The 72,089-nt window shown below is 39.8% G+C and overlaps 2 protein-coding genes across 2 annotated transcripts in view; one reads left to right on the forward strand and one right to left on the reverse strand.

The window, feature by feature from the left end:
- Nucleotides 1-349, forward strand: part of LOC130176558 (fibronectin type III domain-containing protein 11-like) — a 2,400-nt gene extending 2,051 nt beyond the window's left edge. The window contains exon 3 of the mRNA XM_056387714.1: nucleotides 1-349. This exon is cut by the window's left edge and continues 528 nt beyond it. Coding sequence (XP_056243689.1) covers nucleotides 1-246 — 246 coding nt within the window. The 3' untranslated portion in view covers nucleotides 247-349.
- Nucleotides 350-9,055: 8,706 nt separating this feature from the next.
- On the reverse strand, nucleotides 9,056-39,566 carry LOC130176168 (uncharacterized). The gene is made up of 9 exons (XM_056387104.1): nucleotides 39,341-39,566; nucleotides 37,270-38,065; nucleotides 31,971-32,106; nucleotides 30,813-31,827; nucleotides 28,236-28,294; nucleotides 26,872-27,178; nucleotides 25,018-25,835; nucleotides 20,772-20,994; nucleotides 9,056-12,201 (listed from the first exon to the last, which is right to left on the reverse strand). Exons 1-9 carry the CDS (start codon nucleotides 39,501-39,503, stop codon nucleotides 11,138-11,140), a joined length of 4,581 nt encoding a protein of 1,526 aa, XP_056243079.1. The 5' UTR covers nucleotides 39,504-39,566; the 3' UTR covers nucleotides 9,056-11,137.
- Nucleotides 39,567-72,089: the final 32,523 nt, after the last annotated feature.

Raw genomic sequence — 72,089 nt, forward strand, 5'->3', positions numbered from 1 at the left:
GTCACAGGTGAACAGCCTAAGGAGCCAAACCAACAGTTTGAGATCCATGTGAAGAGCATTCATCCAACCATCAACGACCACGGGCAGTTCTCCAAATGCATGAGTCGGTCGTACAACATACAGGTGAACGACCTGATCTCTGACAGGTACTATCAGTTCTCTGTCAAGAGAGTAGATGCCATCAACTTGGTCTATGGAATGTGGATTGACACCATCACACTGAAGACCTTGGACGTTTCTAAATGAGAGCCACACGAGAGAGAGAGAGAGAGGGAGAGACAAAGAGAGAGAGAGAGAGAGAGAGAGAGAGAGAGAGAGAGACCACAGCCTGTTTACACAGAGAACAATATTTTACCCACTTTATTACAAATAAACTTTTCTTGACTTGAAGACTGTGACGTGCAGGAGGAAATGGTTTGTTACAATAACGCATGACACAGTGGAAGCTTTTTTCAAGTCAAATCAGCTTTATTTATAAAGCACATTTAAAACAAGCAGAGTTGACCAAAGTGCTAATAACCTGACCATGGTAACAGCCAGAGGGAAACAAAAGCAAGGAGATCATGTCTGAGATGACATTAAGGTCCATATTGGATACATGTAGATGTCCATGTCATTTTATTCCTCCTTACTCAAGACTTCAAAATAATTAAAAAAAAAAGGTTAATATTTTATATGATTCTGGATAAACAGGGATGAAAACTTGAACTAGACTGAGTGGAATAGGCAGACAACCACAAGGAGGTAATTCTGGTTTGATTATAGATCAGGTCTAGGTTCTATATTAATACTGTGAAAGTATCAAAGCCTCAGTCCACAGAGAAATGCACACAGCCTGTATTCAGAAACTGAGCCTTAAAACCAGCCGTCAGGACTTCTGGAACTTTGTGATGTCACAACAAAGCAGTCATCGCTCTCAGCCACGCCCCAATCCCTGCCCACCTGCACCCACCATCCAACCTTGCAGGATGCATTTGTCATTTTTCAATCCAGTGCTCACATTGTTTAAATAGCCAGTTGTTTACATTGACCAACAAAAGCCTGGTCTTAAGTAAATGGCACAATATTTCTCCATTATTTTAAGGGCACATTGTCATCATCCCACTTCACACCAGTGAACATCCAGGGACTGGACATCGAGGTGGTGGAGAACTACAAGTTCCTGGGGGTTCACCTGAACAACAAACTGGACTGGTCCACCAACACCCACGCTTTCTATAAGAAGGGTCAGAGTCGCCTTCACCTGCTGAGGAGACTGAAGTCCTCCTGTGTGGGGCTCTCCTCAGGACCTTCTACGACTCTGTGGTGGCCTCAGCCATCTACTTCCTGTGGTCTGCTGGAGAGGGGGCAGCACTGACAGGGATAGGCAGAGGCTCAACAAACTGATCCGGAAAGCGAGCTCTGTCCTGGGCTGCCCCCTAGACTCCATTGAGGAAGTAGGTGACAGGAGGATGTTAGCTAAGCTGACATCCATCATGAACAATACCTCTCACCCTCTGCATGACACTGTAGGGTCTCTGAGTAGCTTCTTCAGCAGCAGACTTTTACATCCTCGCTGTAAGAAGGAGAGGTTCCTCAGGTCCTTCATTCCAGCAGCTGTCAGACTCCACAACTCCTGCTCTTCCTGACCATGTGCAAACTTGCACTTTTTCATGTACATATTGTGTGTATTGTTTTTATTGTATTTATTAGTGTATATTTGGTATATTTTTGTTGTATATTTCCATAGATGTTTATTCTATAGTTGTTTATTTTTCTGCTGTGGTAAATGAATTTCCCAGTTGTGGGATAAATAAAGGTAATCTAATCTAATCTAATCAGTATGCGCCTACATAGGTGGGTGCACAGCGTGCCTGTTCAGCACAAGCAGAGTGTTCTGAAAATGAGCTTCAGATGTTTGATGTTTAGTCTGGTGGAACATTAGAATGCAGCCACAGAAGGTCAGAGCATTATTTGCTGGTACAGATCATTTAAATAACATTTGTTTAAGCTTTATTAAAGTAATGGTAAAAAAAAAAAAAAAATTAAATCATACTTTTTAAGGATTTTACAGTGAATCTTAGTGTCTCATGTTATTTCTTTTCCCCCAGATGCTCCAAGGATCCAGCTGATTACTGGCAGTTTGAAGGTGGATTCTTCTTCATCTGCTGCGTTGCACCGTCACTTCTGGTAAAGATTCATTGACCTTTGTGGTATGTTTTGATTTGACTTATTACAGTTTTTTCTGAATGCTTAAGCACATTTTTTGCAACATTGGCTATTTTTGCTAAACTCTACACACAAATGAGAAAACCTTTCACCAAATTATCAAAACGTTATAGTTCTCTTGCAAAAGCGAACACAGCTTGATTAACTCTTCACACCTTAGTAAAAATTGTGTTTTCGTATCAAACAGTAAACACATGCCATCATTTACTAAGCACATAATGTGCCAACTACACACTGATGGTATGAATACAAAACACATCTGGCTTTTGCTTCCTCTGTGCACAAGGTAGGCTAGGTCAGTTTGAGGTCATACTTTTGTCATAGTTCTGTAAACACACAGGGATCCAAACTTCAAGTATTGGTGTTTATTCACACTCGTCAAAACAAAGACACAGCACAGAACACAAAATAATAAATTCACAAAAAAAAGACAATCAGCCTACATCATGCCGTCTCTCTGGGTCCGGCCACAAAATCTCATCTACATCGCATGCGATGTCCTCCAGTCCAAGGCACCGGGGAAAATACCTCCTTGCATGCCGTATCCAGGCCTGACATGATGCCTGCTCAATATCTCCACATGCCTCCTCCATTGCCTGTAAAAGGGCTGCGTGTTGATGGGGATGGCGGTCGTGGACTTTCCAGCGCCAGGCAGAAAAGAACTCTTCAATCGGATTTAAGAATGGAGAGTATGGGGGGAGGTTGAGTGCCATGAAGAGTGGGTGATCGGTAAACCAGTTGCGGACCAAAGCAGCCCTATGGAAACTAACATTGTCCCATATGATAACATATCGGGTCTGCTCTGGTCTCTGAACAGTGAGAATGTCGTGTAAGGTGTCCAGGAATGCAATCATGTGTGCAGAGTTATATGGGCCAATGGTTGCATGATGGTGAACAACACCATTTTGGCTGATAGCTGCACACATGGTGATGTTACCACCACGTTGTCCTGGGACATTGATTATTGCACGGTGTCCAATAATGTTCCTACCACGCCTCCTTGTTTTACTGAGGTTAAAACCTGCCTCATCGACAAAGAGCAGCTCGTGTCCCATGGCATCTGCCTCCAGCTCCATTACTCTCTGGACAAGACAAAACAAATGCAACACATCAGGCCCATACACAGCACTACAGTAGCCTATGCACTTCGAAATTCAGAACCAATGACACTATAGCTTACCTGCACATACTCATATCGCAGTTGCTTCACACGTTCACTATTTCTTTCGAAAGGAACTCTGTAAAGTGGGGGGGGGGGGGTTGATTAGGTTGAATTGGTTGATATTGTATATTTACATCTGAATATATAAAATAAAAGTGTTAAAAAGTCAATAGTGGTGTATATGTTATTTGTAATTAAGTTTCCAACCCCACTTTAGTTGAAAGAGTAACATAACATAACAATATAATTTGTATTTCTTCAGTATATTATATTTTTTGTGAAATGTAAGAAAATTGATCTGAATCTTGGCCTGGAAGAGCCGGGGATCGAACCACTGACCTTCTGTTTAGTGGAGGACCCACTGTACCTCCTGTTCCCCCAATTATAGAGTCATTTGTTTCCTGACCATAAGATCTGAGGTAACACGAGCATTAAGGGTTTGTATCAAGGTCTACACTATCACTCCATTTTGAATGTTTGGAAAATATCCTTATTTTAGATTACAGCAAGCACTCTTGATGTATTAATGTATATGCCATGGACACTGAACAGTATATTTGCTTTTCTCCGTTATCTCCCAACAATCACAATTGCAGGTGTCCACCGTCTACTTGACAAATTGAAGGAGATTTGAAAAAGTCATTGGACAAGGGATATAAGTTGTCAAATATTGCCATCTACTGGATTTAAAATAACATGAGGTTTTCAGGTTTTTAAAAGAAACTAAAACCTCAACAGCTGCTGCACACCATCTGCAGAAAATCCAATAATAACACCCAGAAATCTCCTTGCTGAATCCACAACTTTCTCTTAGGTGTGTCGATTTTCTTAGTTTTTCTTCCTACTCCAGCAGAACAGTTCATGACCAATTTACCATTTCAAAAAGTCCAAAACCTTCACCTGATCCTTACAAAATCTAAACTCTAAACTTGTCCTCCTCAGCTTCTTGTCTCAACTCACAACATTTCTTACAGCATCACACCCGTCTGAGCTGCTGCAGTAACTGAAGCCTCTGCCAATAGTCTGCCTCTGAGGCATTTTGGTGACATCTGTGAATTGTAGCTACAGAAAACAGTTTCCCCCTCTCATGAGGCTCTGCATGTACATCAGTCACACACCGTGCCTCCCACCACCACAAGTAAATTCTCCACCTGTTGGAAACACTGATGGTCCATCAATGCAAAGGAGCCGGTATGTCCACTTAGCTTTATTATTATTTATATTCTATTTATTTAGGATATTTAAATATTTTTTTCATACTCCAACTCGAACATCTGGTTATTCTTACAATTAAAAGTTTATTGCTCTTTGACAAGGTGCTCATGCATTGACCTCCAGGCTGGAGGTCAGGCCCCAGGGGTTACAAGTAGGCCCGAGCATGCCAGCTTGGTCTGACCACATGTTCAGGCACAACAGTATAGGGCCCAAACCATGATAACATTGTAATGATTGACTGAGCGCTGACCATACGATTCATCATCTCGGCTCAGATTCAGACATGGTTTCAACCTTAGCAAGGACAGGGGAAGTAACCATTGTAGACTCTAGTCAGTAATCTAAAGAGTTTTTAGTTAAACAGTCAGGAACCAGCAGAGGAGGCGACTGAAGAGAGAGGTTATTGTGCTCCCTCTGATTTTGTTACTCTCCTGAAGAATTAGTGAAGAATTTCTAAATCTGACAGGAAAACGATGGAAATGAATTAGTGGAAGACATGTGCCACAGGTCATTGTAGGAACTAGTCAGACATGCCAGATGTTAAGAGGATGGTACAGGGCCACAGTACATGATAGTCCAGACACAGTTAGGGATGTGGCTGCTATGATCCCATCACAAGATGTGAGTGTCAGAAGAAGGCTTTTTTCTTAACTTTGAATATTACTGTCAAATATTCTGTGGTATCAAATAATTATTTTAATAATAGGAGGTGAGTTTAGTGTTACATTCTCTTAGGTTCTGGCTCAGTGGTTATGTTTCCATACTTTAATCCCTTACTTTTTTGTTTTGTTCACCTCTGTTTAGGTTTTGTTAAGCAGGACAAATAAGAGGAAATCTGATATGAACAATAAAACTCAGCATCATACTGGTTTTAACAGACGAAATCACATAACCCCGATCCTCGTTTCTCTTCATTGGTTCCCTGTCTGTTTTAGAATTGATTTTACTGATCACTTTTAAAGCACACTGGAGTCTGGCCTCAAGCTACTTTACATTGCAGGGCCCTTGTGGCTGTTCCAAATTTGAGGCTTAAATCTAGTTTATTTGCTCTGGTCCAATTCAGTTGATGAGTTTGTAAACTTGTAGCGTTTTCCCATTTGGATCACACACAGGAAGAAGGTTAGGGGAGCCCCCACACATTAAAGAGGAACAGGGGGAAGTCTGGAGCAGTCAGGAGGGAGAGCAGTTTCAAGGACTTGAGGATGATGATATCACCAAGTTCACCAGTGTCCCTGTGAAGAGTGAAGATGATGAAGATGATGAAGAGACTCAGTCCTCACAGCTTCATCAAAGACAAACTGAGGAGCAAATGGAAACAGGAGCTGATGGAGGATCAGAACCAGCCAGGATCTTCGGTTCAGACGGTGGTTTACAGCAAGAATGTGGTGGAAAGACAAATTATTCTGGGACATAACACTGAGAACTTTAAGATGAGTCACTCTCAGTCAGGTTCAGTAACTCTCAACTACAATGTGAACTCTCAGTCAACACAAGAGGGAAACCACTCAGTTGTGTTTTCTGTGAAAAAACTTCACTGAAAAGGCAGATTTGAAGAGACAAATGAGAGTTCACACAGGGGCAAAACTGTTCAGTTGTGTCTTCTGTGGAAAAGGTTTCAGTGATAAAACAGACCCAAGGAGACACATCCATCCACAGTGCATACAGATGAGAAACCATTCAGCTGCTCAATTTGTGATCAAATATTCAGCCACAATGAAAATCTGCGCAGACATGAAAGAGTACACACGGGAGAAAACCCTTCAGCTGTTCAGTCTGTACAAAGAAATTTACCCACAGAGGAGCGATGGTTGTACATATGAGAATTCACACAGGAGAGAAACCATTCAGTTGCTCAGTCTGTGGGAAAAGATACATAGAACCAGGAAATTTGAAGAAGCATGAGAGTCCACACAGGAGAGAAACGTTTTAACTGCAGTGTTTGTGGAAAAAGATATATTTAATTATCAGTCTCAGGTCAAAACCCATAAGTGCTCTGGTGAAAGCAGCATCTCCATAGTCCATCTTTCATGAGGAGATCCAAATCCTTCCAATCAGTGTTGGAGTTAGGGACACAGTTTGTGTTAATTTAGCAGGAGCCTTTATTAGCTCGACTGCAGAGAGAAGCAGATCTTTATTATCAGAATTTTTTTTGTTTTATTCTTCCGTGCCGGTGACAGCCAGAGCTGGAGACATTGTTTTCAGGTTGTCCATCCATCCATTCCATTCTCAGTGTTGTGCCTGAACGTGTTCAATGAATGCCACATTTGAAGCAGCTTTATGAACAAACAAGTGAAGACTCAGAAGGATTATATTTATATAGGGATTTTAAATGTAACTCATGTCTGTGATTCTTCAGTGGTGAACAATAATTCATTTAGTTTGGGAGTGGCAATGATTTGGGGCTGGTGATGGATGGGTAGAAGGAAGTTCTCTTGAAAAAGAATATCGGCCTTTATTTATTTTAAAAAAACAGAACAAATGAACATGAACTAGTTCATTTTTGGAACTGTGAACTTAGTTCATAATTTAAAAAATGAACTATGAACGTGAACTAGTTCATTTTCATCTGTATGAACTGAACTTTGAGCTAGTTCTTTTTAAGTATGAACTGGCACAACACTTTCCATTTTCATAGGCCACAATATCTCAGTAATACCTTGAAGGATTTTCTTCAAATTTGGCACAAACATTAGATTAGATTGTGGTACTGTTAACTAAATTCAACACTTCCTACACACATTGAAATGTTTTCCAGCAGCACAAACGACATAATGATTTGCAACATCAGAGAAAAAATTACTGGAATCACACAAATTTTAAATACATTCAATGACATTTGCTGAAAAAATACGTAAATCATAAATACCAACAAAAACAGTTTTGATTTCATGAAACGAGAAAGCAAAGGCAGCAGAGTGGTGATTGCGACCTGATTGAGTTTATTTGTGCTGGTAAACGACTGCTGCTCCTGCACTGAAATTGAACACAACCATATCTGTTTCATATCATATTTCATATCTGTTTCATATCATAACTGTTTACTGGTCTCCCTCTCCATGCAGGAGATGCACACATGAAGTCTGCTGATACATGTTTATCCGATGTTTGACACACTCAGAAGAGAGAGAGAGAGCTGGAACAGGATCTTTGTCAGCTAAGATGTCAGTGTAGTTCACTGACAAACCAGAGAATAGCACTGACTTATGTAGAATTGTTTCCCCTTTTCCTGCTGTGACATCTTTCAGAGACACTGTGAACACACCTGTCACCTGTCAGGCACAAGTGCTGTTAAACCAGAAACACCACAGCGACACTGAGCTCCACGATGGAAGAGTGAATGCTGCTCCGAAATAAGTTTGAAGAACACACGACCACAGATCGAGGCGTCTTACAGCAAGCAACAACTTGAGGATGAGACATGACAGATCTATTTTACCAGCTAGCATAGCAGCTAGCAGCTCACTCTCTCTCCACAGTGTCTGTGTGTGCTCTGTAAGTGCACGCGATAACATCGTTCTTTGTAGTTGTGTGTGTCCTTGGTCCAAACAGAAAGACAAACTCGACTGGCAGTGGAAAAGGCGTCAAAAGGCTTTTATTAGTGCCTTTACCCGCGTCTAAAAAACCTTCTTATACCTGATAATTTTGGTGGAAAAAGGGCATGACTCTAACTTTATACACAACAGTGAGCATGTAAGGGAGGGGCTGTCCCATAAAGAATAAGCTTCCTACAGCTGCCTCATCTTAATCACAGAACATACTGCTGCTCTTCCTGACTGAGGCGTCTGATTCCACTTCCTGTTTGAGAGGCTAAAATGCACAGGAAGTAAATCTCTTAATCAAAAAAATAAGAAAAGATGGTGTTGGGTGATGTAGTGTGGGATCATGGGAGTTGTTGTCTTCCTCACCATTACCGTAAGCTCCAGTTTGACATTTAAAATAAGTGTTTAAGAGACGCTGTACGGAGGACAGAGACTCAGGGAAGAGTTGGAGCTGAGATTGATGCTAACCTTTGTTTGGATTGTTTCTCTGAAAACTTATGAACCAGATGTTCAGCAGGTTTTTTACCAGCAGCTGAATTATCCAGAGGTGTCATTCTCTCCATAACAAACACACCAGGGGATTAAAACCAGTAGAAACACCCAGAAAGCAGTTTACCTTTAAAAATCAGTTATTCAGGGCGGCTCACCTGGTAGAGGTCAGACAATCACAACGCATGATCATAGAGGATATGATGTCATGATAGACAACCAAATGTGTTACCATGATTAAAATCATAGATTTCTCTGGTTTGAGAATTGATGGAAACATTTGGGAAAATGTAAAAACACAACTCAACAACATATAGAACATAGGTCTAGTTCTTTTTGGACATAAGTAGATAAACTTTCATCTGATTACCTCCCTTCTATAATTCACTTTAATTCTTGCCTCTGTGGTTTTGTATTAGTTGACAAATAACACAGAGAAATGCATAGGCTGCATCATTACTTAAGCTTTTATTTCACCAGTAAAATAATAAGATATAATGACATTTGGATTTAGTAAACACCAGCTGTATGTGACTCTGAGCCCGATGGCTCCTGCTGAAGATGTACACCTTTAAACTGGTTTCACTGGTTTACGTCTTAAAAAAGACTCAGCCATTTCCTCAAGCAGCTGGTCCCTGTAGTTTCTAGCCCAAATGGGAAAAAACAGCAATGCATTTGAGCAGCAGATTAATCCACATTTGATGCTCTAGTGAGTATATGCAGCAGAATGAGGGTGTGTGTAGGACTGAGTCAAAATAAGCTACAGTGTGTGTGTGTTCATGGTGACAAAGTAAGATGTCAGTCAGTGTAACAGTGTGGATCACTGTTGTGTTTTCATTCGTTTCTAGACAACAGTGGAGCTCGCGGCTCAGAGGAACAAGATATATCAGGTTTTAAATACACCCATGTTTCAAGCACCAATTCTTAAATTTCACATGGTTTATTAATAGTCATGACAAAACGTTACCACTCCAACATAATACACAGCTCATATGAAATGAAGTGCACCCTACCACACACACACTGGCCAATTCACTCAGGAGAAGCAGGTAGACCTCTCTATCAGTGTTGTTCATGAACGTGTTCAATATTTTTAGTGAATGCTGAATGGAACCAATCAGTTTACAAATGATGAATGGAGAGTGAACCCCGCTCACGTTTTACCGTCAGTTTTACGGCACGCCAAACAACGTCTCGGTAGACACGGCTCAGCTTGGCTGGTGCTCGCAGTACAGACGGTACAGACGCATCTACTACTGCTGAAGCCAATTTGTTTGAGCATTTGAAGCAGCTTTTTTAACAAACAAGTGAAGACTCAGAAGGATTATATTTATACAGGGATTTTAAATGTAACTCATGACTGTGATTCTTCAGTGGTGAACAATAACTCATTTAGTTTGGGAGTGGCAATGATTTGGGGCTGGTGATGGATGGTAGAAGGAGGTTCTATTGAAAAAGAATGCTTTTATTTATTTTTTAAAAAATGTAACAAATGAACATGAACTAGTTCATTTTTGGAACTGTGAACTTAGTTCAAAATTTAAAAAAATGAACTGCAAACTATATCATTTTCATCTTTATGAACTGAACTTTGAGCTAGTTCTTTTTAAGGGGCACAACACTGCTCCCTATCTCTCTTAATGGAAAGTCTTTTACTCAGTGTACTGGCAAAGGCAACAGAATATAACACAAGCACCAGAATAGTGACTGTTAGTTTGCCAGTGTTGTGCAGGTTCACACTTCACAGGAGCTAGCTGAAAGTTCAGTTCACACAGACTGAAGTGTTCATAGTTCACAGTTTTTAATTTTGAACTAAGTTGACTTCGTTCACTTTCTTTAAAAATGTGAGATTTCTTTATTTGGAACGGATTTGTTCATAAATGTCAAATGTTCATTCGGCAGGTTTCAGCAGCACCAGCTGCTGCGTTGTTGACCTGCCCATAGACTGCATATAATGCATGCCAGGTACCGGCTGTGTTTAAAAATGCATTGTTTACAAAATGTTTCATTATCATCTTGATCATATGGGGAACCAACTTCAAAGGGGAACAACCTTAGACTACACCTGTACAACGCTTGTTAGTCTATATGACTAACAAGCGTATAAAATATAAAATAAAGGCATACTGCTTTGTGAAGCACTGCTTTATGCTGCTGCTGAGCAAGACAAAGCTAAATTCAGCTTGGATGGTTCTGTTGCTCACTTAAGCAGCAAGGTTTTAAAAAACACCAGTTTACAACACTAACAGGCGGTCAAGCAGTACCCTGCATGAAGTGCAGATATGTCTAATTGGTGTTGATAAAATTAAAAAAAAAAAAAAACATTCATTAAAAACAAAGTTTTGAAGAAAGCTGACGAGTTTGCAGCTGTGTAAGTCAAAAGCTATGTAAGTTAATTTGAATTTATTCACAGTTAAAAACAGAGGCAGCTCTATTACATCAATGTGTCAGATATATTCATGTTGTTCCTGCTTCAATCACTATCTGTGCTGGAGCGTTATAGTGCACAGACAGCCGTGTAGCTTCATCCACTGCTCTCAGGAACACACTTGTGTTTTTTCACACTTGACTGTCGAGTGAATTTTCTCCCACAGACACAGCAGCTGAAGGACTTCTCCCCCGTGTGGTGTGTCATGTGTTGCGTCAGATGTCCTTTCTGTGTGAATCTTTTATCACAGATGGAGCAGCTGAATGGTTTCTCTCCTGTGTGGATCCTCATGTGTTTCAACAGTGACTGACTGAGTGTGAAGCTGGTGTTACACACCGAGCAGCTGTATGGCTTTTCTCCTGTATGAACTCTCATGTGTCTGGCCAGGATTCCGCTCTGGACGAAGCGTTTAGGACAGAACGTGCAGCTGAACGGTCTCTCTCCTGTGTGGGTTCTCATGTGAGTCCCCAAACCTGTGCTCTGTGCAAATCTCTTACCACAGACTGAGCAACTGAAGGGTTTCTCCCCTGTGTGAGTTCTGATGTGTCTCACAGCATCTCCTTTATAGTTGAACTGTTTCTTACAGATCAAACACATGAAGGTTTTTTCTCCTGAGTGAGTTCTCTTCACTGACACTAAATGTGAGTTCTGTGCAGATCTGGGAACGCAAACTGAGCAGATGAATGGTTTCTCTCCCGAAGCACTTCTCATGTGGCTCAGCCCACAGTCCTTGGGGTCAAATGTTTTACCACACCTACTGCAGCTTAGACACTTCCTGCCACTGTTACATTTTTTATCATCTCCAGGAACACCATTGTTTTTCAGTGATTTTAAATCTGTCTGAGGTTCTCTTGTCTCTGTCCAGTCTTCATTACTGTTCTCTGGATCAGAATCGTTTGACTCTGATCCTTCACGGGCCTGTCCATCACCTTCTGTTTCCACCAGTAGACCTGAGTTGCTGGCTGTAGGCTCTGTCTCTCCTGTCTCCTCCTCAGTTTGTCTTTGATGAAGGTGTGAGGACCGAGCTGTCTCTGCATCATCTTCACTCTTCAAAGAGACAGGTCCTTGAAGCTGCTCTCCTTCCTGACTGCTCCACAGTTGCTCCTGTTCGTCTTTAATATGGGGAAGCTCTGGGCCCTGCTGAACATCTGCAGATAACACTGAAATAACAAACAGATGAATGCAGACACACACGGACATTTTGAAAAATGTTATATGGTCATCACACCAAGTGCAGTAATCACACATTTGTTTCCTGCCACTCTGCTGTTGCATGAATGCTGCAAAGTGTGTATTTGTGGGTGGCTCATTCGTGCCATCAGCCATCAGATTGCACAACGCCTCTGCATCCAGTCTAAGACTCAATCCAAAAATCTCAAGAAAGACTGTTCTAGACAAATGATATATTACTATAGAATTGGGACAAATTGCACAGCCACTTATTTTTATACTGCACATGAACAGAACAGCCTACATTGCATTGTATATTGTTATTTTATATAGTATTTCTATTTTATCTTATTTATTTTAGATTGTGTTTCTATTCTCATTTTATTTCTTATATTTTCCCCTTGTTGCTGCTTTTCTTTCGTGCTGCTGTGTCAAATTTGAATTATGTATCTTATTTAATTTATGGTGACATCAAATGATGCGCTGGCAACAAGTGGCAAGTCCTTGTAGCTTGTAGATTTTTGTAATATATTTTTTTATATAAGTATATTTTTTTGGTTGATTGATGTTTTTTATTCTTTGTCGTTGTTTCGTCTGACGATGGAGAAAATAATGTACAAAAAGGAAGAACTCCTGGCTTTAAAGTTTACCAGATATGGAGTTAAACATCCCATACCAGCTGAACTGAAGAAGCCGTTCCGTGGATGCAGAGCCGGGGCTAAGCTAAAGGCTAGGAGATGGAGATATAAGCCTTTTCTACCATCATCCTCATGGGAAATGTCAACTCCCTGGCTAACAAGTGTGATGAACTGGAGGCACTTGTGAAGAACCAGCAAGCATATCATGAGTGTAGTCTCATGTGTTTCACTGATACCTGGTTAACGACAACACTCCCGACCGTTGTGTGGATTTACCCAGCTTCACTGCAGTACGAGCGGATAGAGACGCCAGAGCAAGTGGAAAGAATAAAGGTGGAGGACTGGTTCTGCTTGTGAACAGTAGATGGTGCAACCAGGTCATATCACAGTGAAGGAGAAGATCTGCTGTTGGGATACTGAACTGTTGGGAGTTGGTCTTAAACTGTACTATATACCAAGGGAGTTCTGTCACATCATCGCCATTGTTGTTTACATTCAACCACGAGACGTCATTCACGAGACTGCTGCGAGAGTACAGACCAGCACCCTGATGCATTCATTGCAATATTGGGGGATTTTAACCATGTTACTCTCACCTCTCAAGTGTCTGGCTTCACTCAGTATGTTGACTGTCCCACAAGAGAAAATAAGACACTGGACCTGTTGTATGCAAATGTCAAGGAGGTCTCCACTGCTTCAGCTCTACCACTTGGCAGATCAGATCATAATCTGTTTTTTCTTCAGCCTTCCTACAAGCCCTGTGTACTGAGGCAGGCTGCAACCACCCGCTCATTCAGGAACTGGACCCCGGAGGCCAGTGAGTCTCTAAAAGACTGTTTTGAGTGCACAGATTGGGATGTCCTGTTGGAATCACAGGAAAATTATAACAGAAGGACCCTGACCTTGATAAAATGGTTGAATGTACCACAGACTACATTAACTTCTGTATGGACACTGTAATACCAGCAAGGACTGTACACTGCTTTCCAAACAACAAACCCTGGATCACCAGTAACATCAAGACCCTCAACCAGAAAAAGGGGCCTTCAGGGATGGAGAGGGAATAGCTCAGGTGTGTGCAACATGAGCTGAAGAGGAGATTAAAGCAGGTGAAGGAGGATTACAAAAAGAAAGTAGTGGGGAAGCTGCAGCACAACAACACCAGAGAAGTGTGGGAGGGGATGAGGACCATCACTGGCTATAAAGAGAGGAACAGCCAGGCAACATCAGGTGATGTGGACAAGGCCAATGAGTTCAACCTGTTCTACAACAGGTGTGACACAGCCTCACCTGTTCTCTCTCCCACTGCTTCAGCTGCAGCTTCTCTTACGGCATCTCCTCCACAACCTGAGACTGCAGCTGCAACTCCCTCCACACTGGGGTCAAGTCTCCTGTCCTTTAAAGCAGAACAGATGAGGCTGAACCTCTCCAGAGGATTTTCTACTTAAGTTTACAAACAGGGAGGGTCCTGGTCCTGTGGGAAACATCATTTCTTGTTCCGGTACCTAAAGTACCAACCTGTGGCCCTCACATAACACATTGTGAAGACCCTGGAGTGGCTTCTTCTCCACCTTCTGAGGCCACAGGTTGAACATGCACTAGACCCCCTACAGTTCACCTACAAAGAACATATTGGAGTGGATGATGGCATCCTTTACATGCTCCACCGGGCCCATTCTTACTTGGATGAGCCAGATAGTTAGATGAGAATTATGTTCTTTGATTTCTCAAGTCCTCCTTCTGAACACCTCCAAGACCAAGGAGACGGCCCACCCTTCAGCCTGTCAGTATTTGAGGGAAGGGCATTGAGGTGGTGCACACTTATAAATACCTAGGTGTGCACCTGGACAGTAAACTGAACTGGTCCCTGAACACAGATGCCATCTACCTGAAGGGGCAGCGCCGGCTCTTTTTCCTCAAGAAGCTCAGGTACTTTGACGTCTGCAGTGAAATGCTGCACATGTTTTATCAGTCAGTGGTGGCCAGTGTACTCCTTTATGCTGCAGTCTGCTGGGGCAGCAGCATGTCTGACATGAACACAAAGAGACTGGACAAGCTGGTCAAAAAGGCTGGGTCTGTGCTTGGCAGGAGTCTGGACTCACTCAGGACTGTTGTGGAGAGACACATGCAATGTAAGATGGAGGCCATCTTGGACAATACCAACCATCCTCTCCACAACATTCTGGCAGGACAGAGAAGCAGCTACAGGTGGAGCAAACGTCTCGTCTCACACTATTGCACCTATATTTCTATACTGCACCTGTTTTCTTCGCATTGAAGACATTTTCTTTATAAATTCAGTCGTCTTGTTTGCAATGTTCTGTATGTTGAAACACAAAATCAAGTCAAAGAGAATCATATTTTTAAGACCCTAGCTTCAGATTTTAAATTTTTGAAATGTATATATTGGTTGCCAAGACATTTCATTAAATGTTCAGTAACTGTGAAATGCCCCATTCACAGTTAAAAACAAATGAAAAGTGAACAACTTTCACTGCTTTCTGTTTTAGTGTTAGGTGTGAGTTGACGATGCAGTGAGAGCACAGCTTCTCTTCACAGCACTTGCGTCTGATGTTTTCAAACGTTTCCATGTTTTAATTAATTTATACATCTAGAGGCTACTTCTTGTTATTCAGCTTCAGGTGAACTTGGATGGATTCAATGTTCAATTTACAGTGTGGTTTTCCGGGTGTCCCTTTGGATGGAGGAGGGGGTGAGTTGGATAAAAATATATCATTTTAATTAACATTTGAAGGTGAAATTATTCTGAGATCAGACCAGTGTTTGGAGATAATGCCCATCATAACCTCAGAAACATGGACAGTATGAGAGAAGACTTTCTTAAGTTATTGCATTGTATACCAAACATTACAAAAATATTAAATAGTGATTACACTCACCACCAGCTGAGATGTTTGGCCCTGTTTCTACATTTGTCACATAAAAAATTCTGAATGTGTTTGTGCCTGACATACAATCCCAACCACTCTGAACTGCTGCCCCTTGTTGAAGGCCAGTTTCCAGCTCCTGGGAGTCTCCCCTTCCTCCTGTTGCCTTACAAGGCATGTCTACATTCTGGTCTTGATGTTCCCATGTAAGTATAATTTGAACAGTTGCAGGATGTTACCATTAGATGGTGCTTTGTTCACAAAAAAACATGCACAAACAAACCAACAGTACACTGCATTCATGTTTCTCTGTACAGTATGTTTTCAGACTTACAGTAGTTGCTGGAACTTTAATGTTAGCAGTCTGTCTAATGATCATTCATCTATTTTCAACAGCATCAACCTTGATTTCTCAGTGACACTGAGACTAAGACTTGACTATTGTAATGCTTTCCTATCTGGTCTACCCAAACATATCATAAACCAGCTTCAGCTGATTCAGAACTAGCATTTTAAAGTCTCTACATCGTGTCCTTTCAGCTTCCTGTAGTCCGGCTCTTCAGGTCCTCTGGTACCAGTCTATTAATTGTTCTGAAATGCAGGACTGAAACCTGTGGTGAAGCAGCTTATATGATAGATGCTGATAGAACAGTCTGACCCGGGAGCAGCTGGAAGTGTTGAAATGTTTTAACGTAAACTCAAAAAGAACCTCTTTAGCCTGGCTTTTAATTAAATATGGTATTTAGTCATTAGTCACTTTATTTTATACACATATTTTATTGTAATTATGTTGTACATTTTATTTTATTCCATTTTACCTGTTCTTTTATTATTAATTTTCTGATGATGTAAGTTTTTGTTTGCTCATGTTATTATAGCTTTTTTAATCTATTTTATTGCATCTCATTGTCGCTTTTTTCCTTGATTTGTCTTTTTCTTTTTGCTCATCAGTTGTCTGTGAACTTGAACTGCACTAACCTGTATGAAAAGTGTTATTCAAATAAAGTTTGACTGATTGATTGAACCTGAAATTCTCCACACCAGCCCAGCTCTGTAAAGTCACTCGCTCATTACTACTCTATCTGTACACAGCAAAGAGGCAGAATCAATGCTTATGAGTGAATGAATTACAGTGATTTATCACACTGGATAAGTTACACACATTGTTGCAGATTTCTTGTCAAACATGTAGAACATGGTTAAACACAGGTCGCAGAAATAGGAAACATGTGACAGATAGAAGACGACTTCTCTGTGATGATTTTAAATGTCTTTGACTCAGAGAAAGGGGGGACTTAACCCACTGTTTCCAGTTACTGTGTCTGTCTGCACAGTCAGGGTGGTCTGACCATGATGTTAGTCACTTTGTGGTCTCACAAACTGATAAATAAATATCAATATTTCTAATGCTGCAATGTATGCTGAAATACATAAAGTCTAATTAAAATCTAATGTCAAATGTATATACTGTGCCCTAGTCAGTGCACCTGACTTCATCTGCTATCAATAATGCATGTAACATAACTGATCAGGACATGTCCTGGGTGGGTAGTGTTAGTCATTAGTGTTGTCACAATACCAATTTATGACTTCAATAAAATACCTGCCTAAATATCTTGATACCAATACTGAAACAATACCACGACAAAAACCTAAAACATTAGGTAAAGGAATGTAATAGATGACAGAACATGGAACTTTTTTTAATTAATATAAATTATGGTAATGTTTCAATACTTTAATATTTCAGTTTGATAGCCTTTGTACACTGTAAACTACTTTTGAGAGAGCCTGTTCTCATTAAATGTAATTTTTAAATCTAATTTGACTAGATAGAAAACTAGGAGGTGTATTGAGTCATTTGTGTTCAGTCTACTTTAGTGCTTGACTGTAGTTGAAAGCTAATTATCCTGGGTGTGTGCTACATCACCATGATGTGTCAGACTTACAGTTATTGTCGCTTATGTTTATTTTCATGCCCAATAAAATTGTACTTTATGTGCTGTTAAGTGTTTTCTTGTTTGTTTTTTCAGGTGTGTTTTTGACCATGAATTAGTAGATTTATAACATTAATAATTTGTTTATTGTAAATAATTAGATCAAGGTCAGTCTTATTAACGCTTTTTACAAGGTTTGCAGCAATCTGATGCCCCCTGAGTCTATGTGATTTCTTTAATAGTTAACCTTATATTTGCAACTACAGTAATAGAAATAATTATTGACAAAAATGTACATGCCATGATTACCATTAGCAGTACTTATTGAATATAAATTGATCATTTATAACTGGTGTTGTTGATCTGCATGTTTGTGAAAGCCTGATTTTTTAGCAGCTTGCAAGTTATGATAAAGTTAACGTTACCAGTGTGAAGCTTGCGTTTGCATATAGAGCATACATTAGTAAGTTAGCTAAAAAGGAAAACCCAATCAAATAGTTATCATGCCCTTAACTGCCTCGTCAAACTCAAATTGTGGAAAAAAAGTTTGCTTGTCACAAAATAAGTTGCACTTGTTTTATTTATATTCGAGGACATGGGCATGATGTAATTATGTTGTCTATTACATTCGCTAACCTGACGTTCTTTAAGTTCTTTAAACAGGTCGGCGAGATGCTTTGCCTAGTTGGACGTGCTGCCTCCCTTGGTCTGTGTGAGTTTAAAGCACCTTTTAAAGACGGGCTTTGTGGTGTCCGGGCTTGCCCTGATTGTCGGCTAAGTAATAATGCTATATTTCACTTTGTGCGTCGTCGTCGTCGACAAGTTGTGGACGTGTATTTTCACTTGTATTTGCAGCCGTTTCTCTTGTTATGTCTTCATAAGAGGTGTAGGGTGCATATGAGAGAAAAAAAACTGTTGGCACGCTCCCTATACTGGCAGGAGCGGAAGCAGAGTGCTGCAGACACACAATGTCGCACATTGATGCAACTCATTGAAAATACGGCTCTTATTAAACTGTCAAACTGTCATCCTTAAAGTATCGGTACTAAAAAAAATGGGGTATCCTACCATTTTTAACTGCAGGGTATCAAGAGACTTTTTTTTGTATCAGTATATCGTGCAACACTAGTCATCATGGCTCATAGGATGCTTTCATGTGTTGTTTTGTGTACTTACTCATAGTTACTGCACATGGACTTGATGTCATATCAGCAATTTTCAAATTTCCTACCGGCAGGAGCACACCTTATGTAAGGCTGCACAATTAATTGAAATAATAATCAAAATCACAATGTGGCCAAGTCTAATATCCAAATCACAGGAGATGCCATTTTGATTTTTTGATGAAGGTAAAATGTGTCACATTGTTGTGCATTGTTAGCACCGTAAGTGTTGTGGTGCCAAAGAGACGCCCCGGGCTACAAATCATATTCTGCAGACGTAAAGGAACATGATTGCTGGATGCAAGACACAACAAAAGTCACATAATTTTTAATTTTTTTCAGCAAAAATTAAATGCAAACACAACCATTACAACTGAAATCACAATTGCAATAACTGGCACAATATTTGCAATATGATTTTTTTTTTTTTGCATATCTTGCAGCCCTCTTACACAAATCAAATATTATCAAAACAGCTGATTTCAGGGGCACTGGATCAATAGAAATGTCCTCTGCTTTCTGTTTCACCAAGTGTGTCCTAGCCCCTCCCACACACACACCAGCAGAGGAGAGTTGACAACTCATTATGTTAAGATGTTGGAGAGAGAGAGAGAGAGAGATAGAGAGAGGTGAGCAGAGAGTTAGCTACTTAGCAGTGTAGCTGTGAAAGAAGCAGTGTGTCATTGTCAGTTAATGGTAAATATTTTGAAGAGTGCCATATAAATTATTTTTAGACATTTATCCTCTATACAGCACATTTGACAAGTTTGCTGTCAGTTCAGAAGAATAATCCTAAAACTTCTTCAACAAAGAGGGAGAAAAGTGAAGATGTCCAGGCAGAGAGCAGCAACTTTCAGCACAGGAGAGACAGACAGAACAAAACCATGAGACAGAACAGGTCCTGAGTTTAAGAGAGATTTATATTGATACTGTCATGAAAAGCTTTGTTTCAGTCTGGTCCATATTTTTGTCACTGATGTAGTAAACAGCTGAATCATACACTCAGAGCATGGTCTTTGGAAGGGGTGGCTCTGCTTGCCTATCTGTAAAAGTCACCACTGGTTTTATGTGTTACGTTTACAATGCATTCCACTTTAAAACGCAATATGTGAAATATTTGCTTTGTTTACCATGACCAAACTTCATCACTGCCAAAAATTTGACGTCCATCTTGAGAAAGTATGTTGAGGTACAGTATGTAAAGTTTGTTTAATTCCATTTTCAAACAGACAGCTGGCAGTAGTTACTTTTTTTATGCCATGGTTTGTCAAATAACTTATGGTTATTTCTATAGGCTTTGTAGCATATTCAAGCTTCTTATTCTACAGGTTCTGCAGGTTGCACAGTAGGTTCTACAGGTTCTACAGCTGTTATAACACAGTTTACTAAAATGCATTCAGGAGGTTGTTTCAGAGTCATTAGGTTCTGTAAATGTGGATCAATACAACAATGTGTTGACATAAAAAAATTACTTTTGAATACTTCAGTAATTTTAAAATCAAGTACTCCAGTACTTTAACTCAAGTAAAGATCTGACTGAATAACTTTTACTTGTATCAGAGTAATATTTTACCAGGAGCATCTATACTGTGACTCAAGGTATTGCGCTTATGTTGGACAACATACATTTGGCCGCTCTGTATAAGATATGGTCCATTTATGGCTCCTGCTCTGTGGAGTCCTATAAATGCAACTTCATGACGTTGCAGCGGCGGCAATAATGGAAACACTTGTTCCGTCTCGCTCCTGATTGGCTGCTGTAATTTCTACAAACCACTGTTTACTGAGTTCATTCGTTTTTATCGGCAAAAACAGAGGGAAACTAACAGCTTCACGCGGCTTCGTGTACCGTTTACTAATATTTCCTTATCGACAAATAACACGGGTATAAAGAAACGTGAAGCTAAAGGTCACGCCATTTAATTACTACCAACCTGCTCGGTGTAACCGAACTTCCGGCTTCAGAACAGCGTCCAGGAATCTGCGCTGTCGCTCGTTCTCCAGCTTTGAACGACAAAGTTCCTCCTCATACTCCGCTATGGTCGTTTCAAACAGTCGAAATATCTCCTCAGCTGCTGCAGTCAGGCGCTGGCTCACCGACACTCTTAGCATCTCGGCTTTAGACATGTTCACAGTTGTTGTGTGAATACTAACATGCTACATACTTTCGCTGCTAAACCCACTGGCTTCCGTGTTTTGCTAGCAGCAACCTACGGCAGCAACAACAGAGCAGCTTCCTGCTCGAATCTTTCAGAATAAATCATATTTCTTTAGAAATGTTAGAAATGTTAGAAATGATAAAAAGATTATATGTCAAAATAGTCATTCTCTTCATTGTCATTATCACTGGATTTATAGAGAAGAAAGGAAAACAACTAGCAACCTCTGCAAAGTCTGATCACACTTTTTTATAATAGAATAGAATTTCTTTAAAAAAAAATAAATAAATAAAATCTGGAATAAGATTTAGGGGGAATTACTGAATCCTTTTGATTGCCCAATAATATTGCGACTAAAAATATTGGAATCAGTCTCAATTACCCATCCTTCTTAAGTTTTTTGTGTATTCTCTCTAAAAGCAGATGTGAAGTTCACAAAAACAAAAAAATTGCTAAGACTCAGGACATTTAAGCCTGTCCTTGAACCCAACAGAACAGCTAGACCTCAACACCTCCTTGTGCAACTGGGTTCTGGACCTCCTCAGTGCACCACAATCAGTCTAGATGGGTAGTTACACCTCCAGCACCAACACAGTGAGTAATGGCACTCGCCACAGCTTTGTGCTCACCGCACTTCTGACATATGACTGCACTGCATCATCCAGCTCCAACTGCATCATTAAGTTTGCTAATGACACAACTGTCATCAGAACCTAATCAGGACAATGATGAAACAGCTTGCAGGGAAGATGTGGACCTCCCATCTTCAATCAGGATCTCTGGAGCTCAGCCAGACTGACCTCAGGTTCTTCGTCTCCTCTCTTCTCCCTGGTGTCTCAGTTAGTCCAGGTCCAGGTCTAGAAGAGTCCTGGTTGTTGAAGAATGGTGGAGACCACTGTTCTTCTCAGGAACCTTCAGTGCAGCAGAAATGTTTTTGAGCCTTGACACAGTCCTGTCTCTGAGCTCTGCAGCAGTTCCTTCCTCCTCATGGTTTCTGCTCTGATCTGCATTGTCAACTGTGAGACCTGATATAGACAGGTGTGTGTCTTTCACATCATGTCCAATCAGCTGAGGACTCCAGTCAAGGTGTAGAAACATCTCAGAGAGCATCCAGAGAAATGGAGGAACCTGAGCTTAACTTCAAGAGTCATAGCAAAGCGTCTGAATACTTATGTCAATGTGACATTTCTAAAATTCAGTTTTCACTGTGTTGTTATGAGGTGTAAATTGATGAGGGAAAAAATGAACCTAAGGCTGCAACATAAAGAAGAATCACCTCCATGTGGTTGTCTGCCTCCTCCACTCAGATGAGTTTCAGGTTACATCCTGTTTATCCATTCATATAAAATATGCACCATTTGTGTGAAATTTGGTCCTAATTGCTGTGTGAAGTCTTGAGTAATGACTAAAAAGTATTTTCTGAGGTCACCGTGACCTTGACCTTTGACCCCCAAAGTCTAATCAGTTCATCCTTGAGTCAACGTTTCTACCAAATTTGAAGAAATTCCCTTCCAGGCATTACAGAGATATTGTGTGAAAGCCAAAACTGTGTTTTATGAAATCATTACGCCCTTGAACTTTGACCCCCAAAATCTAAGTGAATGTTTGTGCCAAATTCAAAGGGACTCCCTTGAGGAGTTCTCGAGATATTGTGTTCACAAGGTCAAATCATTTTTTGTGAGGTCACAGTGACCTTGACCTTTAACCAACAAAATCTAATCAGTTCGTCCTTGAGTCCAAGTGAACGTTTGTACCAAATAAGAAGAAATTCCCTCAAGGAGTTACGGAAATAATGCGTTCACAAGGCCAATACCACGTTTTGTGAGGTCACCGTGACTGTGACCTTTCAGCTTCGACCACCAAAATCCGGTTTCATATTTGAGTCCAAGTTAATATTTGTGCCAAATATGAAGAAGTTCTGTCAAGGCGTTTCTGAGATGTCGTTTCCACAAGAATGGGATGGACAGACGGATAGATGGGCAACCAGAAAACAGTATGTGAAGAAAGTGAAGGGGTGTGAGGGTGACAATGTCAATAAAACTGAACCTGAACTTGAATTTCAAATCTGCTCAGAGTTGAATCCATTTTTAGGTTACCTTAGAAGTAGCAAGTATGTTACACCTGTAATATGTCCCGTTCACTACATATCTTTGAGTTACATTTATGAGATCCTTTTGTGTTTGTCTATAGCAAATATTAGTCAATAATCTGACAGATTTTTTTTTAAACTCTTAAATATCAGTATCCATTTTCAACTACAAAAACCCAGTCAAGTATTTCTTCAGACAAATAGTTTCAGTTTACTTTTGAAATATCACTCACCCTGAGATTTCTTATGTAGGTGAAAGGAATTCAGTTTGCAGTTCTCCCAACACTTTTTACATTACACAGAAACATCTCTGTTAAGAAACGTATCCCCATTGCTGGTCAAGCCACAGATCATTCCTTAGACTTCATATCTATTATCATAGATATACTTCCTATCATATATATTAAAACAAAAAGGTTTTTACTACAAGAAGTGAATGACCAAAGTACCAACTACTCAACAATCTATAGCATACTAATGCAGTTACACTGTAAGTTATACTGTAAGTGTATTTTGAGTACGTTCTACTAAGGACCCCAATGCATTGATCGTAAGAATTTTATTTGAAAAGGCATTTTAGTGCATTATGCAGGTGTAGTTTACACACGTCTACAAATCCTCCTGATGCTGTTGAATATTTAAGACAGTATGTGTAGAAGAAAAGCAACACATCACAACATACAGGTAAATGCCCTGCATACCGTCTGCCTATCTAAAACTACATGGAGGTTTAAACCTTATCAGCTGTATCACTGACATTCATCTTATAAAAAAAATTACATTCATGTGGACAATGATAAAAATAAAAGGCAGATAAAATTAAATAGTAAACATTTCAAATATGTTACAGCCAATTTGTCTCAAATTTAATTTCTAAATAATATAAAGTAAAAATTGAAACAAAATGATTTGAACTCAAAGTCATTTTACTATGGAGCTTTCAAGCTCACCTTGTGGTCTTCATTGGCAGATGGAGTTTGCTTAGTTAACTAGCCAAGCAAACTCTGATAGCTAATAATCCACAAAATGCTAGTAAATGGGTCTTTAAGTTAACATTTGTCAAACTGCTGTTTTCAAGGGCAAGAATAAACTTTCACACTCAACTTTAAACATTACTTTTACATTACTCTACATAAGAGGTCACTAACAATCTGCATGCTGTCCTGATCCGGACCCAGACGGCATCCTGTGTGAAGCCAGACATTGCTGCTGTTGTGTTACACACCACACCTCTGATTCCAGAAGGCTGGTATGCTATCACACACAGGAGCGACCAAATGCTGGATTTGTTAGGTTCAGTGTCAGCAAAGACGGCGTAATGGAAGATTTTCAGCAGCAGTATAGTGGGATCTGTTGAAAAGAGGCTTTAGCTAGGTGTACCAAATAAACTGTCAATTGTTTTATATCATGATATAGTAATTTTTCTGGAATGTTAATTAAACTATGACTTGAATATCTATCTTTATAATATTTGGCTAAAGTAAAGGTAATTGATGTCATTGATGAAAAAAAACAAAAACAAATAAATAGATGAATCAAACATGAAAAACCCATAAAGCCCCATTCACCAGTCTGGTTCATTGATTTGCAACATTGCCCTCAGTCTCAGCAGTCTCCAGATCCAGCTCCATCTCTGACCACAACACTAATTGGTAGGCATTGGTATTCCTCCTGAATGACAAGACTATGGTTTCAATATAATAAGTTACAACTGAGCTCAACCAGCAGCCTGGAGCGCTGCCCTCAGCAACACACTCATGGGATTTATTGGTCGACATCCATGTAAATCTTTTCCCGGAAACACTGTAGCTGTATGTAGCGTCCCCTGTGTGAACCTTCATGTGAGACTTTGGACTTGCTTTCCATTAAAAGTTCTTGCACGGATTGAGCAACTGTAGAGTTTCTCCCCTTTGTGGAATTTCATGTTTGAGCAGTTCCTTCAAATTCATTTTCACAAATTGACCAGCTGACAGCTCGATCATCTCTATGAACTGTCATATGGGATGGTAGAGTTTCCCTCTGGTTGAACATTTTTTCACACAGTGGTGAGGTGTGGTCTGACTCTGTGTGTGCTCTCATGTGTTTCCTCATGCCCGCTTTATAACGAAACTTTTTGCCACACACCGAGCAGCTAAATGGTTGCTCCCCTGTATGAATTATCACATGTTCCTGCAGATGTTGTTTCCGGCCGAATTTTTTACCACAGACTGAGCAGCTAAATGGTTTCTCTCCTGTATGACCTCGAATGTGTCTCTGCAGAGATCCCTTCAAGCTAAATTTTTTACCACACTCAGAGCACTTATATGTTTTCTTTCCAATACTACAATGACATTTTTCAACAATTATATGGACTTCATTATGTTTTACAAAAGTTGAACCTGGCTGAAGTTCCCTTGTCTCCTTCCACTCGTCATTACTGTATTCAGTCTCGGAATCAGAAGAGTCTGCTTCCATCTGTTGAGCTAAGCTGCTGGCTGGAGGCTCTGTTTCTCTGTTCTCCTCAGTTTGCCTTTGATGAAGCTGTGAGGACCGAGTCTCTTCATCATCTTCACTCTTCACAGGGACACTGGTGAACTTGGTGATATCATCTTCCTCAAGTCCTTGAAACTGCTCTCCCTCCTGACTGCTCCAGACTTCCCCCTGTTCCTCTTTAATGTGTGGGGGCTCTGGGTCCTCCTGGTCCAGACTGGTCCTCCAGTCCTGCTGCTCAGAGGGAACCTCCTGTTTAATCGCCAACAGCTGTGTAACATCTAAAAGAAAGAAGAAAAAGGATTCTTTGTTATGGAGAATCTCTGTTCGAACCACCACCAAAAACAGTCATGTGGTACAGATGAAACGCGAGGCTTCACACATCATCAGTGAGGTTATAATTAAGCAATATCACATGAGACGGAGTGATGCTGTACTGAATATCAGCCCGGCTGTGATTAGGTCATAGGTATGAGGCTGCTTATACAACAGTTCTACAAGCGCCATATTAGTTCAATAAACAACAACAGATTATGGTTTGTTTGTTTATTTTATCTTTCATTTGGCTACCCCAACACAATTGGTTCTGCAACAGGACTGGTACTGGGCTGTTGCTAAGCAACACAAACATTTTGACCTGCACAGTGCACACTATGATACTTGCTACTTTGTCTTCACGTTACCTCAGGTGTGCGCTGAAGGATCCAGGCTTCTTCCCTTCATCCTCTTCTGACGACCAGACATCATTTAATTCACATGTTATTCTGAAAATACTTTCATCTTTGCTAAATTTGTTACAATCTAAGATAGATTAACGGTTAATAGAACACCTGTGAAGCGGAGTGATACATGGAGTTAAAAGTCCCAGCGCTGTTGTACTCCGTCAGCACTCATGGAATCACTCTCGTCCAATAAAAGGACTTGGTCTGAACTAACTGTTGTGCTAGTCTAAAATGATATAAGCTCCACCGGAAGAGTTCAGCTGCACTTCGAAGCATCTAACTTTAACGTCACTAAGGACAATGGACTTATCGACAACATAGTGGGCTGTCTGTGTAAAAAGGGTTTATCTCTCTGCTCGCGACGGGCTGCCGGTTGCTATGCTCCGGACCAGCTGCCCCTTGTGGGAGGCTAACTGGGGTTTTTAATGTACTAGCAGCTGGCTACTAGCAACCAACCATTAAACACCACTGACTGCATTGATAAAAACACAGTCCCTCCCCCCAACATCACTCCGCCATTCATCGTTGGAAATAGTGTCAACGGACTAAACTGATGCCGTAATGAGATCGGTGAAGCAGAAAAAAGCCCACTAACCTGCTTTGGTTACCTGCCCTACAGGCCTCTCCACAACCTCCAACAGTCTGCGTTGGCGCTGAATCTCTTCTTCATATTCCGCTATAGTTGTTTCAAACAGTCGAAATATCTCTTCTACAGCCGCGCTCAGCCGCTGGTTCACCAGCGTCCTCAGAGTCCGGATTTTACACATTGTCACACGACGAACAGAAACAACTTCTCCGAACAGAGTGAAAAAAAGTCGGAGCGCAAGCGGCTGCTGCAGGTGTTGTGCCAAAAAGTGACTGCCTGCCAAAAAGTGATTTGCGTCCGCGGGTGCGCGCGCAGCCTGTTAAAGCTGAAAAGCGCAGTTCTATGCGTCTACAGCTGCTTTCTGGATCAAACAGCCATTACGAACAAATACAGTAACTGTATGTCCGAGCTAATAGTGATGTCATGTATGTGTGAGACGATAACGTTTATTTCAACAGAATTTGCGGCCATAAACGTGTTTGCTGTTTATAGTATAATCAGGCATGATATTAACGTGATTACAGTCAATAATGTTATTTCTATGTTTGTGTGTTTGTTATGTCTGATATCCTTGTTAAATAGACTGAAATTAACATGATGTATGTCTGACTTATGTATGCAATAAAGCCATTTGGGACTGAAAGGGTTTTCTGCCCCAAAATTACTTCAAATCACTCACCACAATTATGATTTGAAGATTATTCCTTAACCAGTACTCTTTACCTGTTGAAAACTCTGTAAAGGGCCAGTGCAACACATACAATGCAGTTTTTTACTTGCCAAAAATTGATTCCTGCTCCCAATTTGATACTGAAAGGGTTTTTTTTTTCCACAAAATGACTTCATATCACAAAATTAAATTATTCTATACATACATACATACATACATACATACATACATACATACATATATAAATACATACATACATATATACATACAGACATACATACATACAAACATACATACATACATACATAGATATATAAATACATACATACATACATACATAACCACAACTATCATAAAATGTGTGAACATCATGCGAACAAGATACAATTATATACATTCCAGATACATGCCAGTAGCTACAGTTGCTACTGGCATGCTACACAATTAATTTCCTTCTGCCTTTTTGTGGGTTCTTGACACAGCTCCTGTGGAACCACCGTGGGACAATCTCACAGCCAATCTGAATTTGACAACAGGAAAACAAAGAATTATGATTAAATTGTTATACAATTATAATTTTAAACACAATAAAACAATAAACAATCAATTTTGTTTTGTGCCTTCATGTCTTATGGAATTTGAAATAACGTTTAGGTTTTTTTAAATAAATCTAAAGAAGGACAAGGAAAACACAAGCAGTTACCCAATGAGTGTCCCCATCCAGTTCCCCAGAGAGACGACACAGGTCAGTCAAGTCATCTGCTAAAACAAGGAACAAGGATAATTTCCTTTAACTGTGAGCAATGTTTGTCAGAGTAAATGATAGCCTAATATATTAACTATAAAAAGGAAGAAAAATAAACACCTGTATTCTCCAGAGGAGAGACAGCAATGTTCTCTCTTATGGTGTTTACACCAGAAGTTGAATTGTCAAATTCTAGAGGTGATCCACCCAAGATGCACTCAGCAAACTGTGAATAAGAGGTGCAACAATGGATTTATTATGGGAAGGAACAGTAATCTTACAAGAAGTGTTTGAAAGTTATTGAACCACCCAATGCCCAAAATTAACAGTAGCATTAGTCTTTGTGTAATTTTAATTAATTAAAGCAACCCAATGTAACATGGAATGTCAGAATATTCTTAACTATTTTACATTCTAAATTTCCTCTGTATAGACATATCAAATAACTTGACTTTTGAGTAATACTCTTACTTTAACTTTGACAAAAAGGAGCATTGCACTTGTTCTGTGCAAATTTTTCATGAATTTATTTTCTAAAGCCTTTGCATCCACGCATGGTTATCAAACATGCTTTTGTGTAACGTCAAGAATTTAAGGCTAAATTCAGAGTTAGTTTTAGACCATCTAATAAATGATGGAGTTAATGTGATTAACATTAGCCTATTAATTCATGTTACAACTTTCAGATGTCTCATGAATGTTTCTAGATTGTCTACATGTAATCGTAATAGCCAGTGTGCGGATTACCAATTAAATGTGTTATTTTGATGATCCAAGAGCTGTAACTTGCTGCTGTAGATTCAATATTACTTTAATTCCAATCCTAACATTAAGCTTAATCATGCTGTAATACATAGCTTCAATGCACAGGCCCCACAGGATGTTGCATCATGTTGAAGTGGCTGAGGCTTTGTTTCCCCCCCCATCTTGAAGGATTTAGCCCCCTGTGTCTCATGAGTGACCTAAAAAGACAAATACATATAATCTATATATGCAGTATAAATTGGTCCAACCTTACTTTAACAGTCTTTTAATAAAGTAAATATTTATAATATCCACTGCATCAATGTCATTATAATTTTGATAACACCAAAATATGCAAAGTTTCTTACTGGTTCCAACCACATTTAATAGTGGAATAAAGCACAACAATGGAGAATGAGGAAGTAAAAACTGGATTTCAAAGGAAAGGAGACATAACTTAGACTTACAAATAAATCAAGTTTTGTAAAAGCCGAATTTATTTTTAGTACAGTACTGGAAAACAATATTAGTACAACCTTTTATTAGCTTAATTTTTTTTTCTCATTTGCTTGATAATTGGGATAGGAAATCAAAAATCTAAGATACAATAAAGTAAGACTCTAGGAAAGGGACTTATCTTAACATGGCTGGAAAGGATGATGAAAAATTATGCGGTGAAATAACAGCCTAAGAAAGGTCTCTATTATTAAAGTTCTGTAGCAGTGGGTGGATCACAAATATTTAACAGGCCTATCATTTTTCCAAAATGTATAATCCTTTTCTTTGAGTTTCTAACTTCCGCATCTAAGACTTTCCCCGAAGTAAATGTATTAACTTGTCTATTTGAGTTGTTGTAATGTATCGCTATTATGAAATAAGCATTATACTGTACTGACTTGATAAATTCTGCCATATTGGCACGTTTAACATCTAATTATCTATACATAACTTTAATTCACAGCTCAGATACACAGATGTTATTTCCTTGTCCATGATTTTTTACCTATTGTACTTACAGTGTCCTAAAAGAATGCATACTAAATTACCTCGTGATGTCCTTGCAGTGTTCAACAGATGTTTTTCTTTCACCCAGTGGATCCAGAAAAACAGTTTTTCTCTCTGCTGGTAAGATCACCTAAATATAGAGTTACAATTTAATAAATATGCTGTATGAGTAGCTTTGTAGTTCTTCAGCAATACTATGCAGACTGCATGTGCAGCTGAAGAACATGTACACACACACACACACACACACACACACAGTAATTTTAAATATACATACATATAAAACACAATACCATCAAGTTGAAAAAAATAATTACCACGAGCATCCAGTGATGACCCTCACTGACAATGCCCACGATGAATTTGTACAGCCGGGGGACAATCTGTAAGATAACATAACAAATCAAAAATGTGTAGTGATTATAATATATTGTGCATTATTTCTTAGTACAATAACATGAGATAATATTGTTTAATACCTTAATTTTGGGGTTTTTTTCTCTGCCATATCCGTGTAATTTCAAAGGAGTCCAGTGCAAAAGCCCTCTCTGTGTTCTCCTCATTATATTTGTTTACAAGCAGGGTCAGATATGCATTGATAACCTGTAATTTAAAAATAAAAGGTTAAAAACATATTTAGCATGTCAAACAGTAAATCAAATTGTGTGTGCCTAACTGAAAACTATGGTCAACAGGTAAACCATTATAAAAGAAAAGAATGTTAACACCTCACCTCACTTTCGAACTCCCTTTATGGACCAGTGTTAAAAATGTCCCAACACAAACCAGCAGAGGACGGGATGGTAGGCGAGCCAGCAGAGGACGGGATGGTAGGCGGGCCTGAGGAGGACGGGATGGTAGGCGGGCCAGCAGAGGACGGGATGGTAGGCGAGCCAGCAGAGGACGGGATGATAGGCGGGCCAGCAGAGGACGGGATGGTAGGCGAGCCAGCAGAGGACGGGATGGTAGGCGGGCCAGCAGAGGACGGGATGGTAGGCGAGCCAGCAGAGGACGGGATGGTAGGCGAGCCAGCAGAGGACGGGATGGTAGGCGAGCCAGCAGAGGACGGGATGGTAGGCGAGCCAGCAGAGGACGGGATGGTAGGCGAGCCAGCAGAGGACGGGATGGTAGGCGAGCCAGCAGAGGACGGGATGGTAGGCGAGCCAGCAGAGGACGGGATGGTAGGCGGGCCAGCAGAGGACGGGATGGTAGGCGGGCCAGCAGAGGACGGGATGGTAGGCGAGCCAGCAGAGGACGGGATGGTAGGCGGGCCAGCAGAGGACGGGATGGTAGGCGAGCCAGCAGAGGACGGGATGGTAGGCGAGCCAGCAGAGGACGGGATGGTAGGCGGGCCAGCAGAGGACGGGATGGTAGGCGAGCCAGCAGAGGACGGGATGGTAGGCGGGCCTGAGGAGGATGAGATGGTGGACCAATCCACTGAAAGTTTGTATAGAACTCTTGGTTGTTCCTCCGTATATGCAGCCAAGTGATCTGTATTGATTTTTGGGATCATCACTCCTTGGCTGTCTACAAGGTTCACACTTTTCCCTGCAATTGCCAAAATGGTGTATGACCCAAGGTAAGTTGGATCCAATTTACCCCCTGTCCTCTGCTGGCTCTGAACATTTAATCTCAAGACCTTCATGCCCACCTGAAAGTAGGGAGTAGGCTTTGTGCCTTTCGACTTTTTGTGAGGTTTGTCCTTGCTGTTAAGGATAGCACTCTGAAGAGCATCATCAAGCTTGAGGACGTCCTCTGTTACCTCCTCAACAGACAGGTTGTCTTCAATACTGCTATCCACCTATGAAATTATTTCACAATTTAATTAAAGCACTAATACATACATTGTGCTCATGTTACATTATGACTATATTTAAAATGTTTGTTTCATCAATATACAAAGTGCAACTCACCCTGTATTGATCAGGTATTTGAGATGGAAACCTCGCCTCTCTCCCGAACATTAAAAAAAGATGAGTATTTGGTCGTCATTTGGCGCTTTGTGCTCAGGCCAAACATGACAGCGTCCAAATGCTTGTCCCATTCATTAGTTTTTTCCTGGACCAATTTGGACAGTGCCCTAGAAAAAAAGAAAAAAAGAATAGAGCAGTTCTTAAAAAGTTTTTAAGTCTTTAATACATTTTTTTGGATAAGAAGTAAAAAATTATTTAAAAGTGTTACTTATCACATGTTAAAATAGACATATCTCTGGATGGTGCCATTCATCTTCTCCACCAGCCCATTAATCTGTGGATGGTAGGGTGAACAAAGGCTTCTTTGTATCCCTAGTATTTTTCAGACATTTCTGTTTATCTGTATTTGGAATAAATAAAGACAGTAAATAAAAAATATTCATAGATGGAATAAGATGTGACTGGGATAGCCAGTGAATATAATAGTTAAATAAGCCATTACCAAAATTCTGTATATGATAAATGTTCGTTATATATTTATTTCATGTCAGTAGTTATTCAAACATACTTCGTTCACAAACTCCCAGCCTTGATCAGTCAGAATCCTCTTTGGAGCTTCAAACTGATAAAAAAATTTGAGGATGCATTGAGTTACTTCCTCTGCAGTTTTAGATTTGATGGCGTATGCCTGGGGCTACTTGGTTAAATAGTCAATCAGTACACATATATACGGATTCCCTGTAATGGTGGTTTTTACTTTCCCGTTTAGTCCATTACAATCAGCTCAAACGGTTTGGTAACCTATAATACAGAAAATATTGATTGATTAATGTGTCATATTTCCTGTAAAATTTAAATTTCTGTTAATAACTTATTTTCAGTCAAAGATGATATAAAAACAATACCTCTGTTGTTGTTTTTTACCTTTTATTGGTTTGTATTCCACCTCCTGTTTGATGATCACACCGCTGGCCCGGCATGCAGTACACTGGTTCACCTGACATATGAAACAACAACCAAAAAACAAACTATCATTTTCCCCATCCGTGTGATTTAGAATGTCATAAAAAAGTTTTCATTTTAGCGTCACTTAAGAGTTTAGAGTGTATAGGATGTCGCAATCTGTGCGTTCTCAGGTTAATTGAGATGATGTAACTGTAGATTTTGAACACGTCACACCTCTTTCTGTGCATGGAACTTTGGTTAATACCTGGATGTGGACGTGTCGATCAAATATGCGCGGACATCTCAATCAAGTATGCGTGGACAATCTCTCTCTCTCTCTCTCTCTCTATATATATATATACATATATAATACACATATAAATATATATTTATATATCTACAAATATATATACCTTTTAAGTCAAACATTAAGAGCTGGAATCAATTTTTTACTACTGTACTGGTTATGGTATAATCTTCTAAATATAACTCTGATGAGTGATATGAAGTCATTTTGTGGAAGAAAAACCCTTTCAGTATCAAATTGGGAGCAGGAATCAATTTTTGGCAAGTAAAAAACTGCATTGTATGTGTTGCACTGGCCCTTTACAGAGTTTTCAACAGGTAAAGAGTAGTGGTTGTGGTATAATCTTCAAATCATAATTGTGGTGAGTGATTTGAAGTAATTTTGGGGCAGAAAACCCTTTCAGTCCCAAATGTCTTTATTGCATACATAAGTCAGACATACATCATGTTAATTACAGTCTATTTAACAAGGATATCAGACATGACAAACACACAAACATAAAAATAACGTTATTGACTGTAATCACGTTAATATTATGCCTGATTATACTATAAACAGCAAACACGTTTATGGCCGCAAATTCTGTTGAAATAAACGTTATCGTCTCACACATACATGACATCACTATTAGCTCGGACATAGAGTTACTGTATTTGTTCGTAATGGCTGTTAGATCCAGATGAAAGCAGCTGTAGACGTATGGAAACTGCGCTTTTCAGCTTTAACAGGCTGCGCGCGCACCCGCGGACGGAAATCACTTTTTGGCAGGCAGTCACTTTTTGGCACAACACCTATTCGCTTCTGCTTCTTCTTCTTCTTGATTAATTGCGGATGGCACCTAGCGTTTTAGGTGCATTACCGCTGGATACAATGCTGGATTGTGGGCCAGAGTTCCCGATTTCCACGAGGACTGGATAAATAAATAAACAAACGAACGAAAAATAAACGAACAAACAAACAAATAAACGAATGAACAAATTCTATTTATTAACGTAGTTTATTTTAAGAACATTTATCTTCCTCATCGTTAAATTACTTCTTAAAATGAAATGTGTATGTGCAGTTCATGGAGTCAATACTCTCACCCCACAACTCTTTAATTCATTCTTTAGATTTTCTCTGTGTGTTTTATAATTCTGGCAGCGACATGAGACATGTTCAGCCGTTTCTTCCTCTGAGCCACATTCACATAGTCCTAGATGTTTCCCCATTAAATGCATTGCTTTATTTAAACCTGTGTCCTAATCTCAGACATGATATAATCGTTGTTTTCATTTCGACAGTGTTGTTTCCTTACCAAGCAGTGATGATATTTCTCTGTATAACTGCTTTGGCTTTACTCAAAGTAACCACATACTCTCCAAAATTTGCTTCTGTTTCAGAGCTTTTTTAACTAGAGAATATGTTATTTCATTCCCCTCAATGCCTCTATGAGCTGGGATCCCCATAATCCAGACTGCTGTTTCGATACAATGAAGTCTGAATAGTGTTTCAAATACATCTGTAACACAGTCAATTATACAGCAGTATCTCACAAAATCTGTGTTAATAGTTATAACCCGACAGGTTAGCCTCCAGCGTCACTATGTGGAACGTTTGAAAGTTTCTGTTTCCCTATGTGCACTTCCGTGGGCTCCCCACTATAAAGTGGAGTCTCCCTCCTTTACTTCTCCTGTCTTGCTATTGTACTCCACAGGAGAGGTAAGTGACAACACTGTGATAGAGGTAATTTCCATGTTTTAGCCTTTCTGTTAAACTGTGTTCATGTGCTCAATTGCTATCTTAAATTCATTGTGTAGTACACTAATATATTGTGTCGTTTATTTTGTGTAGGGGCTAAGTTACATGATCACAATTTCCCGGAGGATTTTATTATTTACCTCTTTTGTTGGAATAAATGGTGATTGCCTCCCACAATGTCCTGGTGTTGGCCTCTTCATCCAAACACTACACACACAACGCTAAACACTAACCGGTTACTTTTCATGGAGGAAATTTTGTCTGTTTTGGGATTACATGGAGCGGAGTGATATCAGTAACTGATATAATATGACCTTTTTTAGTTTACTTTGTACTATCCACTGCATTGTCATTTCAATAGCTAACATCCCAACTGTTCTGGGACAACAAAAGTGAATCCAGTGTTTCTATTTCTCCTTTGGTCCATCTGTATTCATTGGAATTAATGTTTTGTGTTGTTCTGACTACATCTGCCCACCTCGCTTGATACCAGTGTCAAATCTAGTGCTAGACTGTTACCATAGACTGTATATAAAAAGGCTGTACCCATATGTACCTCCCATCATTACGACACATCATCCAATAGTTGTATTATCTCCTTATTTGTATCTGTCTTTTTCCCTGCCTATAAGCTGCTATGTGAATGACAATCCCCACACCAAAAATATGGTCCCTAGTCTGTCCATGAATCCATATCTAGCTTTCTACATGGTTATAATATATGATGGCAAACTGTCCTTCATTTGTCCATATTTCTACCACTATATATTCTTCCCATTTTCCCTAACAACTCTGAATGGAATATTCTCTTTGACACACCAAACAGCACTGTAATGTAAAATTCTAACATTAGGTTTCACCCATATATATGTATGTACAAGCATCTAGTACAGGGAAAAAGTATGTGTGAGTGTGTGATGTTATCCCCATTTGAATGATTATCACATCTCACGTCTGTGACAGCAGGCTTTTCAACCCACATGAGAGTGGCCATTCTCAACCTTTGTAAATACTTTGCCGTCAGATGTGGTCAGTGAACACATCACACAACCTAATCCATTTTAGCATAACCTGGCCTTCATCTGTACAGTCTAGAATTGCTGTGTAAGGAGTATGTTGCCAATTCATATTGAATGATGTCTGCTTACTTTGTTCTTACTTATAACTTTGTTTTACAAATGACTTTACATTCCTGTGGCATATTTGTAGTACATGTTATTTGACAGATTTTCTACTTCATTACATTTTCTATTCTCTATTGTTGTTTGCTTCATGACAGAAACCCCACATAAATACTGCTAATTCAGCACATGCGGTGGTGAAAATACATTGGTTCATCCCAAAGAGAACATGCTCCCCCATCATCTTGAAGATAGATAAAAACTTTATTCATCCCCCTGTTGCAATGTAACATCATTCAGTGATGCACCGTGTCAAGTACCTGTTCCTGATAAATGTATAAAATGAATGCTATAATTCTACGTTTAGCTGATGGAGATGGAGCATAAAAGGTTTGCCCCATGATAACACCCTAGAGTTGTAAAATCTTATCTTATCGTATTCTAAACCAATGTGCATCTTCAAACCCCAAGACTTATCGTGTCCATCCATAGTCTCACTGGGAGTGGATGCAACACACCAGTGTAGTGTTCTGACCACAGCTTAACTCAGCTAAACCTGTACAGACCTGCATTAACATGTGTCTTCAGTGATCCGATCACAAGTGGTCAGTAGTGTCTGCAGTGATGACTTGTGATCAGATCTCACTTCCCGCTTTATATGCAAATAAGCAGGTATGAGTTGCTGTTTTTAGCCAATCCAACAGACAGGACTGTGTGTGTGTGTGTGTGTGTGTGTGTGTGTGTGAGTGAGTGAGTGAGTGAGAGTGAGTGAGTGAGTGAGTGAGTGAGTGAGTGAGTGAGTGAGAAAGAGAGAGAGAGAGAGAGAGAGTGGGGTAAGAAGGGGTGGAGTGAATCAATGCTCACAGCTCTACAGTGAAATCAGGTTTTACTCATTTGAAATAAATTTAAAATATTATTTGGTTTCAGTATAAACTGTGTTGGGACTAATCAGACTGTGACAGTAGAGTAGTTGTTCCTTCAGTGTGGTCCAGGACACATTCACGTTCACACTGCTAAAAGAATATGGACACATGTGGTCCAGACCTCCTCTGAATGTGGTCTGAGTGATTGGATCTCAAATGCGTCCTCAATGCGTCTTGGGTGCGTTCACACCTGAACTGACCGCTGACCGCTTGTGATTGGATCACTTGAGATGGATGTTAATACCAGGTCTGAACAGGGCCTCAGTTTGAAAAAAACAGCCTATACAGCTTCACTTGTTATTGCTTCCACCTGCACATTTATGGCTTTTAACATGTGATAGCAAACTAAAGGTCCGATCACAAACACTGCAGCTGTACGGTTTCTCTCCTGTGTGAACTCTAATGTGTCTCTTCAAAGTTCCCTTTTCACTAAAACGTTTTCCACAGAATGAGCAACTGAATGGTCTCTCCCCTGTATGACTTCTTAAGTGTATGACTAATGTCTTCTTTTGACTAAAACTTTTGTTGCAGACTGAGCAGCTGAATGGTTTCTCCCCTGTATGACTTCTCATGTGAGTCTTGAGATTGACCTTTGCACTGAAGCTTTTGTTACAGACAGTGCAGGTGAACGGCTTCTCTCCTGTATGGCTTCTCATGTGGGCGTGGAGATTTCCTTTGCAACCAAATCTTTTGTCACAAACTGTGCAACTAAATGGCCTTTCCCGGCTATGAGATTTATTATGATTGGCAGTGCTGTCATTTTTTTCTTGTTGTCCTGTCTCCTTCCAGTCGTCATTACTGTCCTCAGTCTCTGATTCACAACAGTATAAAGACAGCAGCTGATGATGGCTGTCAGTCTGTGCTTCCATCTGTTGAGCTGGGCTGCTGGCTGGAGGCCCTACCTCTCTGTTCTCCTCAGTTTGTCTTTGATGAAGCTGCAAGGACTGAGCTGTGTCTTCATCGTCTTCACTCTTCACAGGCACAGTGGTGAATGGGAATTCAGTAGTATCAGACTCCTTCAGTTCTTTAAGCTGTTCTACATCCTTACTGACACACTGTTCTTCCTGTTCCTCTTTAATATGCGGGGCTTATTGGTCCTCCTGGTCAAGTCTGGTCCTCCACTCCTGCTGGTCTTGTTTTCTGACAATCAGTTTTTGGACACCTGGAGGTAAAACTGAAATACAGAAAAAAGCTATTAATATAATGTATTTGATAGTTGACAAACACATTGTACATTCTTATGTCCCAGGATGCTTTACTGTGAAAATGTTGTATTGAAAATTCAACCTAGGCTCTCTAATGGTTCCTAAATGAGCTTGTCAATTTGATAGCACATGAGCTGTAAATACACACAAGTACACACACACATGCTGCAAATTCAGAAAACATCTTCATCACTAGTTGTTCAATACCCAATTGTGACTTTTGAAGTTAAAAGCATTGAACAACAAGTGCGTCCCAGCAGGTTCATCACTGTTTAGTGTCCCCTGGAAACACTTCTTTTGTGTTGTGAGTATTTGCAGCTCATGTGTTGTCAAATTGAAGATATTCTCTGTAGTTGTTTGTGTTTGATCTGTTTACATGTATTTTCTGATGATGCAGTGCATTGAGCTCCCAGGGCCACCGTAGATATATCTGAAATAAGCTAATCGGGGTTTAACCAGTGGATTCCACTGGGCTGGCCACTTCCCGAGCTTATCAGGAGAAAGACTCAACTTCATACACCAAGTCGCAGTATCACTCCTTCTTAGCAACAATCCTTAGTAACTCGTTAACTGACGAGGACTGATCTGAAGATGATCTTGTATGAAAAGACACAGTGTGATTTCTGCCCATGATTGAAAAATTCCCTGAGGTGTTGATCAATGTGTCATCCTGACATTTTCACTTTAGGGCACTACAACTTTCCATCTGCAAACTGGCTTGGCACACTTGATATCTGACTAACAGAGTAATTATAATGAGAAAACAAGCTTTGTTATAGATAAGAGGATAATTATTTCATTAACCCGGAATAACAACAAATCGTTTTCTCCTGATATCTTTCTATCTAGGATTAACTAACTTTGTTATCTTGAGATAACGGGATAGAAAAATATTTGCAAGTCTGGCCTTTCTCGGCTTCCATATAATTCAGTAGTTTTTTGCATGTTGAAACATTATTTGCATTATTTGCTCCACGCTTTTATTATGAAGGTTGAAATCAGTCAACTTCCGTCTTTGCTGTGGATTGATGTAAAACAGCTGTGGAGGCTAACAGCCTGACTCTGTCTCTGCTGTTCAGTTTGTTATTGTCCAGCTTCGACCTTGTAAAGCAGCATTAAAGACTTTGATCAGTTCTCTTTAACGAGGGGCCTTCACGGACCTGTGTGGGTGTCGGGCTTGTCAACATCCTCCAGCAGTCTTCGCTGCCGATCGATCTCTTCTTCGTAGGTTGATATGGTTGTTTCCAGCAGCCTGAAGATGTCTTCTACAGCAGCGGTCAGTCTCTGGTTAACGAAAGCTCTCAGCGTTTCAATCGTGGACATTTTCACACAGTAACCGGTCAGTGAGCAGTCAGTATGTGGCTGCCTCTTCCTCCTGCTGCCGCTCCTCCCGCTGACAAGCCCGGAGCCCCTCCCTCACACACACACACACACACACACACACACACACACACACACACACACACACACACACACACACACACACACACAAACACACACACACACACACACACACACACACACAGACACACACACACACACAGACAGGGGCCGTTTCTGGCTTTTTGGGGGCCCTTATTTTGTCAAACTACAATGGATAGATTCCTAACCCTTTTAGGTGATCCACAAAGATGCAACAATCTATTACATTTTAAGAGGAAAACAGGCTGGAGTTGTGAAAACAAAAATCTGAAGTTGTTCAGCCCAAGCAAGAACTGATAGAAAATGATAATACAAGGTAAACAATGGGGATCCTCTATATGTCAATAAATGAAACTGATGCAGTGTTCCTCAAAAATATTTATTTTAAATTGTAAAAAGAAGGTTCTTAAACATTTAACATAACTTAATATAATATTTCTCACACCACCAACCCAAAACTATAATAAATAAATAAATAAAAAATTAAATTGGGCCAAGCCCAACAATAAAAAACTAAAAACTAGTATGAAAAATACTACTGTTAAGGTAGTAAGGAACCTTTCACATGTAACACAAGCCCTTCAGGACCATTTTGGATCTCTTGCTGTTTTTTTAGGCCATTGCACAAGATGAACAGAAATCAACATATCACCTAGAATGAAAACACAATAAACCAGCATATATTTTAAAGTGCAACAATGAAAACAAACCAATAATAAAAAGAATACTTATGTTGTAGTTTTAAAGGAACCATATAGAACTATATAACATGATCACAACGTGATCATTATCTGTATCATCACAGTCTTATGTTTTAACCTGATCTACCCTAAGCCCCTCAAAACCTCTGCTTCTTGGCTTTTGTAGAAGCAAAGTCATCAATTATGTCATCATATGAGAGCTGCTTGCAAATCTCATGATTGATGCTGATTATGGCAAAACCAGTGAGGCGATCCTGTCCCACAGATAACCTTAGGTAGGTGTAGTGCAGTCATGTCATCAGATGGCAAGCTCAGCAAGTTGCGTATTTCCACAGCCATCTCCTTTCCATCAATGTCACCTTCATCTCCGGTGCTTAATGTGCTGCAGAGGTCCATCCAGTTTTTTGAAATTGAGCAGCACTCCAAATCTGGCTCTCACTTCACCCAGTGTTTCAAACCTATCCTTTAAAGATTCAATGGCTGTGTCAACAACCACATTAAAGAATGCAGTGTCAAGATTCTCCATGGCATCTGCAATAGTAACCTCTGGGGCTTCATAGGCAAAGTGTTTTTTTGTGCTTCTTAGTCTCTTCTCTTTCAGCACAGCCTCCACATTCATTTCCTCACACGTCTTTAGCAGAGGCCTGAGCTGAAGCAAAGCCAGACTCTCTGTAACTTCTCAGTGATTTTTGTGCCTTTGTGAGGAGGTCAACTGCCACATCAAGCTGCATTGCAGCAGACCGCAGGAGCTTGCTAACATGGTTCACTTGGTTTAGAGTGTCCTACCATACCACTGTGCAAATGAGAAAGCGGTACAACCCAACCTCTTCTGCCAAAATTTGGGCTTTGACCTTGGTCAGAGGATCTGTCACTTTGTCCCTGACCTCCAACAACGCCTCCCTTATGTGAGAGGCCTGGTACCGCACAGCCTCTATGCTGTTGATACGGCTCTCCCACTTCATTGCAACAGTCACATGTTTCTGTACAATGCCAAAGCAGTTGATGGCTTCTGTATTTGATATTGACATCAATATTTGAATCAATAATATTAATGAACATATAAGTGACGAAGTTTATTTGTAATTAGTACCAGGCACACAGTCATCAGACTCATGGTGAGGATATTTCGTGGTGGCTAACGAGGTTTGAACAAGCTAGCTTACATGCCAAGGGACACCAACAGAGGAAAAGGAAAACAAGAAATGGAGGCCAACGTGAGTAACACTTAAACTCCCAAGGAGCACCTGAATGTAACAGCAACAGAACAAATGGAGATGAAAATGTGCCACCACCAGTTAACCCGCCTGTGAAACCTGTCACTAAGTTGAATGTGACGGTAACGGTGAAGGTATTAGTGGCAGTGGCAACTTGGAGATCTTTGCAGCAATTAAGGAACTTTCAAATTTCTGTTTAAATTTCTGCCATTGGAATGACAACAGAAACAACTTCCAAACAAATTGAGAAACTGTCATCTATTGTGGAACTTCTTGTTGTGGATTATTATTGTGTGACTACATCCTGAAACACACACAGTCGGAGATTAAGAGTTGAAAAAAGAGAATCAGCTCCTGAGAACGTGGATTGTGGAATGTAAGCACTAGAGTTGGAGATGGGCACTGAAACTACATGGACTGAAGGAGGAGGCCAATGAGGATGTGAGAAAAGAAGTGATTAAGTTGCTCCCGGTCATAATGAATATCTGGAGGAGGGTGGCGACATAGCCAATTGTCCTCGCCAAAAAAGAAAGGATGGATCCTACTGGTCTACTATCATCTTGTTTGCACTTCACCGTATACGCGACGCTGTTTGGAAGTGTGCAAAAGGATTCAAGGATAATAATCTGACGCTTGCCGAGGCTTTGTCTCCTGAGGACGGGGTTGCAGGAGAGAAACTCTGGCCTCTTGTGGACAAAGCAAAAAAAGGAAGGGAAAAAGGCTTCATCACCTTCATTACCCTTTGCTCTGATAGATGGAAAGAAGATCGATCACGTGGGCATGAATTAATTCTTGTGGGCTCTGATGAATTGAGATTTTCAGAGTTTAACAATCTGCTGAACACGTCCCACCAAGACCTCCAACTGTGAGGTAAAATAATATACTGAATATATTGCCTCAACTCTTGTCAGTGGTCTGTGTGTGTGGAATATGGTTGGCTACTGAACAGGTCATCATCCTCACCAAGCAACACCTGGTAACACTGCCTTAAGTTATCTTGTCCTTAGGGTTCTATAATTTGGTGCAGCAGTTTACCCTTTTGCTCAAAATGAATGGCCCAAATCTAGTATAGCTACCTATTTAGATAATATATATTTATATATATATATATTTTTTTATTAATTTAGTTATTTACAAATGTACAATAGTTTATAAAAATAAAAATTTTATATTATTATATATTAATTATAAAATTAAAGTTTATAATAACTTTACTTCAGTTATCAGTTGAATATAGTTGTTATGGTAAGGGCTGCTTGTACTTCATTATACTTCATTATCTTAAATAATACAGCTGTATTCTTGAGTCACAACATATGTTCAACATTCGAATGGTTGTTCATCACTCCCTCTTCAAAGGAGACTAAAACACATCCTAAAGTTCTTGTTAGCTGTTTAATTGAGGGCTTCAAATTTTCTAATTTGTTGATTTCTGTTTAATTTTTATAATTTCTTTGATGGATTTTTAGTTAAAATCCTTAACTGTAATTTCATTTAATGTCAGGGGTATTTGTGATGCAAGTAAGAGGAGATAAACTTTTTTTATTCTGTAAAAGAAGTGAAGCCGGTTTAATATTACTACAGGAAACTCATTCATGTGAGACAGTGAGGAAATGGCATCCAATGTAGTCATGGTTCCAACCACTTTGCAGGAGTCGCGGTTTTCCTGCTTAGAATTAATGGGGAAATCCTAGAGATAATTCCGTCAAATGATGGCAGTTGGATTGCTATCACACTTAAACAGGATAATTGAATTTTTATAGTGTGTAATATTTATGGCTATAACTCACACTCCTCCAACAAGCTCCTTTATTCCCAGATAACCTCAAAACTAAATGAGCTCTTCTATAAATGTTCGGAATTTTATATAATTTTTTTGAAATTCATTCTCTAAATCCAGGATTGATCTTTTTCTGATGTCTGATGTCTGATGTGCTATTCACCTTGTTAAAGGTGCCTGTCATTCATTTGCTCCTTTGTCAGATCATAAATGAATTATTCTTAAATTATGTGGCCTACAGGATACTCCAAAACTAAGAGGCTACTGGAAATTTAATAATGCTCTCCTTAAGGACAATGACTTCAATGGAAGTGTAAAATGGTTGGTTGGTGAAATATTAACGTATATTGGAAATTGTGTTGCAAGCAAAAAGAGTACTTTAACTTTGTCTCCTATTTTATGGTAAGTTATATACATCTGAATTCAATAACTGAATGAAAAATCAAATAATTTTATCAGTAAAATTAAAAAACATATCCCTACTATAGACGAGGACCTTAAGACACTGTGATTCAGATCTGACACTAAATGAAATAAGAGCAGCTCTTTTTCCAGTGAAAAAAGGAAAATCGTCAGGTATTGATGGTCTTTCAGTTGAATTTTACGTTTCATTTTTGGGACCTTATTCAAAACCCTTAGAATGTATCAGTCAGGGAGAGATGACTACAACAATGAAACAAGGTGTCATTTCACTTATTCCAAAATTGGATAAAGATACTTTATTCATAGATAATTAACTATTGATTACAAAGTTTTGGCCATGGCTTATGCAAATAGACTAAAGACAAGACTCGTTGTTGATCAAATCGTTGCTGAAACACAATCTAGTTTTATTATTATATTATTATTAAGGCCAGAATATTATTAATAATATAAGACTTGTATTAGATTATTGGACTATACCGACTCAGTACATTCTGAAACTTTCATTCTTTTCTTAGATATTTATAAAGCCTTCGATATCCATTGAACATAAGTTTTCTTATAGAATGCCTTAAATTGTTGGATTTTGGTAACTCTTTTCTAAGTATAATTGATATGTTTTATAAAGGTATCAATAGCTCTGTGATCATCAATTTCAACTCCTCCCATAGATGTGATACAAAATGCAGTGTCAGACAGGGCTGCCCCTTTTCACCCTTTATATTTATTTTAGATGCTGAAATATTATCCTTAAATATTATGAATGAGCCAGATTTTTTTTTTAAAGGAATTTCTATATTTGATAGGGAAATAAAAATTTCACAACTTGCTGTTGACACGACTATTTTCTTAAAAGATAAAGATCAGTTGATGAAGGCTTTTGATCTTGTGGAAAGTTTTCACAAGCTTCAGGCTTGAAGCTTCATGTATCAAAATGTGAGTTGTTGCCCATGCAAAATTGTGAAGATGTGTTAATTGAAAATATTCCTGTGGAGAACACAGTTAATTATTTGGGCATTCACATAAAAATACTCTATAGCTAGACAGCAACTGAACTTTAATGGAAGGATTAAGAAAACAAAGAATAGCTTCAAAGAGTTCTAACATTATATGGCAGGGTTCTTTTGTCTAAAGCTGAGGGCCTCTCTCACTTTGTTTATCTTTCCCTTTCTCTTTTTGTTAATGACCCTACAAGAAAAGAATTTCACAAGTTATTCCTTGACTTCATTTGAAAAAATAAACCTCATAAACTTAAAAAGGCAGTACTTTCCAACAGTGGAGCGGATGGAGGTCTTGAAGTATTAGATTTCATTGATATTGTGAATACCTTTAAAACTAATTGGCTAAAAAGATGTCTGGCAAATCGGTGTCTCTTTTGTTCTTTGTTTTGGTGGTCTCTCTTTTGTTCTTACATGTAATTACTCACCTAACAAACTTCCTGTGTCATTATCTAATTTTCATCAGCAATGTCTTCTTGCCTGGAAGTTATGCTTCATTCACAATTTTTCTGCGCACAAAACCTTATGGAACAATGAGAATATAACCATTAAAAAGAAATCTCTTGATTTTTCTCTTCACCACCAGAGGACCCTGTTCACTGTGAGATGTGCTGAACGCTACCCTGTGACAGCAGCAGCTGGAAATGACTTTACAGTCATCACATTCAAGAGCTACTGTATCACAAATCAAGTTCCCCTCAGTGTCGCTCTCTTTGGGTTCTACCTGACTTCACTATCAGCTGATCATCATCCGGCTCAGTGTCGTCAGCTCTCCAGCTCTGAGTTCATATGAATCACAATCAACATGAGTCAATTACTAAACATGATATGAGATCAAAAACACACAAATTCAGTAAGGTGAAATTTATACAGTGTAACCTAGATTTAGAACAACAAGAATAGAAACAAGAATTTGAATAAGCCATCATGAACATGTTACACATGTAAAAAGTTAAAACGTCAGCATGTTCCTGCTGCCAAAGCAGAGAGGAAGAGTCATTAAAGTCTGAAGGTCTGTTTGACCAAAATGTTGAATTTATTATTTTATTGGAGCTAATTAACAGTATATGGATTTTATTTTATTATTTATTTATTTATGTATTTCATATGACTTTTGGGTGAATTTTTTCATTTACAATTATCATCGCAAAGTCACAGACTTTTGTCAATGTCAGGATTCTGCACTGACTCTCGTTTAGTTTCAAAAGTATGACAATAGTAAAGAACCCTTTTATTTTAATTAGTTTTTTTAATAGAGCACAAGCTGTAAGAACACTTATGACTGTAAAGCAAATAAATAAAATATATCTGATTGTCATTTGTTATATTGTAAGTCATGTAGATTAGATTATATTCAGAAATCTTTCTTCACAATAAAATTTATTGTAGAATATGCTGTAACAAACCCCTTTTTGATTGTCCTTTGTCATTGTTAAAATATGTGTACCTCTTTCTGAGTATCTCACAAGCCACTCATTCACTAAACTGCAAAATGTTGTAGGAGCTAGGTTGCAAACCTAAAAAAATGTTGAAATTAACTTGCACAAAGTTTTCAAAGCAAGCATTGATGTTTCTTAACTGTCATGTTCTCCTTTCAAATGAAACATCTAAATTGAAATATAATAGAAAAATGTGGTTTGCTTATTTGCTTATTGTTTTCTTAATCTAAATTTTTTTTTGTTTAATTTTAAAAAATAGAAATAAAATTTTACTCACATTGAGTAGATTTCACTCTTCTTTGCCTATTTTGGATCCATTTTAAGTCTGATTACAAAAAGAGATGTCAATCACTCAGGTTATAGGTGACACACTGTGATGGCAGACACACAGACCATGTCACTGCTTTGTGTGATTGTAAATACGACTTATGGCCCTAATTCTATTCTCCCAGAGAGAAGGGAAATAGGATGAGAGGTCAGTGAGAGTGAGCTGCTGTAAACATCTGTTTCTACTTCCTCTACGTCTTCTTCTCTAAGGATCTGTTGCCTTCACTCTGTCTCTGTGTGTAAACAGGGAAATGTGTGAATGTGTGTGTGAAAACGAGGATTGTTCAATCACAGGTTTGATACCCTGCCTCACCTGAAATCACCTGTCATCCTATTTACCACACCCAGGAAGTTATATAACTCCACCCTTCAATCTTTTTCATCGCAGACCGTGGGCTAGACTTTCTTTGTTTTACCGCGACAAGTGGAAAGTCTCGCCGGTGTCTGTGCCCGTCTCCAGCTCGTTTGAATCCACTGTCTGCGAGTTGTTTGGTCCCACTCCAACCATCATTGCTACTGTCTACTGTCACATTTGTATTGTTTTTATTTTTATATTTCATTTTTATTGTTGTTAATTAATTCTTAATATGTTTTTAATCTCAATTTGTGTAACTGTGTACGGTGTCCTTGAGTGCCAAGAAAGGCGCCTTTAAATAAAATGTATTATTATTATTATTATTATTAATCTGCAATGCCCTTTCCTCCAAATCACTGAGAACAAAGAGAACCAAGAACTACTGAGAGTTGATGAGTGGACTTATGTTATTTTATTTGGTTAATATTATAGCAGTTATTTGGTTAACATGTTATTGTTAATACCCTGACGGTGAAGAAAGAGATAGTGGCTGCATAAGTTGAAGTAATGTCAGCTTGATTTACTTTTTAATTGCACTTATTTTGTCTTTATGTACTTTAATATCTCATGTACAGAAAAAAAATCATCCATCCATCCATTAACCTAAGCATCTTGAATTGTGACTGGAACGGCTTCAGGCTCCTGTGTTTGAATGTGAACTCCACATCAGATGTTCAGTGGGCCAACACCACCATCTTCATTGTCATTTTTTCAAGGATAAAGAGAGAGTAATGTGAAGGGTCAGACATGAGTTTAGTACGTTTACATCTGCTCTGGAGGGTTTGTCTGTGTTGTGCACAACAGAGAGCTTCAGGTGAAGGACAGAGCTGTTTCCTGATAACCATTGCTCTTTCTCAAGCATTTTCCCAGTTTCCCAGAGCAGTAGTTCAGAGGGAGTGCACATGCAGCTGTTTAACGCCTGTGCTGCTAAAGGTGATTCTGGCTACGCTGTGTTGGGTCTGAGCTCTACCTCATGGGCTGGACACCATATATGTTGGATTTCGGTTGTCTATGTGTGCGTGTCTGTGGGGACACAGAAAAAAGGCAAGATGGCCGATTCAAAGTGGTCACTGTGACCACATGACCTGAAGAAGACTACACAAGATGGCGGTAAACAAAGAAACTACTCAAAATGGCCGCTGAGTCCCAACAGTCCCCCCTTTGTTGTCAGGATGCCACCTGACGTGTCATCCTGAGAGCATAATGTATAGTTCATTTGTCAGTTCATTCAAGGGGTAACATCCAGGCATTTGTCAGAACTATCTATCTTGGCTAAGCAAGAACAATCAGGTTACAAAGCAGAATTCAGATAATAACCACAATGATGGAATAGTGTAAAACAACTAACATGTTTCTTAGTTACTCATAGTGTTAGTGAGGACTGGAAAGTCAGTGATGTTAGTTTGTTAAGGTGAGATATAGAGGGTGGCACCTAGAATGAAAAAGTTTGGAGTGTCTGGGTGAGTGTGCCATGTATATGCAATGTCCAAAACTAAGAGGCTACTGGAAATTTAATAATGCTCTCCTTAAGGACAATGACTTCAATGGAAGTGTAAAATGGTTGGTTGGTGAAATATTAACGTATATTGGAAATTGTGTTGCAAGCAAAAAGAGTACTTTAACTTTGTCTCCTATTTTATGGTAAGTTATATACATCTGAATTCAATAACTGAATGAAAAATCAAATAATTTTATCGGTAAAATTAAAAAACATATCCCTACTATAGACGAGGACCTTAAGACACTGTGATTCAGATCTGACACTAAATGAAATAAGAGCAGCTCTTTTTCCAGTGAAAAAAGGAAAATCGTCAGGTATTGATGGTCTTTCAGTTGAATTTTACGTTTCATTTTTGCGACCTTATTCAAAACCCTTAGAATGTATCAGTCAGGGAGAGATGACTACAACAATGAAACAAGGTGTCATTTCACTTATTCCAAAATTGGATAAAGATACTTTATTCATAGATAATTAACTATTGATTACAAAGTTTTGGCCATGGCTTATGCAAATAGACTAAAGACAAGACTCGTTGTTGATCAAATCGTTGCTGAAACACAATCTAGTTTTATTATTATATTATTATTAAGGCCAGAATATTATTAATAATATAAGACTTGTATTAGATTATTGGACTATACCGACTCAGTACATTCTGAAACTTTCATTCTTTTCTTAGATTTTTATAAAGCCTTCGATATCCATTGAACATAAGTTTTCTTATAGAATGCCTTAAATTGTTGGATTTTGGTAACTCTTTTCTAAGTATAATTGATATGTTTTATAAAGGTATCAATAGCTCTGTGATCATCAATTTCAACTCCTCCCATAGATGTGATACAAAATGCAGTGTCAGACAGGGCTGCCCCTTTTTCACCCTTTATATTTATTTTAGATGCTGAAATATTATCCTTAAATATTATGAATGAGCCAGATTTTTTTTTTAAGGAATTTCTATATTTGATAGGGAAATAAAAATTTCACAACTTGCTGTTGACACAACTATTTTCTTAAAAGATAAAGATCAGCTGATGAAGGCTTTTGATCTTGTGGAAAGTTTTCACAAGCTTCAGGCTTGAAGCTTCATGTATCAAAATGTGAGTTGTTGCCCATGCAAAATTGTGAAGATGTGTTAATTGAAAATATTCCTGTGGAGAACACAGTTAATTATTTGGGCATTCACATAAAAATACTCTATAGCTAGACAGCAACTGAACTTTAATGGAAGGATTAAGAAAACAAAGAATAGCTTCAAAGAGTTCTAACATTATATGGCAGGGTTCTTTTGTCTAAAGCTGAGGGCCTCTCTCACTTTGTTTATCTTTCCCTTTCTCTTTTTGTTAATGACCCTACAAGAAAAGAATTTCACAAGTTATTCCTTGACTTCATTTGAAAAAATAAACCTCATTTGTACTCGTGCTTTCCAACAGTGGAGCGGATGGAGGTCTTGAAGTATTAGATTTCATTGATATTGTGAATACCTTTAAAACTAATTGGCTAAAAAGATGTCTGGCAAATCGGTGTCTCTTTTGTTCTTTGTTTTGGTGGTCTCTCTTTTGTTCTTACATGTAATTACTCACCTAACAAACTTCCTGTGTCATTATCTAATTTCCATCAGCAATGTCTTCTTGCCTGGAAGTTATGCTTCATTCACAATTTTTCTGCGCACAAAACCTTACGGAACAATGAGAATATAACCATTAAAAAGAAATCTCTTGATTTTTCTCTTCACCACCAGAGGACCCTGTTCACTGTGAGATGTGCTGAACGCTACCCTGTGACAGCAGCAGCTGGAAATGACTTTACAGTCATCACATTCAAAAGCTACTGTATCACAAATCAAGTTCCCCTCAGTGTCGCTCTCTTTGGGTTCTACCTGACTTCACTATCAGCTGATCATCATCCGGCTCAGTGTCGTCAGCTCTCCAGCTCTGAGTTCATATGAATCACACACAACATGAGTCAATTACCAAACATGATATGAGATCAAAAACACACAAATTCAGTAAGGTGAAATTTATACAGTGTAACCTAGATTTAGAACAACAAGAATAGAAACAAGAATTTGAATAAGCCATCATGAACATGTTACACATGTAAAAAGTTAAAACGTCAGCATGTTCCTGCTGCCAAAGCAGAGAGGAAGAGTCATTAAAGTCTGAAGGTCTGTTTGACCAAAATGTTGAATTTATTATTTTATTGGAGCTAATTAACAGTATATGGATTTTATTTTATTATTTATTTATTTATGTATTTCATATGACTTTTGGGTGAATTTTTTCATTTACAATTATCATCGCAAAGTCACAGACTTTTGTCAATGTCAGGATTCTGCACTGACTCTCGTTTAGTTTCAAAAGTATGACAATAGTAAAGAACCCCTTTTATTTTAATTAGTTTTTTTAATAGAGCACAAGCTGTAAGAACACTTATGACTGTAAAGCAAATAAATAAAATATATCTGATTGTCATTTGTTATATTGTTAAGTCATGTAGATTAGATTATATTCAGAAATCTTTCTTCACAATAAAATTTATTGTAGAATATGCTGTAACAAACCCCTTTTTGATTGTCCTTTGTCATTGTTAAAATATGTGTACCTCTTTCTGAGTATCTCACAAGCCACTCATTCACTAAACTGCAAAATGTTGTAGGAGCTAGGTTGCAAACCTAAAAAAATTTTGAAATTAACTTGCACAAAGTTTTCAAAGCAAGCATTGATGTTTCTTAACTGTCATGTTCTCCTTTCAAATGAAACATCTAAATTGAAATATAATAGAAAAATGTGGTTTGCTTATTTTTTTCTTAATCTAATTTTTTTTTTGTTTAATTTAAAAAAATAGAAATAAAATTTTACTCACATTGAGTAGATTTCATGGAATATTTAATGGTGTCTGTTGTGTCACTATTTACTAGTGAAGTTACTCTTCTTTGCCTATTTTGGATCCATTTTAAGTCTGATTACAAAAAGAGATGTCAATCACTCAGGTTATAGGTGACACACTGTGATGGCAGACACACAGACCATGTCACTGCTTTGTGTGATTGTAAATACGACTTATGGCCCTAATTCTATTCTCCCCCCATTGTATCAGAGAGAGAAGGGAAATAGGATGAGAGGTCAGTGAGAGTGAGCTGCTGTAAACATCTGTTTCTACTTCCTCTACGTCTTCTTCTCTAAGGATCTGTTGCCTTCACTCTTTCTCTGCGTGTAAACAGGGAAATGTGTGAATGTGTGTGTGAAAACGAGGATTGTTCAATCACAGGTTTGATACCCTGCCTCACCTGAAATCACCTGTCATCCTATTTACCACACCCAGGAAGTTATATAACTCCACCCTTCAATCTGCAATGCCCTTTCCCTCCAAATCACTGAGAACAAAGAGAACCAAGAACTACTGAGAGTTGATGAGTGGACTTATGTTATTTTATTTGGTTAATATTATAGCAGTTATTTGGTTAACATGTTATTGTTAATACCCTGACGGTGAAGAAAGAGATAGTGGCTGCATAAGTTGAAGTAATGTCAGCTTGATTTACTTTTTAATTGCACTTATTTTGTCTTTATGTACTTTAATATCTCATGTACAGAAAAAAAATCATCCATCCATCCATTAACCTAAGCATCTTGAATTGTGACTGGAACGGCTTCAGGCTCCTGTGTTTGAATGTGAACTCCACATCAGATGTTCAGTGGGCCAACACCACCATCTCCATTGTCATTTTTTCAAGGATAAAGAGAAAGTAATGTGAAGGGTCAGACATGAGTTTAGTACGTTTACATCTGCTCTGGAGGGTTTGTCTATGTTGTGCACAACAGAGAGCTTCAGGTGAAGGACAGAGCTGTTTCCTGATAACCATTGCTCTTAGAGCATTTTCCCAGTTTCCCAGAGCAGTAGTTCAGAGGGAGTGCACACGCAGCTGTTTAACGCCTGTGCTGCTAAAGGTGATTCTGGCTACGCTATGTTGGGTCTGAGCTCTACCTCATGAGCTGGACACCAAATATGTTGGATTTCAGTTGTCTATCAATTTATTGGCTATCATAAATTAAGAAAATATTAATATTAAAAATATTAATAGTAAATAATAACTTTAAAATGAATTAAAGTCCTCGAGGCAGCCGAAACTAATAGGCAAAATAGCCAATATGGTTTTAGTCTCAATTTATTACCATTAATCTGGAACTCTGATTAACTATTAGCTTACTAACTATAACCAAATTACCAAATCAACAGTAAGTTAAAGTTGAAGGATTGGAATTCTACCGAGTAGAGGTTGGCAATATTCACGCTTGTGCAACATTAAACACACCAGTAGTTATACTTAAAGACATTTATTTACAATGGAGTAGAGTAAAACACAATGTCTAATCTAGTATATACAGGTGTGTGTGTGTGTGTGTGTGTGTGTGTGTGTGTGTGTGTAGGTGTATGTGTGTGTGTCTGTGGGGACACAGACAAAGGCAAGATGGCCGATTCAAAGTGGTCACTGTGACCACATGACCTGAACAAAGAAGACTACACAAGATGGCGGTAAACAAAGGAACTACTCAAAATGGCCGCTGAGACCACCTGGTGTGTGTGGGAGGGAAGGTGTGAGTTTCTTTGTTAGCCTAGCTCATGTAATCTAAAAGGTACCAGGTTAGAAGGAAGAGGTTAGCTTCATGCAGGTTCTAGAACTGAGTTCTAGTACCCGATTAACTGTATGACTAACCACAACCTAAGCAAACATTACAACAACAAGACATCAATCAACAAGTACATTAACAAAGTTAAGACTTCTGCTGCTTGGCTGTGCTATGCTGTGCTGGGAAAGGATAGGCCCAGTCAGTTAACATTACCCAGTCCTTGGAACAAACAATGAGGTCCTTTCCAGTGTTGTTGTAAAGTCCAGTGAGTTTGGGAGGCTTCCTGGTGGAGTAAAGTCCTGTCTGGCTGTGTTGCTTTGCTGTTATCTCCTTTGTTCTCCTCACAGAGTTAGCTGTTCCATGCTAACTCTGCTACGACTCCTGTTGCTTGGAAAATCAGCTGGCCTTGTGTCATAGCTGCTGATTCTGAAGAGGATTTGGTTCACTTTCAGTTAATCCAAAGCAGGTTGCTGCTGTTGAGGAGAAGAGTGTTTGCAGGCTGCTGTTAGCAGGCCGGCGAGAGAGCTGGTTTCTCAGGTAGCAGAGCTGACCTGGGCTGGGGCCTTGTTGCCCTTTGATGAACCGAGAGGAGAAGGCTGGAGCTGCTCTCCAGAGCAAGCCAAGAAGGGAAGAGAGAGAGAAGAGGGCCAGAGGACTGGTTTTGTTTGGTGACACCCTTGGGTGTCACATGTCACACGCTGACCCACACTGGCTGGCCAGTGGGGTCCGTGGGGGGAAGGGTCGTCCCCAGGTGTGAACGGTGAGGAACTGTGGAGTATGAGTTCCTTTGTCCAGTGGAGCAAAGAAACATCTGGTCTCTTGAATGATGAGACCCAAAAGCTGAATGTTTTATATATAAAACTACACACAAAGAAGTTCAGACACAAATAACTGTTTTATACTGTGAACTCTCCCGTAGAGAACATCATGAGTCATACACATTCAGTTTGACACAGATCAGTTACAGTAAGTCAATAACATTATTAATTTATGTGTGCATCAGTTTTGCTCTTCCCTTGTATATAACTATACATTGCAACATACAGTCTCCCGTTAAAGCACACACACCATTTCAAAGTTGTCACTTTCGGCTTTTCTGCTTTCATCTCATTGTACTCTTTAAAGTAATTAAAACAATGGTAAATTAGTGATGAACACTATATGATATAGAGGGAATATTTTAGCTATATTTGCAGGGCATTACAAAGTGGACAACTTGTATCTAACTGATGATATGGTTTTATTTTTGTGTTACTTTTGGATGAGATGATGTAACAAAAACAAGAATGACATGAAGGAGACACACGAGGCATGCAGGTGACAACACCAACAAACAGTTACAGAGATGTATGTTGGGTAATAACAGAATATGATGTGTGTATGAGTATGTAGTGTGTGTGTGTGTGTGTGTGTGTGTGTGTGTGTGTATAGATATATATATATATAGATAGATATTATTATTATTTATGACATCCTGTCAATGTAACAGTAATATATCTTTCATCAAAAATATGAATAGAATATGAAATAGTACAAAATAATATGATAATGGTGTTGTAATATTATGGAAACCATTATGTACATTATGATATAGTATATTAATAACAATTATAAGATATATACTGTATATGTTTGTAAAATATTTGGAGAATTGTTGTCCTGGAGCTGTGGAACCTTCTCTGTATTCCACAGTTTGTGTAATTACTCTCACTGCCAGAGGGAGGAGACAAAGGTTCTGCACTGCAGGTTCAAACAACACACACCCACATGGAGGCACACAAGAACTCCACCACGTTTTTCCAAATTGTCCAAAAACTTGCCTGCGGAGCCTGCTACTGCTCTGCTGTTTGGGACCTTCAAACTTCTTCTTTTTAGGCGCTCGCCAGTGGTAGATGTGTTTCCATCAACCTGCTTAATGCACAATTAGAAATTCCTCATTTAAAAATGAGTAATGGAAACACTTGAATTTCGAAAAAAAACTGCATTAAGATAATGTGTAGGCTCACATAAGGTGGTTTTTCAGATGATTCAACGAAGCAATATTTCACGTAATTGAAATGGAAAGACTTTTTCATATTCAGGTTGTGTCTCCTGTCGTATCAGGCCCCAGTCAGTTCAAACAGAGAGGCAGATCTGGAAATCTGTTGTCATGTTTGATAGGAATGATATCATGAGAGGAGAAAACCCAGATTTATACACATAACATCACTCGATGGAAACACAGAACATTCGCTACTGTGTTTCATTTAAAAAACAAAACAAAACAAAACAAAAAATGCTTCTGTTTTGCTTAAAACTGTGATGTAAACCCAGCTAGTGAGACAGAAGTGCACTTGCAGTGTGATTCTGCCAAGTTAACGTATAATTCTTCCTTATGTTGTCACTGTTTGTTTGGGACCCAAATGCAGACACATTAATGACAGGTTGATGCGGTGAAGCTTCCTTTAATATGAATAAATAGGTGGATCAATAGGGAAGTGAGATACACACTGACAGGAACAGACACAGGATGCAGCCACGCAGACACTAGGGCTGTGGTTGAACAGTAGGAAGGTTCAAACCGAGTGAAGTGAGCTGCAATCTCTGAGCAGCATCATGATCAGAGCTTCTCCACTTCTCTAAATGATGAGGAAAGGAGCTGCAGTGCTTCCTATCTTATCTCCTTTAGCATAGGAAACAGAACTGATAGAAATCCTTGTCTGATTGACTGAAGCCCAAATCCATGAATATAGATTCATTCTCTTTAAATCCATTTATGAGTCATGAAGAACAAGCATCATCTTTATCATCATCATCATAACAGTCTATATATATAAATTATGTTTCAAAACTGCTCACTGCACTAAAGAAAATACATTTTTATACTTAACAAATGTATAAAACATTCAAAACTTGATATAACCTACTTACAGTATGTCTGAATATAATTTATTCTGATCCTTGCTCACTTATTATTAATGGCTCAACTTTCTGTATTTGATATCTTATTTCATATTATCTTATTTCAGCACTTCAGTCCTGTTTGTTTTGTTTCTGTGGTTAGTAAAGGAAGATTTATCGTCCATGTGTTACAAATAAAGTTGGATAAAAAAAGATCCTAGCGTAAGTACAGTCAGATTCTTTTCCTAGGTCCTTATGAATTCTCCTTCACATCATTCCTTGACCTCATGACGTTTTCCATCCAGGTCGAGGAGAAGTGGTTAGTGGTTGACTCTAGCCTAGGAACGTAGGTTGCAGACTCTTAGGGAAACACAGAAACAATTGAACTTGTGACAAATGCCAAAGTAAATACTGACTTGGGTAATGAGGGAACTGGGATCAGGTGTATGAGTGGGGAAGGAAGTCCAGGTGATTGGGAAAATGTAAAATAGGTGAGCAGGTGTATATGGACACAGTCTGGGGGCATCTTGTGGGCAGAGGGAGAATGGCAGGTCTGGGGAGGAAACATGGGATGGATGAAGAGGAGCTGGAGACAGGGCTGAGGGGAGCTGAGGCAGTAGATAGTGACGTGTGATTGTTACCTGACAAATAAATGTTCTTTTGGGGGGGAAAAGCTTTTTGTCTTTACACACACTTCTCCCTTAAACAGTAAAAGTGACTTGGCAGAAGATTGTGAAGAGCGCTCTGTGGTCCTGCAGCCTCTCTAATGGCTGACCAGCCAACAGGAGCCGTAAATTTCACTAATGACTTTCCAATGGTCTTTAATTCTCCATTTAGGAGGAGAGGAAATGTCAGGGCCGATGGAAAGGTTAATGTGACTTTCACCCACTAATAAACATGCATTGATCAAAGAACAATGCAATTAAAAGCTTTCTTTTATTCACTGGACATACACACACGCTCTCACACACACACACATGCATATGTACACACACATATGCATACTCACAGATATCACAGCGATTTCCCAATTAGATTTTCAATTTTGAACTAAATGGATGAAGTTAATGAAATGGTCTTTTAGAAACAGACTCATTTCAGTGCATGAGGGTGATGAATTTACGGAGAGGAACTCGTTCAGATGGTCCAGAAATGTAATATATTTAATAAGTACAACAGATTAAAGAGCCAACATTAAAGATGGGCCAGAAAATGAAATGATCACAACAGAACGCCTGCAGACTGATGATGACACTGAATACTAGATGATGCTGTTTGTGCAGCTTCCTCAGACAAAGCAGCTGAATGTAAACTGTAGTGTTCGATGCTCGGAGACATTACTACATTGTTGTTGTTGTTGTTGTTTTGTGGAAAACCAAGAGAAAGAATCCGATATTTGTGTCTAAACATAAACTACTGCATTTGTTTTCTACCTTCTCAAACACAGGGCTTCAGTACGGGTTTTTGGACATACTAAGGTCCTAAGCCATGTTTCCAATAAAAGGCTGGTCTTAAGGTCGTAACTTCCAACTCATGCAAACCCATGCCCAGAAATAAATGACTTAAAGTGATTTATGAGGTTATTAGACGTAGAGTCGTGTAGTCAGTGTGTGACCTGCAGTAGATTCAGTTTAGAGAAGCAGCAGCAGCATTGGTACAGAAGCTGAGTGATGAGCTGCTGAGGACGGGGCCAGCGGAAAAAAAACTGTTCTAGATGTCACACGGGTAAATTGTGACTGTTTTTTTTTTTTTTATGGCCTTAGTGTACGGCATGTTTTAGTAAGCGTATTTATGATTTTAGTGTGGAGTGTTTGCACGCATTATCAATTTTATTGCATGTTGCATGTTTCTATTGTGAGCTGTGTTGCTGTGCTTTTATTGTTGAAACCCTTTATTCGGTGGTGACTTCCCCTCCACTGTTAATTAACCACACCTGTGAGGTGTGATGGGCGGACTCAAAAGGACAGCGGAACTGGCAGGAAGGAGAGCGAAGAAGCAGGAACAGGGGAAGAAGAAGAGAACAACTGCAGCAGACCGACACGCGACGCCAGTAATCGCCACCGACAGAAGCCATGGCAACCTGACGAGTGATAAGACGGGGGCCTGATGGTGAAAACGGGCAGAGTGTGACTCTGCCCTGCCGTGTGAGTAGCGGTTCCTGGCTGCGTGCGTGTGTTTAAAAGTGCAGTGACTGCCGCCTTACCTCCCCATAGCCGCGGAAGCAGTGAGGAGGAGCAGCCGTAGCCGGAGGGGTGCGACGCCGGTAGCTGCCAGTGGACGGACAAGCTGAGTGATTACAGCAGGGATCCATGCTTCTCTACAGACAGCCGGAGCTGCTCCTGCCAGCATCCGGCATTTGTGCTGCGGCCCCCTTCCCCCCACAGATAAGACTCTCGAACTGATTTATTCGACTTTCATCCCCTTAGTTTTAGCTAGCCCCTATTTTAGCTCATTTCATTAGCCTTTAGTTTTACCCTTTTTATTGACTTTATCCTGTGATTTTACTCCCGATCTTATTTGCTGAATAAATATCAGTATAGATGCTCCTTCAGTTTCTGCCTGCTTCTTGGTTTTAGCAACTGCTCTCGCCTGGTTTTAAATTACATTGTTACTTTTAATATATTTTTATTCAACCACAGAGCACACATACTCATCCCCCCCCTTCACATAGACACTTAAAACTGTCCACCCAAACAATCCTACTTCTATTGAAATGTATTGTAGCGACCCTGCAGTAATGTTCCTGTATAATGTTGTACATGTTCAGATGTTCTGTGAAAATGCCAGGTCTGTGGGTGTAGAACAGGTAGGGGCGGGGTGCGAGTGCATGAGGTACATGAGCGTGCGCGTGCAGGTGAGTGTGAGAGCTACAGAAAAGGAGAACACATGTTGAGCTGTAGCACAGTTAATGCCAGTGAGTTTGTGGTTTGGCGTGGTTACGGCCGACAGTAACCCATCCTGTTCAGTAATAACGCTTCACTCGTCCTTCCGACACGTCCTGGTGGACGCTACATTTGGTGTCAGAAGTTAAACTACGGAGTTTTCCCGGCTAACCCTGACTCTGCTAACTCTGCTTCATCGCCTGTACACGGGATGGCTGCACAGCGGGACCGGCCCGGAGCTCGTCCGAAAGTCAAGGAAGAGGTGATGGACAGTGTATGGCGTGAGTTTGACCATGCTCCAGAGCATTTAACTCGCCTGAAACAGGCAGCCAGAGTGCTAGCTGCTACCGCCAGCTTCGACTCGCCGAGCGCGGAGCGATGCGCCAGCGCGGGAACTTCAGCCGGTAGGGACGCAGTGCCGGATGTGCCCGGTGTAACCAGCTCCAAATGAAAACACCGAAATATAACGGCAAAACAGACTGGGAAGCCTTCCATGCTCAATTTGAACTGTTGGCACAGGCTATGGGCTGGTCTGAGGACATCAAGGCGCCCCAGCTGCCAGAAGAAGCATTATCATGTTTGCTACTGCTCAGCCCGGCCAAAAGAGCTGACTACGGGGCTTTGGTTGGGGCTCTGAAGCCACGGTTTGGACAGTGCAGCCAGCCTGGTGTGCTACGTTCAGAGCTGTCGAGCAGGCAGAGACGGCCGGGTGAGCCGCTCCGCATTTTGGCCAATGATATCGAAACCCTGGCGAGAAGAGCATACGCCCACATGTCCCCCGAGATGCAGAGGGAGCTGGCCAGGGACCAGTTCATCCGGGCTATAACCCCCAGGGAGCTGCGCATCCAGACGCACCTGGCGCACCCCCGTTCTCTGCAGGAAGCACTGGAGCTGGCATTGGAGAGAGACACAAAGGCCCCTCTGATCAGTCGCGCGCCCAGCTTCAGCAGCTAGTGGTGGGGACCCTGATGGAGAAGGTGGCGGTGGACAGAATGGGCCCATTCCTGCGCACAGAGAAGGGGAACCGTTACGTTCTGGCCGCCATGGACTATTTTACAAAATGGCCGGAGGTGTACGCCATACCAGACCAGGAGGCAGTGACCATTGCAGATGCTCTGGTGGAGGGCATGTTTGCCAGATTTGGAGCGGCCGAGGTCATCCACAGTGACCAAGGAAGAAACTTTTAGTCGAGTGTATTCGCTGCGATGTGTGACCGGCTGGGCATGCAGAAGACGCGGACTACTCCTCTGCACCCACAGAGTGACAGACTGGTCGAACAGTTCAACAGGACTCTAGCGAAACAACTTGCTATCCTCAGTGCGGAACATCAGTGTGATTGGGACATGCACCTCCTTCTCGTCCTATGGGCCTACAGGTCAGCTGTGCAGGATTCCACCTCATGCACACCGGTCCTGCTTATGTTGGGGCGAGCTGCGGATGCCGGCAAAAATTGCCTTTTCTGCAGACCCCCAGACACACCGGCGGTTCCACCGGGACCGGAATACGCCAGGAGGCTCCAGGATCGAATGGAGTCAGCACATGCCTTTGCCCGCAACCAGCTTCAGAAGGCGGGCATGAGACAGAGAGAAACTATGACATGAGGGCTAGAGGGGGGGACTTCAAGGCCGGGGACCTGGTATGGGTGTATAGTCCAAGAAGGAAGAAGGGACGGTGCCCTAAGTTGGACTGTCACTGGGTGGGCCCTTGTGAAGTATTGGAGAAGCTGGGAGAGGTGGTATACAGGGTCCAGCTGCCACCTAGAGGGACAGGCTGGCCCCATACAGAGGCAGTCGCTGGTGTTCACTCCAAGGCAGCCTCAGAGACAGAGAAGAGCCCCGGGCCATCTCAGAGGCTTTTTATGCGACCCTTCGGGGCGAGGGACTTAGTAAGGGGGTGGCAATATAGCGACCCTGCAGTAATGTTCCTGTATAATGTTGTACATGTTCAGATGTTCTGTGAAAATGCCAGGTCTGTGGGTGTAGAACAGGTAGGGGCGGGGTGCGAGTGCATGAGGTACGTGAGCGTGCACGTGCAAGTGAGTGTGAGAGCTACAGAAAAGGAGAACACATGTTGAGCTGTAGCACAGTTAATGCCGGTGAGTTTGTGGTTTTGGCGTGGTTATGGCCGACAGTAACCCATCCTGTTCAGTAATAAACCGTTAAACTGGTTAACGCTGCACTCGTCCTTCCGACACGTCCTGGTGGACGCTACAGTATGCTTCATTTAGAATATTTTCTTTTATGATTACTAGTTTTCACAATAAACAAAACTTGGGACATGGGACATTAAAATAACATAAAAAGGAAAGTATGAATACAATGATGACCACACCCTACCAAAAAATAAAGAGAGGATAACACACTGAAAAGAAAAAAAGATAAGGGCCAGCATGACTGTGATGCATAGAGTGCTTAAAAGCTTACAGCATTGCTTGTCCACTGATGTTACAATCAAGTGCACTTTATATAATAGTTCACCGTTAGTTTGATGAGCTGGAAACGCCTTTAAACTCCCGATATATAAGACTGACACTGCTCCCATTCAAATTATACTCCTCCACCTCATCAAGCAGCCTATATGAGAATTGTTCTAATGCCGCCAGGTTACCAAGGGAAGTGTGCCATGAAGATGATGCTGGTGACCAGAACAGAGAATTCTTCTCCACTGTCCCTCAGTAAATGATACCTTTAAGTTTCCCATGTTGATTTAAGGGAAAAAATATTGGAGTCTTTATGAAACTTTAACATTTCTTGTAGCTGTATAACCAAAGCAAGAAGCGTTTGCAGTTTAAAGTGTAAAGAGGTGTGAAGTTTATTCAGACAATAATATAGTGTTGTTGTTTCCAAAGTGTTTTGTATGTCTAATATCCTTCTTTAGGCCTATATTTGGAAACCAGACTGTTTTTAACTAAACTGCAACCCTTGAGGCTGAAACATGAAGCCAACACTGAAGTACCAAAACCTGCAGTTCCTCTAATGGCCACTAGAGTCTGATGGCCCAAAATAATTTAACCCTTAGTTGTTTTGAATTCACTTGTTCTCTTAATCAACCCCATTTTGAAATGACACAGACTTAATAGAATATATGTTCAACTACATAACTAAAGTGATTTCAACTTTGAAATGTTTTTATGTTTTGAAACCAACCAAGAACATTTGATGGAAATATTTTCAACATATGATGAGAATGAAAATACAAAAAGGCATAGAAATGAACAACAAAGATAAAGACTGAGATGAAAGAGTATGCAGCATGGAGACAGCAGGTATCCTGTAGAAAAAACTCAGATGTTAACTTCAGCTCATCAAGATGTTCAGACTTGTGTTTTTTTCACTCACAGCCAACATCCCACTGTGCAATTCAGTCACCCTCCACTCTGTTTCATGGATAACCATCACCCCTTTAGCTTGCTACCATGCTTCTCTCCCCTCCTCTCCACTCAGCCTCAGTGTCCCCCTCTTCCTCATCCGTCTGCTTCACTGCACCACACACAACTGAAAACGAGGCAGGACAGCAGGCCTGCTTGTGAGTGAGCTCTCCAACAGCAGAGACACAGAGGGAGAAAACTGCACAGTACCATCAATACCAGAACATATTCATTTATATTCTAAACAGTATCTGTTACTCTAGCCAAAGGCTTTCTTACATTCAACAAAACAAATGTCTTTTACCCTTCTTGTAGTGTTGATTTCACCACAGAGGATGTGACATAAATATGTTCTGTTTTCCTAAAACCACTCCGATCATCCACCAATGTTCCACGAGTCTCTGAGTAATGATTCAGTCTGAATGTAATTTGTACACTGTAATCAGACTAATGCCTCTGTAATTTAATGGTGCTCTAGGATCAACACTTGCAGATTTGGGGATGGGTTTTATTATGGACTTGTTCCACACTGATGGAACAACATCATTCTGAAACAGACAATACAACATATTCACCACATCTGGACTTCATTCAGAGGTTCTTCTACATCTTGGTTTACCACTTCCTGCATCTCCTCTAGTGTGACCTCATTATTCAGAGAATGATTTGACCATGTGCTGTGTAATCATGAAATAAAGAGGAGCAATGACATGCATACAAGTGACTGGAATCTGTTTTAATATCTGATCAAGCTCAAAAGAAGATTCATTTTCCCTTAACATTTCCACTGGAATCAACTTCCTCTTAGTGGCCCTTGTTTATTTATTTCTCTCCAAAATATAGCCATTGATATCTAAAGTGATATTGTTCTAGCTGCAGGGTTGAGATCAGCGCTGTAGGAGCCTGTGAGATGGTGGCACCACAGACCAGGGGGAACAAGACCCTAATTAGGCAGATGGCACATCTAAGCCCGAGATGAATGATACAGAGTACAGTAAGACAGGATTAGATTTTAAGTCGATAGATAGATAAAAAAAATAATACAACAACTACAGCTTACTGATGGTAAAGGCTACGGAATCATGTGATCATGACCTCCACTTACCATAAAGGGCCAACAACATTAATGAAATCACAAAAAAACTACAATCACCTCCTTGTGGTTGTCTGCCTCCTCCACTGACACTAGTTTCACATCCCTGTTTATGGAGAGTCATAGAAAATATGAACCATTTTGGTCCCAGTGGACAATGTACCAGATCTGAAGAAATTTCATCAAGATGTTACTGAGATACTGGTCCACAAGAATAGAGGGACAACCTGAAAACAACATGCCTCCCGATTTGACTGTCGCCAGCGCAGAGGAATAAAAACTGTGTCTTTCCCTCATTCAGAGGAACTGCAGCCTTCTTGAAGTTGTGTTGAACTTTCTCAGCCTAGCTTGTCTTGTGTGAGCATGCTTCAGTGAAGAGAATGAATTTTCACGCTGTAGCTGATGTCTTGCTGTTTCTGTCACAGAAGGAAAAGCTGCTAAAGACTCATGCGATCAGTGTTGTTCAGTTTTTATCTGATTGGGTCGTTTTATCCAGCAGAAACTCAGCGTCCTCAAACTCTGTCCCAGTTCAGTCCAGCTGTGGTCTCACTTCACTGCGTCCATAAGATGTTCACTTCCTGGGTGCAGGTTGCTCAGGGCCTCTGTCTTCTGTCTCTACATCTTGCTGACATTTCTCCCTCTATGATATCCAGACAGCTGTTTGATGCTGGAGCCAGGGACAGCTCCATTAGTAGTTTAGTTTAACTCTTTGTTTTTCTGCACCATAGACTCTCCTCTGTGGTCACTGTGCTCTGAGAGAAATGTGGTATTTTCCTCAGAACGTCTGACACAACACCTGATTTTGTCGAAACTCACTTGTAAAAAAGGTTTTACATGAGCTGATGGAAAATGTTAGTCACAGTAATTCAGATGGAGCCCTGGGAATTTGCCCATCTAATCCTCATGTGCTGGACTTGGAGAATGCTGGGGCCTGTGTTTCTCAGGGTGTCGAGGGTGCTGCAGGAAGGTGGAATGTGACAGCATGTTCTCAACGTCTGCCCTCTCCCTCCAGTTCAGTCTGTGATTTTCATGAACCTCAGCTGAGGAATGGCCTCTGGTTTGGTGACCTCAGGACAGGGTCACTGCTTTTTACAGATGATGTAGTTCCTATGGTTTCATCAACCTCCAGCACACTGGGACAGTTTGCAGCAGGTAAACTAAAGAGTTAAATCCAAGCCAAAACAACATGGAACACACACACACACACACACACACACACACACACACACAGAAGACACCTGGTTCTTTTTTAAATCTTTAGGATTACCTTTTTTTAAGTTTTGGATTTTACTTAGTTTTAATTTTTTGTTTTTACTGCAAAGCAATTTGTATCTTTGTTTTTTAAAGTTGCTCAAATCAAGAAAGAGCTAAGCAGGAAGGTGAAGGTCGCCATTTACCTGACAATCTACACTCCAACCTTCACTTGTGCTCACAGGCGGTTGTGGTACCTGAACGTGTGAGGTCCTACAAGCAGCAGAGGAAGAGGAAGAGTCTTCACACTAGCTCCTTCACATTAAAATGAGTTAGTTGAGGTGGTCCGGCTTCCTGCTGCCTCCCTGTGGAGGTGTTCTAATACCATCTAATACCATCCAACTGACAGGAGATCCAAAACATTTAGCTCTCACTTTAATCACCCATTGTGTCCCACTAAGAGAAATTAATCTATTAATTTAATTTAATTAATGATTTAAAGAAGCAAAATGAGAACATCAGTTTCAGCATTACATGTTCCTACACACACACACACACACACACACACACACACACACACATACTGTATATATATATATATATATATATATTATTTCCATTTTTGTTGTAATTTTATTCCTTTTATTTCTCACCTTCTGGCAAATAGGTAAACATTGCTCTCATGTTCTCTTATTGATTGATGACTGGTATCAGTATCAGTATTGAGCAGAATGCATGGTGTGGAAGTCTGGAGAAGGCTGGCTTCCCGTATTGGTGCAGCGATGACCCTGCCAGTCCACGCCACAGCTGCAGCCATTCTTGCATTCAGATGAGGAAAGAGTTTAAAAGCCTGGCCAGCACACCATTCGTGGCGGCTGACACTGATAGACAGCTCGCCTCTGTGCCTCCTTATTGTGAACATTTTTGTGTAATTTGTGATTTGGTCTGAGGTTATAGTGACTGTTGGGGACTGGGCTAGGTTTAGAATTCTGATTGTGTATCTCACACAACAAGATTCATCAGGAATGCCTCCTGTGTTTTTGGTCAGTTAGAATCACATTGTATTTGCGGATCCTAGCTACTGTTTCTTGAAATGACATTACACATCTGTCAATCATCCCTGCTTGTGAATATCTTTTGCATTCATAAGTGCAGGTAAGGGAAACAAATTTGGTGCTATGATTGCTTGAACTCTTCTTCTTTTTTTTTGCTGTACTTTGATGTCAAAATGTTTACCTGCTTTGCAGAGTGGGTACAGTTATGTTGCCACTATTGTAACTTAGCATCTTGGTTTTCCTGAAAAAACTGTAATTATCTGTATTGTATTATAAATTTCATCCATTCATTCATCCATCCATCCATCTACCCCCCCCCCTCCCACCACCACCACCACCACCAGCACCAGCAAGTCCCCAAATTTCCTCCAACCTTATTGTTTATTATTTCAAACTCATACATGAGTTTAATGGTGAAGGAAATCCTTCTGAAGCAATATGCATATTTTATTATCAACAAATTAAGATATCCAGTTAAAAAAAAAAACTTCATAAACTGATCCTCCCCAGCCAATTCTGTTGGTAGATGTGTGTCTGTGTGTGCGTGCAAATGTTGTAGTAAATTGCTGACTTCATTAAGGCAGGCCTCCTCTCCTCACTCAATTAATTACTAGAGAAAAGGTTAGTGCCACAACGCAATTTACAAAATGTGATTTCTTAGCAGCTATTAACTGTGTGTGTGGGTGTAGTGACAGAGAGGAGGAGGGGGATAGTGTGATCTTCTTCTGCTCTGTGCAAGCATTTGTGTGTATGCGTGTGTTTGTGTTTCAATTCTCCAAATGCAAAGGATTTTTTTGTTTAAACTCTGTGTAGAATGCACAGGTCACTCAGGTAATCCAGACCAATCCAGACCCTGGGCTGAAGGTCTGATAAACAGTGGCTGGATTTATGTTTTACCCAGCATGCACTCAGCTTCATCGTACTGCCCTGTCTTTGCTTCTGTGCATGTAATGTTTGGAATATCATCTGCTTAACATTAGTAACCAGTCCCCTCACAAACTTTCCATGTTCTACTGTGGTATCACATTCTCACTTTTAATCATGGTAACACTATGTGTCATTTGGTCGCCTGTCAATGACATCATATCCTCTATGATCATGTGTCAGTGTGTTTGTCTGACTGAAGCTCAACACTGACTTTTATCTAGTTTTAAGCCACATACACTTTTTCCACCTTGGTGGTTTTCAGCTCTATATTTGAAGCAGATGAAGGATTTTAGTCGTCGGACGTCTGGATCTGAAGTTATCAGAGAAACAAGCTGAGGAAATGTTAGACAGCTCAGCTCCCAGCTGCTGGAGACGTCCTGTCCTGTGTCACTGAAGAGAGGAGGACACCTCTGTGGATCATTCAGCTGCTGGTAAAAACCTGCTGAACGTCGGCTTCATAAGTTATCAGAGAAACAATCAGAACAAAGGTTAGCATCAATCTCAGCTCCAGCTCTTCCCTGAGTCTCTGTCCTCCGTACAGCGTCGCTCAAACTCTGACTTTAAATGTCAAACTGGAGTTTACAGTAATGGTGATGAAGACAACAACTCCTATTATACTCCTCTATACTATGACATCACCCAACACAATCTTTTCTTTTTTTTTGATTGAGAGAGCCCTAGAGACAGAAGTTACAGACTGTGTTTAAAGGAGGATGATTTTAGACAACACAGGATGTCAGCAGAAAGACACAGCAAACACTGGCGAGTCTCCTGGAGGAGGAAACATATATTGTGGATGACACTGACTTCAAGTCTCGGGTAAATTAAAGGGAGCGAGAAAAAGTAGGGAGAAAAAAAAAAAGAGGGAGTTCCCAGGATAGCCATGCTCTGGATCAGAGGAACCTCAATACTGAAAAAGAGTGAGAGAAAGAAAGAGAGGGCAGAGAGGTCCTATATGCACACATCTCAAGTCAAATGGTGGTTGTCAAATGGTCAAAAAATGGTAGTGTTACATTCCCAGAAAGAGTCCAGGGATTGAAGGAAGTAACAATGAATATGAACATGAACCAGGCAAAAGAGAAAAGAAACAGGAAAACAGATTCAGCCAAACAAACAAATTTTATTCATAAAAGAAAAAGAAACCACAACAAAAAACCGACTGTATAACACTGGGTAACTTAAATCACTACTTAACCACTAAACTAAGACAAACCAAATAGACAATGAGCGCTAGATAGGATCACTATCAGCGTAGATAACCACTACAGCTTCACACAGCTTTCCTTAGACAACACACCCACAGCTTAACAGCTGCAGAACAGCAATCTGGCACCGGCCAAGCCTCATCACGCCGCCTTTATAGCTCCAGCTCTTGATTGGGAACAGGGATCAGCTGTGCCAAGTCACCTGTTGGGGGGGAAAAAGAGAGTGCAGAGGGCAGACCAGCCAAAGTGCACACATACAACATAACACTATGTAACAGGTAGTATGAGTTCTGATTCATGTTTCTTCTGGACACTAAGCGTAAAACAGTTTCTGGACCAAAACAGAGCACTTGTTCCAAAATGAACTTTACACTTACACTTTACATGATCAATGTGATGTTTAAATGTAAGTTCAGTGTCAAGTCATAACCCCAAGTACCTCATTCGATCAACTCTGTGCAGACTATTGTTATTAAATTATTAGTTTTCTGTCTAGTACCAAAGACCATAGTGTATGATTTTGATTTATTAAGTAATAGTTTAGTACATGAGAGACAGTTCAGAGGTTGAGATTTGCAGCAAGTGAGGTTTAGAGGTATATATGACAGTGTCATCTGCAAATAGTGGACAGGAATTGGAACATATTGATGGCAGATCATTAATAAAGACATGCTCCCTTGAAGGACAACACAGTGTTTTCTATTATGTAGATAGGAGGGACTGCATGAAGCTTGTCTAGATGATTAGATCTAGATCCTGATTGAAATGGCGATAGGATGTTATTCTTATTTTCCTCCCTCATTAGCACTGTGCATTTGTGTTCATAATGTCTCAGAAAACAGTGCCATGTCTGTGCAATACAACTCCCAGATTCTAGATAAAGTGACTGCATCAGGTCAGACCTGGTGACGTCATGCTGTCGTCAGCTCTTAGTTAAAGCCAAATGTAGCCATGCAAGCCAAGACAAGAAGAGATCCCATTATGCAATATAATATAATTATATCAAGTTCCTCATGTCATACACACAGCAGTGAACTATGAAAAAATCTAATTCTTAAAATTTCATTCACATGAAATGCTCCTGCATTTAAAAAACTTGAGCTTGAACATTTAGTATGAGGTGGGTCCTCAGCTCCTTTTCTGGTCCTGTTAGTGTGTCAGGGTCTTTATCAGCTAATTGTTAATCACTGACCTGCAGTAAGCTGTTAATTGAGACTCTGTGAATTAAAGATAATAGTCATTAGAGCAAGAAGAGAGATCACCCATCAAAGTGAGACAGGAGATGTCACAGCTCTAAAGATGAATGATGGCTCTCAGTGTCAAGAGCGCGACAGCGCAGAGCATGAAGGCGGGAAATGGATGAAGATGGCGGCACAGTGTTCCAGCTGCTTCTCTGGAAGAAGGGCCAGCAGATAGTCACATCCTATAATGTCAAAGAATTGAATCAAATAAATAAAAAGCTATGAAAAGTGAATATGTGTTAACCCAGCAAGACACACATAACACCATCACTCATTTTCATTATTTTCAGTCCAAAGACTTTTAGCCTCTTTATACCAGCTGCCTGTTTATTTGACTGTTTATATTAAAATTGTATTGCTCAGTTTAAAGGTACCCAGCTGTATTACCAAACTGTTCATTCTTTATGTGTGATGATCACGTTGAATGGGATCCTCCTCCTTTTTCTTTTATTTTTTATTGTACCTTGATTTTAGTTAATTCACTCCTATTTCATTGACTTTTATCCAGTGCCTCGTTTGAAGTCTGTATTGTTTTTATTTTTATGTTGTGGTTGTCCTCTCTCTGTTTTTATGTAAGTTGTCTCACTGCTGTGCTCCCTCCCTCCCCCACTGTTTGCCTCTGGCTGTTTCTCCCTCCCTCTGTGACTGTCTGCACGTTATATCTACTTTTACTAGACGTTACATTTCCTTCAGACTGTCCTTGTCAGGGGCCGAGGTGATAGACCATAGAGACACAGGTCTTTGGACAAATAATATCCATTTTTTTATTTACAAAAAGGAAAAGCAATGACAAATAATGCTTCAAAACTATAATTCTGGGCCCCTGAAAAAGTCAACGCAACAGAACTAAACTTAACCACTAACTGAAACAAACTTAACAGCACAAAACTGACCTCCTGACTGAAACATAGGGGAGACATATATAGTGGCTCGACAGGCCAACATAACCATTTAAACAAACTACAATAATGACAAAACATGTCAGCATAGTGCTATACCATATTAACTCAACAGAATTGTCAAAGTATTAATACCAAAACCCAAACTAATAAAGACACTGCCCCCTCCCACGATGCTGGAGGAACATGGTGCAGTCCAATTTGCAATCAGCCGCCATTTAAGCAGGCTTGATGGAAGTGGACCTCCTTTTGATGGCCAGCCCGGCAACTCCAGCAGCAACCCCCCCCCCCCCCCCCCGGAACTGGTAACTCAAAGAAAACTTAATTCATTTCATAACACAACAAACATCTTAAATGTATTAAACTAATTTAACAAAATTGACAAAGAAAGTTAACTAAATGTGTGCACACCAAATACGTAACCATGCTGTCAAATATTGCTAATACAACTGTGTTATACTAAACCAAAACATGAGTTATATTTATATCTGCTTTTTTTTTGCTCAGAAAGAAAGACTTATAAAGTAGAGTAGATAAACAAATGAAAAGAGTTACCGCCATGCCTTTGTTCAATGTGTGGCTGTCGGTGCGGCCACCATAGTCCTCCTGCAAAAAACGAGCCCACAGGTCGTCTGTGCAGCAGGTTATAACACCCCATAGATATGTTTTGTTTCTAGGCGACATCTAGTGGTTGTAGTAATGATGACAGGAGCAAAGGGAAAAGTGTGGTGACGTAGTATAAAGAGAGACAAAGTCCATGTCAGGAGGAGGTTGTGGTGGACAGATGAATATGGCACAGGAGAGCGGTGTTCGATTCCCATATAAAAGTATGTTATTTCTATTAGCAATGACGGTTCGACAAAGTTAACCACCTTGCTATTGCAACAAAGATCGTCTAATGTTGAGGAAGTACTTATTTCAACCCAAATCACCATCTTTTCCTAAACCACACAAAGCCATGAGCATTATTATAATAACCATGGTGACAAAGGTAGGAACGCCACTGTCAGGGTGTTTATTATTATGTTTCAGGAGAAATAGCGCCCTCCTGTCAGGGGGTCGATGGTTGTTCAGGTTTGAGGAGTTCCTCTGGTTTTGCTCTGTTGCAGTGATGATAAATAGATATGCCTTTAAATACATAATGTGTGAACCAGGAACGTGCAATCTGTGTATTCCTTTTTGTAAATAGGGGAAAAATGCAATCTAAGCTTTGGGGTGAAGTCCGACCTACAGTGCTTACCATAGCTGTGTGCACAGGCTGGTTATTAGTGACATTTTGGGCGTGCTCACTTCACCTCCGGATAACATGGTTTAGATCATGGATTTTTTTTTCTTCCGTCATGATAATTTATTCATTTTGTTGAATTAGGATGGAACACCACGGAGAAGAGCTTCAACTAATGAAATCACATGACCACAATGCAGTAGCATAAATTTGTGCTCTTCTGTGTGTGTGTGTTTGTTTTGTTACAGTTTACACTCTTCACACTGTGTCTGTGTTGTATTCTGTCCTCACCTGCAGAAAATACACACTCACCATGATTACGTTCAAATGAATCCCAAATGGCGGATTCAGTTATTAAAGCCTTGTCTGTCATAATGATTTGAGTTATTTTCATGAATGATATTAATTTTCTAATTGATAGTATATAAATTCAAAACTGCTCTGGCCTCAGCTAACGCCACCAATAACCAATTTACATTAATGGTCCAATTTGACCTGAAGTGGCTCCTATTCAGAGTAACAGTCTGAATTTAACGTGGCAGCTTCATTCTGTTCTCACTCAACACCGATATCACATACATGATATTAGTAATTGACTGCGTGATTGCACCAATAATCAAATTACTTCTCTGGGTCAGTTTGACCTTATTAGGCTCATATTTCATAGATCTTATATGTTTCTGCATGTAAGACATTAAAACTGGAGATGAAATATAGTACCACATGTAAGAAATAATAAAATAATATAAAAATAAAAAAAATGATCCTGTGAGATTGAATTAGTGTTAAATAAAGAGGCTGCAGAATTTAATGACTTCATAAGTCTGGTTACAGTTACCAGGACACAAACAGTAAATTATGTTATTTCCACACAACAGCTGTTCTTTAACAGCGGACTCATGAATGTTATGATGTCTGGTGTCTTAATTCTAAGAAATGTCACACTATGTGTTGGGTAAAAAACTCAAATAAACACAACCACCTCTCCTAAAACTTAGTTCAGTCAAATTCATTCATTCATTTATTAACACAGAGGAGCTTCAGTGCATGTCTTACAGAGATGTAAAGAAAGACAAGAGTTTAAATGCTCTGTCCAAGTTGCCAAGAAAACTATTGATATCATTACAAATAAAACAAAACATGCAGTCATGTCATC

This window comes from Seriola aureovittata, chromosome 10, assembly GCF_021018895.1.
Source record: "Seriola aureovittata isolate HTS-2021-v1 ecotype China chromosome 10, ASM2101889v1, whole genome shotgun sequence".
NCBI classification, from domain to species: domain Eukaryota; kingdom Metazoa; phylum Chordata; class Actinopteri; order Carangiformes; family Carangidae; genus Seriola; species Seriola aureovittata.

Bases quoted from the DNA above. Each gene is read 5' to 3' on its own strand.
- LOC130176168 (XM_056387104.1), bottom strand. From the start codon at position 39,503: ATGTCCACGATTGAAACGCTGAGAGCTTTCGTTAACCAGAGACTGACC. The intron at 31,828-31,970 runs GTTTCCATCTCA...ATAATTTCATAG, and splicing joins ATGTTCGGGAGAGAGGCGAG to GTGGATAGCAGTATTGAAGA. The intron at 27,179-28,235 runs GTAACTGCTTGT...CAGCTTTAACAG, and splicing joins TGGATGGGGACACTCATTGG to GCTGCGCGCGCACCCGCGGA.